The following is a 72,089-nucleotide window of genomic DNA, read 5'->3' as shown; positions in this document are numbered from 1 at the left end:
GGGTTCATTGTATTGCTTTCTTTAAAAAACATACTATATTGTTTATTGAACGACAAAAAAACACTCAAAAAGTTTGGTCCAGGGACCTGGTGCATGAAAAAACCTTCCGGTTATCGAGTCATGCACCAGAACAGTTTAACGTCATGTCCAGAACTGGACATTTACATTAGAGCGCATCTGTTTCCTATTTAAAATAAAAACTTCGGACTTTCGCAGAGTTTAACTTTTTGACGTTGAGAAATCAATTAAGCACACACCACAGAAAAAAAATTCTAGCCTTAAGCCTCGTGGAGCAAATTAATTTTGATAATTTTTCTCTATATCGGTATATTTGATAAGGGGAAAAAAACTATTTCACAAAATTTTTATTTTCTCCTACGTTTTGTGAGATAAATACCTTAAACTTTAAGGAAATGTTCGATGCTATATTTTGAAAATTTTGTCTTAAAAAAATTTAAAATAAAATAAAAATAAAATTTTATGCTAAATAATGAAAAAAATCAGTAATTAATTTTTTATCTTTTTAATATTTTTTTATTTTTATAGCAGTTTTTAATTGTTTTAATTATTATCTCAATAAACGTAGGAGAAAATAATTATTTAGTAAAAAAGTATTTTTTCCGCTTATTAAATATTCCAATATAAAGGAAAATTTTCAAAAGTAATTTCCTCCACAAGCATTAAAGCTAGGAAGCTTTTTTTTTTGTGCTGTCTATTCATGTAATTTCCAAACGTCAAAAGTAAAACTTTGCAAAATTCAAGGTCGGGGCAACAGATGCACCCTGATGTATAGTTTAGTTAAATACGCTTTTATAAATGTTGACTTGTGATTGTTACCCAAAATAAAATATATTAAAAACACTAAAGTAAAAATTTGTGTTAAAATTATCATAAAATATGGTTCAGTGTAAAAAATGCTCTAATTATCTTGAAAGACTATATTTTCATTTATGTACATATTTTACGCAATGAAATATTCAGTTTCACACAAAAATTTTCACATTAATATAAACTGAAGTAAATCAAGTTTGATATTGCTTTATAAACTTTAAGTATTAAATGTTTTAAGATTTAGGTAATTGAAGTTTTATGAGTAGTTTTAATTTGCTGATGACAATAAAAGATTTCTACTTTTACAAATGTGCAAATATCAAGTTTGGAACATAAAACAAAGTAAATTTTTAAACGCAAAAAAAATATATATTATCAATTATAAACAAAAAGTCAAAGTGTTTTTAAAAATATATGGTGATTTATATTCAATTTCTTTATTAACAATGCTTGAACATAAATTTTAATTTAGATTCCATACTTTCATTAAAGAATTGATACTTTTTCAGCTTTTGTAAACTGAAGCAAACTATATACCGTTAGAGTAGATTGCTTGTTCTTGTTCAAAAATGTTGGTTTTGAATGTTGATTTTTTTCTGTTTATTTTCAATCAATCAATTAATCTCTTTTTATGATATCCAAAAATCATTGAATTATTGAAAGAATAACTTGCTAATTAATGATAAGTTTTCGCCTTTGAGATAGAGTATAATAACAATAACTTGAGTGTTTGATAATTTTGTTATGATTGTTATTTAAATAGTTCTTATGCTTTGTATTAGGGTTGCCACATACTCAAGATATTTTTACCTTTCTTTTTTATCTCCGGCTAATTCAGGATAATTTAAAGACCTCTGATAAACTCAGGCCAGATTTTTTCAGACTTTAAATGAGATATAAGGTGTTAAGTTAAAGTACTTTGAATTTTTATTATCAAATTTGTTAAAGAACTTGATTTTTGTGATAATAATAGGTTAAACTATTTTAAAGAAAGCTATGAATCACTTAGGTCAGCTTTTCTAGCTAAATATAATAGTTTAAAAGCCTTGATTAAAAGTAAATAAAAATGGAAAGTAATTTTTTCAAGTGTTGAGATAAGTTGAGGCTAGTAAATATTAAGACTAGTTTTTTTGTTTGTTTAAAAACATAGCAAATCTTACAAAAGTGACAATATTGTTACAAAAGCAGAAATTAATCTTGAGTTCAACATATTATTAACACTTCAAAAAATATTCATTATTAAAATGTATATAAAACAGTTATAACTTGTACTTACTAGAATATTAAATAAATTTGAGCTCATTATATGGTTTTAGTTTACTTTCAACAAAACATAAGCTCCAATTTCAACAATTCCAGTGCAAAATATTGAAAATGCATGTTTTCAAATTTTATCCTGAATTAAAATTAAACATCAGCTTTTTTTCACAAACAGCACCTTAATTTAAGCCAAAATGTCCACTAATACTTTCAATGACTTCAAGTTCAGTGTGGAACAGGTCGAGCTGATGAAGCTGTTGTACGAAAGTGGCCAGACTGCGGAAGACGTTGTTGCCGGCTTCAGGCAGATTCAGGACTTTAGAGCAAAGTATGGCCCTGCCACGTCTCCACAAAGATCCACAAACGAAAACAACCAAGATGGCTTCAGTTCTTCCCAGCCAAACAACAACAGCCAAAATAGTAACCATAGTTTTGTTTCTCCCCAGAGTGGCTTTCTGTCCCAGGACTCCCAGCAGGACGTTTCCTACCAAACCAAGAAACCCACCAGCGTGAATACAAGCAGTACCCCCTTAATGAACTTCTCTCCCCCAAGCCCCATCCAACCCCAAGGGGAAACTCCCCTAGACAAAACGATGAGGGGCAGGTGGAAGAAGCCAATCAGCAACTTTGTGGTCACCGAAGAGGACCGTGAGTTCTTTTCTCCTCGGGTTGTGGCGCTGATGGAGGAAGATATAGTCGCTGTGTGGGTCAAGATCACCTCGCTGATGAAGAAAAAGAAGCTGCAGATCAAGGACATTATGGATTCTGTAAAAGGGGCTCTGCGCTACTCGTACTTGTACAACTGGCTCATGAAGCCGAACACCAAGGACAAGGAGAAAGTGGGATTGTTGTACGAGTGGTACGTGGAAGAAATTGGGAAAGGGGAAGGAGAATGTGCTTCTGGAAATTGAGAATGGTATTGATTAGGTCGATGTTCCTCAGATTGTTATAAAAGATGAATGATTTTTGACAGTTGTGAACAATTAAGGTAATTTTGGTAGTGTTTTTGTCATTTTAGCCTGAACTTTGCTTTATTTTGTTGGCTATTTTCTTGGTTCCTTTGAGTTGTATATAAGGATTAAAGATTTTTTTCATTATTTCATAAATTATTTAAATAACTAAAACTATCAACATAATTTTTGATTCAACTAAATTTAAATTGCATTACATATTTATTATATATTTACAAAAGAATTATATTTTTATTTTAAACTTTATCTATAACCTCTTAACTATTTTGTTTATTAAATTGTGATATTGTAGTATTAAAAGTTCAAGATAAAGCTTTAACTGCTTCTAAATATAAAACAGACTTGTTAAAGTTTATTTATTTTGACAATTTCATATTTGCTTAATATGTATCTGAATTTGATATTTTGTAAACATTCTACTTTCTGATGATGATTGAATATTAATAGTTAAATTTTAAAAACAAATGTATAAGTAATTTTAGTTTAATATTTTTTCATCGAATCTTCTTTTTTTTTTTAGTTACAATCTTACTTCTTTATTCGTTGAATTAGTTTTACTTGAATTGCATATAAAGTCATATCAATAAAGACTTGGCTCTACTATCAAGTTTGAATAATAAAGTTAGTAAAACTTGAAATTATATATATAACTAAAGTATAATTTCAACGATTTTTCTAGTTGTAATTATGAAACAAAGATCAATATGCCACCCATTAGAGATTTACCGCAGAACAAACAAAAGAACTTTGTCCTTCTAAAGTTTACAAACTAAGTCAGTTTCAAAAATTAATATTACAAATAATAAAATGTGAATATTATTGATAAACTTAATCAAACACTTATAACTCTAGTTAAAATTTTCATACTAAAAGTAATTCCTAGTTTAATATTTTAACTTCAACTAGAACAGTTTGTACTGAGTTACTATTTAGTTATCTGTGGTTACAATGTTTTAGCAGTGAATTTGTTTTCCATTATTTCTTATTGATAAATTATACTGTAAGAGTTTTAGAAAAACCAACGGAAACTAAAAAATCTTGTTGCAGACTCTAACTAGTTGAAAGTTTTTAAAAAGTTAGATCTAGTCTAAAAACTAATAAAATTAGTTTAAAAAAAAATACATTTATGTGAAAATTTTTAATTAAAGTGTTTAATTATGTTTAATTGCTTAATCCAAATAAGTTATGTAAAAAAGTAAAAATAAATGTGTGCTTTATTAAAAATTAAAAATAGTTTTTGTAACAGTTAAGGATAAATAATTATTAACGATGAATAAATATTAAACTAAAAAAAAATTTAACACTCTTATCATAATTTGTTAAAGTACAGTTTTATTTTATTTCAAACTCATATTGATGATTAAGTATTTTTACGAACTAACATGTCAACTGATGCTAAAACTTTGATTAATAAGAGTTTTAAATTTCTTATATGTTGCAGAAATAAAGTAACAATAGATAAGTTCTCGTCGTAAGAAATGAGTAAATTTTAGTTTTTTGACTAAATTATAAGTATCTTATTAAATAAGTATTTAGTTTTTTTAACCTTAAATATAATACAATATTTGCAAAAATTCAGTATTTGTCAGTACAAATGCTTGAAAATCTCTAAATTTTATTGTGTAGATTTTAAGTTGTGATAATCTTTCTAAGCTATCATTTGTCTTTTTAAGGCAAAATGTCAGTACTTGTTAGTACAACTGCTTTAAAAATTATGAACTTCTTAAAAAACGTTCAGAATAGCTTCGATTAATATTTTTATCTTAGTAGCTTATATTAAGATTTGAAATTATTATTGTATACGCATAAAGTTTTCGAAGCTAAAATGTCAGTATTTGTGTCAGACTGTTTGGAAAGATTTCAATGAAAGTTATTCATTGTTTGTGAATTCAGAAAGTTCTTCTGTAACATTTCGAGAAATAATACAATTTGTTTAAAAATCAAAAAATACCACATTTATATTTGTTACTGGTTATCAAAAAGTAAATAATTGAAGTAACATTTTGTTATGACTTATTAAAAAACAATATTTTCTGAAAAATGTGAATATCAAATTTTAGTATTGTGACACGTCTTTTGATACAAAACTGTACCTTAGTAATGTATATAATATTACACTGGTGATTACACATGGTTTTAAAACTAATTTTAAAGAAAATAAAATGATTACAACGGAATGATTTTTAAAGAATAGTTTTCATATTGACAATAAAATTTCTTCTCAAGTCTACATTAATTGTATTTTCATATAGGATACGTAAAGTGTTTAGTAAGTAATTTTTATAATTTCTAATTTTACCTAAGGTATCAAGTATTAATATTCTTTAATCCTAAAACTTTTAAAATATTTTTAGTTTAAATAACTGAACCTAGTTTTTAATCAGGTTTAAACAATTATACATGTTATTTGTAATCTTTGTTTTACTTTATATTAACTCATATTTTAATATTTTTTTGTTTAACTTTTTTTATTTATTTACCAAACGTTCAGATATTATGGATGAAGTTTATTTTGTCGAAATTATTTGACGGTTTTAAAAAAAATTTTGAAAAATTAGAATATTTAAAAAAAATTTTTTGGTATGATTATAAGTTATTTTCATAAGATTTACCTCTAATCTAGACTTTATTTTTATCCTGATTATATATATATATATTTTTGTATATATATATATATATATGTTATTTGAAATTTATTGTTGACTTTAATTCAATAACTTAATTAACAATGTTTGAACATAAATTTTAATTTAGATACCATACTTTCGTTAAAAGCTTTGATAATTTTTGGATTTGTAAACTTAAGCATATTATACACCGATAGAGTAGGTTGCTGACTCTTGTTCAAAAATTGTTGGTTTTGAATGCCGATTATTTATGTATAATTTCAATCAACTATTTAATCTCATTTTATCATACCCAAAGATCGTTGAATTATTGATTGAATAAGTTGCTAATAAATAATAAGCCTTTTACTTTTGAGATAGAGTATAAGAAAATAACTTAAGTGTTTCATAACTTGTTATGATGAATTTCTTATTTAAATAGCTCTTATGCTTTGTAACAGGGTGGCCCCACACTCATGATATTTTGAATTTGTTGTTTAACTCAGGCAAGCTTTTTTCTAGACTTTAATTGAGATTTAGGTGGTTAAGCTAAGTATTTTTAAGTTATATAACAAATCTTTTTAAAAAACTTGATTTTTTGATTTTAAAAGGTCAATTTTTTTTGAAGAAAGCTAGGAATTTTTAAAGACAGTTTTTATACCTATATGAAACATATTGTTTTCAAGCTGAATATAATAGTTACAATCCTAAAAAAAAAAACTTTTCAAGTGTTGAAAATAGACTTAGGCTAGTTTATATTAAGATTGGTTTTTAGTTTGTTGAAATAATAGCAAACCTGACAAAAGTGACATAATTGTTACAAAAGCAGAAATTAATCGTTTTATCAACATTTAATTAAATCTTCTAACTAAATTTATGCTTTTTACTTATTAGAATATAAAAAAAATAATTAAACTCATTATATGGTCTTAGTTTACTGACAACGAAACATAAGCACCAACTTTTAAACAATCCCAGAGCAAAATATTAAAATAAATGGTTAACTTTGTAACAATTTTATTTTTAGCTTATTACAAAAAATGAATTAAATTTTACTAAGTAATTTTTGAAAAAATTAGAAGCTAAAATATTTTCATTGATAATTTAAACGTTTATTAAAAACTAGAAATATAATTCAACAAACGTTACACAAATGAATTCCTTTGTCATTTAAACCTTTGTTAATAAATAAGCCATTGATATATCAGTATATAAAATTAGTTATATTTCAAAATAATCCAATTGAATGTTGTCAAAACCTTCTACTGAAAAATAAATTACACATTACTGCGTCTTTACAAACTCAGTTATACAAAAGTATGTATACAGTTTTAATAATTTGCTAGACCTTAGTTAGCCTGCTTATTTTCAAACTTTCACCTGAGCTAAAGTTAACATCAGCTTATTTTCTCAAACAGCACCTTAATTTAAGCCAAAATGTCCTCCAACACTTACAAGGACTACAAGTTCACGGTGGAACAGGTCGAGCTGATGACCAAATTGTATGATAGCGGCCTGACCGCTAATGGAGTTGTTTCCGGTTTTAGGCAGATCAAGGACTTTGAAAGCAAGTTTGGCTCTGCAACGTCTCCACAAGAATCCATAAACGAAAACCGCCTAAGTAGCTTCAGTTCTTCTCAGACGAACAACACCAACCAAAGCAGTAGCCATAGTTTTGTTTCTCTTAAGAGTGGCACCAACTCCCGGCAGAACGTCTCCAACCAAACCAAGACCCCCACCAGCGTGAAAACAAGCAGTACCCCCTCAATGGCCTCCTCTCACCCAACCCAAGAGAAAACTCCCCAAGGTAAAACGAATAAGGGTAGGCGGAAGAAAACAAGCTGCAATGTTGTGGTCAACGATTCAGACGAGGAAATAATTTCTCAGCTCTCTAAAAGAGGCGGTTAAGGAGTAGTTCCTCACATAGTTATGTGGGATAAAAGATTGTTGGCAGTTGTGAGCAACTAAGATTATTTTGGTCATTTTGACTTTTTAGCCAAAGTTTTTTTTTTTTTTTGTTGCACTTTATTCTTGGTTTCTTTGAGTTGTATATAAGGATGAAAGTCTAAGTTTTTTTTATATTTTCATGAATACTTAAAATAATCAGTCTTTTTATTCTCTGATATTTAAAACTAGCAACATGATTGTTAACTCAACCAAAATCAAATTGAATCATCTATTAAAGATTGTTTACTATTTTTTTTTCAAATTAAAACTGTTTAGTTAATTATTAAAATTTCATCTTTAAGTTGTTTACTATTTTGTTTATTGTATTGTGTTATTGTAACAACAAAGATATCCGACTTACTACGAAAGCTCAAAAATAAAAAATAAAGAAAATGAAAGATGTTTTGTTATATATTTTAACTAAAATCAATTCAGTATTTGTTAAAAGTCAGTATTTGTCAGTACAAATGCTTGAAAATTTCTAAATTTTATTAAGGAGATTAATAAATGATTTTTTTCTAAGATATCTTATGTCTTTTTAAGGCAAAATGTCAGTATTTGTCAGTACAATTTTTAAATATCTGTGAACTATCTAAACCACTTTCAGAAAAATTTTGATCGAATCTTTTATCTATGAAGCTAAAATTAAGATGTGAATTAATTATTAGTTACGCATTCAGTTTTCGAAGCTAAAATGTCGGTATTTGTGAGTTTAAATGCTTTTTGAATTTAAAAAGAAACTTGTTTTGAGTAGATTGATAAGTTGTAAAATAATTTAATAAAAAACATTTAGTTTTTTAAGCAAATAGTCATTATCTTTTTACCAATTTCTCGAAGAAATACGAGGGTAAATTGTATTTTGTATAAAGTAGACAAATACAATTTGAAACTTTAAAAATAAACACTTGGTTTTTGTAACCTTACTGTATGTTAAACATGTCTATAGTAGTTATACAACAAATCAAGTTTCAAAAACTAAAATTTTTATCATGTATTTCAAATACAATATACTTGTAAATAATTTAAATCTTCAAATTTATTAAGATTTAGAAAGGTCTTTTATAAGTATGCTACTCAACTACAACTTATCTAACAGGTTATGTCGTTTCATCTCGTCAAAGACAAACTCGGCACCGACCTACAAAAATTAGGGCAGGTTTTCCCAAGCTTGTATTTATAAACTCCCCCTTGCCAGAAAAACTGTCCCATCTTCTTGATATTCCTTTTATCAGATGATCGCATGATTATTTTAATGATTATATAACATTTCTACTATAATGTTATAAAACATAACAACGAACTATACAGGATATTAAAATAAAGGTGATCAAGCCTAAAAAAAAAATTCAGTTAAAATTACAAAACATAAAATCAGATTTACGAATTGTATTAAATCAGATTCAGTATATAAGATTATACGAAGATGTTTTGATATTTTAACTGTTTAGCGTGGAATAAGTTATACTGACATAGCGATATATACTATCTATATATTTATATTCTTTATTACAAAATTTATCTTACTGTAAACCTTAAAAAAATAGTGAAATCAAAAGTACTAAAGTGAAGGTATGCAAAATTCAAACCCTGTGCTTAACTGTCAATTTTGTACTAGAGTTACGCCGTGGTAAAGTGTCATTGTGCAGTTCTGACACCTACCTGCAATAAGTGTTATAAAAGAAATTGGTTAAGCTAGCATTCCAGAAATTAAGTTTTTAGAAATGCTAAAAATGTCTGTAAGCAATAGGTCACAATTCTTTGGTAGACTGAAACTGGTTTCGTCCTGATTAAGACTCAACAGTCAGTCACAACCATAGGCTTGTGATTTGATTATCGTATTGGTATGATAAGTTTTTTCATGATTACTTTAGATAATCAAAATCTTTTTTTATTCTTTAATATTCAAAACTAGAAACATGCTTTTTAATTAAAAAAAAAACAAATTGCATCCTAATTTATTTTACATTTTTAAAAGCATTATTTTTCTATTTATGAAATTTTATCTATAAATATTTTTTTATTCTATTGTGTGGTCGTTATAATAAAACTAAAACTTTTAAATAAAGTTTTAACAGCTTTTAAGTATGAAGCAGACTAGTTAATTAATTTGACATTATCATATTTGCCGAAAATTGTATCTAAAATTTTATGTTTTGTAAATATATTACTTAAACCTTTGTTGATAAATGATAAAAATATTTAAATTAAACTTTCACTTCATAGGTAGTTCTTATTTTAATAATTGTTCTTCAAACTTATTAGTTTCGTTTACTAAAATATTTTTTATTAGTTTACCTAGTTCTATTTGAAACCGCATATAAAGTCATATCAATAAAGATTAAGCTATGCTATCAAATTTTTTATAATAAAATATTTAATAATTTGAAACTATTTATACTATAATTTCAGTATAAGTCCAACAATTTACCTAGTTATAATACTGTAAATAAATATTAATTTAGCCACCGATTAGAAATGTACCGTAGAATAAACCAAAGAACTTCTTTTTTTTAAAGTTTGCAATGTAAAACAAGTTTTTTTTTTGAGTAAATAATAAAACGCAAACATAATTGCTAAAACTTAATCGAACTTTTACAACTCTAGATAATTTTTTATACAAAAAGTAATTTTTATTTTAACTAGAGCAGTTCGTACTGAGTTACTAATTAGTTAACAAATTGTGGTTACAGTGCTTTAATATTGAATTTGTTCTTATTTTTTTTAATGATAAAATATACTGTAGGAAATTGAAAAAAACCCACGGAAACTAAAATATCTTGTTGAAAACTCAAACTAGCTGAAAGTTTTTAAAAGTTAGATTTAGTCTCTAACTAATAACATTACGTTAGATACTTTAATGTAATATTTTTTCATTAAAATGTGTACTTATGTCTAATTGCTTATTTCAAATAACTCATGTAAATATGTAAAAATAAATTTGTGATTTTAAAATTTTTGAATTGAAAAAAGATAAAATTGTTTTCAGTAGATTGCTGTGTTGTGAAACAACTTAAAATAATCATTTACTTTTTAAAGCAAATATTCAGTATCTTTCTACCTTGAAATGTATTAAAATTTATAAATTTCTCAAGGAAATACAAGGGTAACATGTATTTTGTATTAAATAGATTATATTAAATTTTATCCTTACTATCTGTTTAACATGTCTATAGCAGTTGTACAACAAATCAAGTTCCAAAAGCTAAAAATTTTGTAATATTTTGTTAGTTATCGTTTTTAATTGTGAAACGTACGTAAATGTGTAATATTTTAAAAAACTCCCTTATTATCAAGTGTAGTTCTTAAAACTGGCCTAAAGTACGCCTAAAGACTTTATTTTTAAAGAACCTCATGGAGACCCTTGCTCTAGAATTTTCTTATTGATATGATAACATCTGGAAGGAGGGGAGCCATCTCCTAAAGTAAATTCAATCATCTAACTGATACTTATTTCAAATTAGCATAGATCACTTATTAAAAAATCTGTTGCTTAATGCTTATGATAATATACAATTATTTTCGTAGCAGCTTGTTCCTTCTATGTCAGAGGCGGTAGTGGGTAGTTGTGTAATGATAGATGGATTTATTCCAATTTAAATGGGTTTTACCTGGTTCCGAGTTATAATGTTTCAACAGAAACATTATTAATGTCTTACATTGGATATAATTAGCTAAAAACGTCAGTAATGAAGGTGAAAAAAAAACTTTAATTATTTAAAATGAAAAAAAATATTTTAAATTTGATTTGAGTTATCTAACATGAAAGTTATTTTTTGCAATGTTTTAAAGTTACTCAGGTGTTTACATTAAAAAGTTTCTGCTTTTATTTGAAAAACTTTATTGCAGTGTGCCTTTAAGTACATATTATTAAACTATTTAACTTGTTACAAGTCAATACTTTTAAACTGAAAACAAACTTTTGTATACTAATAGTAAATAATCTATTTAATTTTAATCAAGAATTTACAATATAATTTAAACCTTTTGAGTAATATACCTTCATTTACGTTTTAATTATCAACTTTGGCATATATTGATATAGTTTATGCTTTTTATTCTGTAGTTTTTACTTTTTTGTACCTCTTAAACAATTAAAAAACTAAGAAAAATTTTTAAGTTTTATGTGTTTTTTGTAAGTCAACCTAAATCTCTGTGTATTTTTTAGTTAAACAAATGCAGTTTAATGTAAGTAATTTAACTGTTTAAGATTTAAAATTTTGATAATACTATTCTAAAATATGCCAATACAATAATGTTGTAAAGTTAAAATAGCTTATAGCTTTAATAACTAGACAAATTAATCTGAAATTGGAAAATAAGATGTAATTTAAAAATATTCGCTCGGTTGTAAATATACATAAACGTTAGTAACTGTTGCATAACTTTTTTATGTTTTGAAGCATAAACGACTTAAAAAATATTTGAATAAATCTATTTAAAAAAAATTGTGATCGACAGTTTACTTTAAACTAATGAGTTTGTTTTTTATAAAAAAATTTGACGCATATACTTAAAGTTTTTTTTATTTGCTTTTATCGTAATAATATTACATTTTTCAAAATTTTTTAAGGATAAAAATATTTTCTATTCAGAATAAAAGAAAAGTTTAAAAAAAAAAATATTTTTCAGTCGAGTTAGAATTAGCTAAACACTAGCAACTACAGATCTAGTTTAAGACTTGTGTTTATATCAATGAATGATTAAAACCAATGTATTAAACTTAATTTTAAAGAATTATTTTATTGGAAGTGTTTCAAATATTTTTAGATGCATACATAAATTTAAATATTAAAAGACATTTATTGGAAAAACGTTATATTTTCAAACAGTTTACCTGAAGGAATTACAAGGTTTTTTACACGTCAAGCCAAATTAGTTTTCTGAAAATATTGGCAAAATACTTGAAAGTTTCTAAAATTTAATTCAAGATTTGATCTAAAAAGTTTATATGTTTTAATCTTTTTGTTTTTGAACGTTTTTTTACGTATCCTTAAGCTTTTACAAAAAAAGTAATTTTGGAAAAATTTGTTAGTACAGATAATTTCAAATTTCTACAAAAAAACAAAAAATGAATTCATGAATAGATAATAAAGTTGTTAATTTCTTTTAAACCTATAATTGTACGCAAAGAAGTATGGTTTTATCAAGTTTAAACTTTTCAATTGATGCATTAGGAATTATTTACAAAAAGGTGAATATGTTTATCAATGAAAAGGAGTATTATAAAGTTAGTGCTGTAGTTAATATTGTAAAAGAACTTAAGATTTGAGTAAGTTAGCAGTTGAAAAGTAAGTTTTTAACATTTCTGTAGCCGTTTCATGACAATTCAAATTCTTGAGATGTTTTTTAACTGGCCATATCTAACTTTAAAAAAAAAGTACTATTATTGATAGGCTACGCTGAAAAACGACTAAACTAACTGGTTGTATGCCTGACTTAAAACCAACTCAGAAAAAATGTCAGTCTAAAACTACAAAACTGTATGTAAACAATTTGAACATAGTAAATCTATAATAAATAAACACCTTTCAAACTCTGATTTTCGTAAACTTTGCAATTTTAAACCTAAACCAACTCAAAACTCTAATTGTTCCATAAATTGTTTTCCATAAATGAATTAAGTTTTAAAAAGCTTAAGAGTTCCTACTTTGAACATTACAACATAATTTGGCATGAAAAGTTGTGCAAACAGTTTAACTAAATAAAATCTGCTGAAAACTTGCATCCATAGCAAGCTATAATGTTGAGGAATATTTTGCTAGTCAAGCGAAGGACTCTGGTTCGCAACGTATCTTTAACTCAAAACATAATTTGCGCGAAACAATTTAAATTATAAAGTACGTGCCATTTCAAACTCGGTTGAATAGTTGTTTTAGGTTTCGAAAAACTTTTATTTTTAGATTTTTTTTGATAATCTTCAGATATTTGATAGATAATTATTAATTTTAGTATAAAAAAATAAGAATTTGGAAGTTTTTGCTTTTAGAAAAAATTATAAATAATCATTTAAACATTAAGAAAGTAAATTATTTGTTTTATCATTAAAAAACTAAGAATTTTGACTAAAAATTTGTTATTAGTTGTATTCAGATAAATATTTCAACTAACAGTGTTTTTAACATTATTTTAATTTTTTTGTAAATTTTGTATAGTTTTCTTATTATTTTGAATAGAATGATTTTTTTTACTTGAGTTAATTAAATTCTAAGTATCGATAACTTTTATATATAATATAGGTTGAATATATTAAATATAAAGTTAACATTTCATTTAAGAAAAGAGCTATACTTATTAATTTTGTAATAAAAAAGTTATTTTTTTAATAGTGTTTATAAAAATTCATTCTTAATATTTTTAGTAATCTTTAATGTTTTTAGCTTTAAAATGTTAAGTTAAACTATATAAAATAAACCTTAATGATTGAAAACATTTTCAAATAAAAACAACTGCCTGATAATTATAGAAAAACAGCATTTTTATGATTTAAATATTTATTTTAATAAATAGATCTGTAAAATTTTTCTAATTAGTTATTAAACTTTTCAGAAAATCAAAAAAATTTGAAGTAAGGTATGAGTTAGCGAAATTAACTGTAAAAAAAAATTACAAGTTGTGAAACTTTTCAGCGAAAGAAAATACAATGTTATAACACATCATTAATATTTAGATACAAAAAGTATTCTTAGTTTAATAGAGCTATTTGATGAAGTAAAAAATATCTTTAATAAGAAATAAGTATTACGGGACTGAAAGTTTTGTTAATAATCAGCACAATACTAGTAAAAACATTAATATACCACACTAAGTATTACATGACACAACCTAAGAAAGCTATTGGATTATACAGGAAAGTATCTTAAAATGAATTAGTGTTTAAGTTTTGATTGTTTAGCAAATGTACATACGATAACGTTTAAAAATAACAAAAGTTTTTAAAATAAGAAATAAGGTTGTTTAAAACAATACCTTACATCAAGAATCAATTGCAACTTAAGCGAAAATTAAATGTATTATAATTTTAAACTAAAAAAAAATGTGTATATAGAAGTTGCAAAAATACTATCAAAGCATTGTTTTAGCAACTTTAAATTTTAATTTTTATTTTATTTTAGTGAAGTTTTTTCAGAAAAATTTGTAATGAAACATAAAAAAAATGTAAAGCTTTCATAATAAACAAAAAACCCGCAATAAATGCTAACAAAATTATTTTTCTATTTGGAAGTTTTTTTTCTCAAACAGCAAAAAGTAAAACATCTTATTTAAATATTTTTAACATATTTTTTAACAAATACTCAAGTTTGTAGCATAGAAATCTTTAACTGCAGCTTTGACAGAAATTAATTGAAATTAGAATTTATAAACAAAAGTAATATATATTATACAGGAAAATCAAGAAAACACATATATACCGAAATGTTTTTCAAATTTGCAGCTTAGCAACCATCAAGTTTGCAGCTTAGCAACCATCAAGTTTGTCACTTAGCAACGGCGCAGGTGCACGCCACGGGGACTTCCTCGACGACCCGCACCCACTTTCGCGGTTGCCTCGACGACCTTCTCCGCACTTGGACGGGGACGCGGACCTGGTGCGAGTACTTACGGGCGGCGGGAAGAAAAAGGCCAAAATGGTCCATGGTCACGCATGACTGGCAGTCGCAGCAAGCTCGCTGCAAAAGCGCGGGAATTCTGTGGCGATCGTGCTCGAAACTGAAAATAAAAAGTTTTGTGAAATTTGTATTAAATGTAATAAATGTAAACATTTTTAAAACACTATTTTAACATGTAAAAATATTGAATACAAATAAATTAATTTTTTTGTGTGACGATGGTGTTCGAAGCTGAAAAAAAGGTTGCCATAATAAAAAGTTGCGAAACTTATTTAATAAGTATACTGATGTTTAAAAATTATTTAAACATATTTGTTTTAATGTTACTCTGTGACGGTCTGGAATGTTTAATCTGACAAAAGACTAAAGTTTTATACTTATGTAAACAATTGTTTGTAGTTGAAGCAATACAATTTTGGAGATGACTGATATTATAAATAAAGGTTTTATATGTAGACCGTATTCAAGGCTGAAATTAAATCATTTGTTATTATAGTGAAATAAATGTTTACATCGTTTTCATCATTGGGTTCATTGTATTGTTTCTTTAAAAAACATACTATATTGTTTATTGAACGACAAAAAAAACACTCAAAAAGTTTGGTCCAGAGACCTGGTGCATGTAAAAACCTTCCGGTTATCGAGTCATGCACCAGAACAGTTTAACGTGATGTCCAGGACTAGATATGTACATTAGAGCGCATCTGTTTCCCCTTTTAAATAAAAACTTTGGACTTTCGCAGAGTTTAACTTTTTGACGTTGAGAAATCAAATAAGCACACAGCACAGAAAAAAAATTCTAGCCTTAAGCCTCGTGGAGCAAGTTACTTTTGATAATTTTGCTCTATATCGGTATATTTGATTAGAGAAAAAAAAACTATTTCACAAAATATTTATTTTCTGCTACGTTTTGTGAGATAAATACCTTAAACGTTTAGGAAATGTTCGATGCCATATTTTGAAAATTTTGTCTTAAAAAAATTTTAAATAAAAGAAAAATAAAAATTCATGCTAAATAATGAAAAAAATCTGTAATTAATTTTTTATCTTTTTAATAATTCTTTATTTTTATAGCAGTTTTTAAATTGTTTTAATTATTATCTCAAAAAACGTAGGAGAAAATAATTTTTTGGTAAAAAAGTATTTTTCCGCTTATTAAATATTCCGATATAAAGTAAAATTTTTAAAACTAATTTCCTCCACAAGCATTAAAGCTAGGAAGCTTTTTTTCGTGCTGTCTATTCATGTAATTTCCAAACGTCAAAAGTACTTTGCAAAATTCAAGGTCGGGCAACAGACGCAACTTAATGTATAGTTTAGTTAAATACGCTTAAATAAATGTTGACTTGTGATTGTATTCTTAAATAAAATATATTAAAAACACTAAAGTAAAGATTTTAGTTAAAATTATCATAAAATATGGTTCAGTGTAAAAAAAGCTCAAATTAACTTTAAACACTATATTTTCATTTTTGTACATATTTTACGCAATGAAATATTCAGTTTCACACAAAAATTTTCACTTTAATATAATAATATCAATTTTAATATTGCTTTATAAACTATAAGTATTAAATGTTTTAAGATTTAGGTAATTGAAGTTTTATGAGTAGTTTTAATTTGCTGATGACAATAGAAGTTTTCTACTTTTACAAATGTGCAAATATCAAGTTTCGAACATAATACAAAATAAATTTTTAAACGCAAAAAAAAAACTACATTATCAATTATAAACAAAAAGTCAAAGTGTGAAAAACAACTCAAACTAAACTAAATTTTTGATATTTTTTAAGGCAACTATGTATAAATTTAAATAAATGCCATGCTCAATCCTTCTTTTTTTTGTTTAAAAATATCTCTAAACTATTTATGAAAATTCAAATATTAAATAACTTTTAGATTTATTTAGACAACAAATTTTGTATATCTACTTAATTATCAGCAAAATGCTTTTTACTAACTTCAGCTTACAGTTTTACTTAATATAAAATATATATAGTTTTCTAATATAACCCTGTTAAAAATAAATATTAGTTTTAAATTTTTCCTGCGCAACAACATGACCAAGATTATATTATATTAATATTATAATCTGTAAAAAATATATAAAAAGTACAAATTTATACAAAGATATATTTTACTATTTTTTTAGTCGACAATAAAATAAAGCAGATATTCTTTTTTTTTCAAAAAGATTTTTTAATTTTATATTCTTTTAAAAAATTGCACAAATTAAAGTAAGAATAAAATTGAATAAAATCATTTTACATTCAAACTAAAATCTAACCGTGGTGTCTCGATAAACGGATTTTTTTTGTTCACCAGGTCCTTAGACCAAACTTTTTGAATGCTTTTTTAATCTTTCAACAAACAATATATATATCTTCTTACGCAATACTTAAGTATTACTAAAATACTTAACAATATGTTGAAGATATCTTTTTTTAAAGTTTTTACTATTTTTACTTTATTTTGAAATTTCACACGTTCTATATTTTAAAAATAACGTTATGAAAAATTAATTTATGCTTTTCTTTTTAACTGACATTTTATTTAGTATTTTAAATAGTAATATACAATTTTTCAACAAAATCAAATTCAATTTTTTATAACAACTTATATGACGCAAATGAATTCCGGGTATAAAAACATAATATAAGCAGTTTTATAAAATTTATAAGCTAAACATAATACATAACTAAACGTATAGACTATTTAAGATTTAACACGTAAAGTATTATTTAAAATAATATTTAAAATACATTATGATTTGATGGTGGGAATTCAAATAATATGAGTTAAGTATTATATTTCGTTAAAAATGTGTTATGATAACACTTTATGAAAGAAACATGCATAATTCAATTTTTTTAGTTTTTTACTAAAAGCTGTAAAGACTTTAGAAAAAAAAATTCTAGTAAAAAAATGCTCAGAATTTATCTGTTTTTTAAAATGTATCAATTTATGTGTTTCAAAGTTCTCAACAATATAACAACTTTTGAAACATATTTTTGCATTCTTTTATGTATTATATTTCTTATTGTATTTAGTTCACTCACTACATAGTTATGGGCTGCTACTTCTTTTGTTTATTGGCAAGGTGTTATATTCAAGACCTTGGTATTATTTTTTAAACTGTGATGAGTACGGACAACTTGTACCTTTTCGTCTGTGCTTTGAGCATTTAAACTGCAATAAATATTGAAAAAATAAGAAAGTTTTTGGGTTTAAATTGCAAATAAGTAAAATTTACAACTTAAAAATATAAGAAAAGTTAATTGGGTGTCTTATTTACACAATTTTTTATTAGAACCAAACATTTTTATCCAGTTTGCTTATTTACTAGTTTTTCATAGTTTAAGGATATATTATTAATGAATACTTTTTCTTTTATCTTTGCAAAACTATCAACATTCTTAACAACAGCGAGAAATAAAAAAAACATAAATTAAGACAGCTACTAATATTATTAAAATTCAGTTTTGTATCAAAAGACGTATTACAATTCACAAAAATTTAGTTTAATGTTCACTTAACTTAGGAATTTTTTTTTTTTAAAGCTTTTAAAGTTTTTTACAATTCATTCCCAAAATGTAACTTCAAGTTTTTACTTTTTGGTAACCGGCCACTCATATAGCTATTCAATTTTTTTTATCAATTTATGTATCTCGATTATTTTTATCAATACTTGAAATGTTATAGAAGATGTTTCTAAACTCACAATCAATGATTAATTTTCTAAAATATTTTTTTTATTAAAACATAATAAGAGCCAAGTGTTTATATAAGTAGTTTAGATTTTTTTGTTCAACAAGCTATTATAGAATATTGCATAACTAATGTGTAATGGACATATACTACTTTTTTTAACTAGTTGTTATCATTTATAACTTTGTAACATTAAGCAGAGCTACCATAGTTAAGGAATTCCTAGATCTATCTTGTAGAAAGTGTTTGTGGTTTTGTGTTTGTTTCTGCATATTGTGCTTAGTTTAGCGATCTACGTATTTAACTATATAACTTTGAGATGTATTACAAACGATGTAACTTTGATCCCTGTTTTTAATAAAAAAAAAACTTTTCTTTAAAGTTACTCTATAAAAATTATAATATATAACTAATCAGGTATGCTAGTATACATGATTTAGCAGTATTTGTCTGTAATGTTGTTTTTAAGATAATAAATGTGTACAGTCTTATAGAGTGAAACCATTATATTTACCTTAGCCGTGAATAAGCTAATTGTTACTTAGTTGTTAAAGTTAAGTGAACACGTTTTAGCAATATTTTAAATTTTACCTTCTTAAACACGAATAAGCTATATATCTTGTTAGTAATTTTAAAAGAGAAAAATGAACATTCATAAAAATTAAGAAAATATTTTTGAAAAAAAAAAATTAAACTTGTTCAAATTAGTTTAGTAATTACTAAACTCATATAACATTATTGTTTTTCAATACTTTAAACTTGTTATACTTATAAATAAAACAGTAAAACACATGTATTTTTTGATTACTTTGCTAAATTAGATAATAATAAAACATAGAAAACTATTAAGTCCAAAAAATACTATATACTATGTAAACTTGAAATTGTAACAATGTTTTAGATTTCAAAATTGAATAAAGACTTTCTACATTAGATTAGAAGTTGATTGAATATATCAAAATATTGATGGAGAATGAGAACTGAATCAAAAATCTAACAGTTAATACACAGCAAAAAAAAAGTGTGATTTTATAGCTATTAATTAACCCGAATCAACTTTTTACAACTGTTTGATTACTTAAATATTTAGTATAATTTCAGTATTAATAATAAATACATTTATCGCGTTTAATACTTTAAGCTTAATCAACAAAAATCTTAACTTTAAAACAAATATACTTAAAATACATTCAGATACAAAAGTCTTAGATAATTAACAAAAACATTTAGGACTAAAACAAAAACATTTTCTTATCAGTTTGAACTGAAAAATCTAAGATGGAAACAAAAATTCTATTTAATATTTAAATTTCTAAAACAATTCCTTCAACTTTTATGGAAAGAACTAAAGAAGGGCAGCTAAAGTGGATGTAATGTTTTATTATTTTGTTTATTTTAAACTTCAGGAAACTAAAAATTTCTTTTTTTAACCCATAAAGTACTTTAGTTTTTTGACTTACTGATAAACTTTTTTAGGAAAAAAACAATACTGCTACTAATCTTTATAAACTATGGTCGAAAATACTACTTTTACAGTGTAGTTATAAAAAATACCCCCTTTTTTCAATACTACATGTATTAATCTTTCTTTTTGTTCCAATACTTTACGTTTGCTAGAAAATAATGAACACAAACTAATTTAGAATTACTTCAAGTCTATTCCTTCCAGCACAGTATTTTGTTTTATTGGATTGCTTTTTCTTATTCGGAATTACTTATTTTTGAAGTTATACTTCTAAAACTATAAAAGAAACCTGCAATACTTTTGCATAAAAATCTACATCTATTTTCAATAAATCATTTTCAGGTAGATATTATAATTATGAAAAGAGCATTTTTAGTTTAGTACAAAAAGTGAAAACATGTAATATAGTGACGTAACATTCATCTTTAATTTTAAGTAAAAAATAATAACATTGAAATTAGTTTTCTTGAGATAAAGTAACTTTTTAAAGTACTAGTTGAGGTTTTAAAGTAAGCTTTAAATAAAAAAGAAGAACTCAAATTATTTTGGAAAAATTAAGGCACAAAAATTTTAATATACAAAAATTAGTTTAAGTATACTAAAAAAAAAAATTTCAAGTTTTTTCAGTTTAATCACTTATCTGCAAAAGGGTAGTATTGTTTTGTTTATTTAATTTTAGCTTGTAATTTATTTGTCCATTTGCTTTCCAAAAAGTCTAATTCTGTTTGATCTTCTGAGCTATCCAAAAAAATTATTGTGAAAGCTATTCAAATTCTTTAATTATAGTTTGATGATTTTTATTATAATGTAGTTTAAGTGCAGCTCGATCGCTAACCTCGTTCTTATCCATGTTTTTCCAATTAAATATATGCGAGCACCACCTTTGCGAAAAGGATGTTATCGTCTATCCAACATAATACTCATTACACTCCATACTTTCTGCCGCATTGGTCACGAGTTTTTTACAATTTAATTTCTTTTTTAGGTTAATTAATTTTTCAATTTTTTATTTCAAACTATCAGTGATTTTAACCATTCCTTTATTACCATTTCGATCGCACATCATACATTTCCCACATGGGTAAGAAATACCTTTATCAGCATTAAGTTGTTGAGCAATTATTTTATAATTGATAAGTAACGTTGCTAGTGTGTTTGGTCGTTTATATGTGATCATTGTGTTTGGGTTAAGTTGTTTTTCTTTTTTATTTAGTTTTAATAAGTTAGAAAAATTTGTTGTCCATGTGCTAATGTTTTCTTTAATGATACTTTGTTTTTTGTTGTTTTTAGGTGGTCCAAAGCGTTCTTTCCATTGTTTTGTAATTACCAGCATATCGATGACTAAATCTTTGCAAAAACATGAATTTAAACATTTAACCTTTAAAACATTTAGAGCTTCTAAATAAGCGTCATCACGTTCACAAAGCCTTCCCAATCGTATCGACTCGCTAAATTTTTTATTTAAACATTACTTTAAAAATTTAAATTATTACGTAAAAAAGTTACTTTATCTCAAGAAAACTAATACAAGTGCTATAAAATGTCATTATTTTTTACTTAAAATTAAAGATGAATGTTACGTCACTATTTCATATGTTTTCACTTTTTTGTACTAAACTAAAAATGCTCTCTTCATTATTATAATACAGTACACTACCGCTTAAGTACGCAAATTGAACCCGACCAAAAATTGCGTACTTAGCACGATAGTGCGTACTTTTTGATGACATAGTATAATATGAAATTTAGTTTTTTGTTTTCTTTTTTACAACTAGCCACCAAATAATTAAGCCAAATAAACAAGTCTTTTTATTTTTAATAACATTTAATACATAATTCAAATTTGCAAAATTTTTTAATAGATTTTAAAATGATTTATTTTATCTATAAAAAGCTTCTACATAATTAATACATACATTTAATATAGAAAGTCAATGATTAAAAAATAATATTAAGCTACATTTTATTTTGTTAGAGGGAAAGTACCAAACTACATTGTGTTTACCAAACATTTTCAAAACATCAATGTATGTACATTTAAATTAAATTATTACTTAATTATTTTGTATTTGTAGATTTTTTTAACTTTGTCATCTAGATTTATTTATTTTATAGCATTACAGCTCAAATATCATTATTTTTTTAACTTTCCTGCAACCACTACATAAGTTTTTTTAACATTTAATAACAGGACTGTCACAATCTCAGGCCACTTAGACTACTCAGGATTACTCACCCTAGTTTAAAAGTTGTAAAAATCTCAGGCTAACTCAGCAGGTTGGCCATTCTACCTGGAAACATAAAATAATCTGGAAAAACTTGATGATTGAAAATTTAGGCAAAAAAACAGGAATTTTTTTAGAAGTTCTAGTATAACATTCTTTACTTTGTCTTTCTGTTTAAGTGCGTACTTAAGCGGTAGTATACTGTATCTACTTCAAAATGACTTATCGAAACTAGTTGTAGATTTTTAAACAAAAGTATTGCAGATATCTTTTATAATTTTAGAAGTATAACTAAAAAATAATGGAAAAATAATTTTAAGTTTAATTATTTAAACAATATTTTTAATGATTTTTTTCTTTATAATTTTTACAATGCAAACATTAGTATATTCTTTCAACTTGATGTTTATGTTAGAAAGTTGTTATTACTTATATACTTTTCAAAAAGGCAGAATATTATCGCATGATTTTTCAAGTTATAAAAATGAGTAAATCCATATTCTTTTTAAGCGTTGTTTTTAATTTTTACGCAATATTTGTGCTCTGTTATAAAACTAAATAGGTAGAGGGATTATTTTTTGTTTAACTAGAAATATAAAACATTTAACCTTCACCAACGAAAAGTTAATACAATTATGAAAACTATAGCAAAACAACAATGACTTTGTATTATTGAGTGTGGGAATAATGTAATAAAATATTACATAAATACACTTAAGACTTTTATTAACTGAGACAAGATATTTTGAATAGTACTTGTTTTATCTTCAACCTTTAAGTGTTATATCTAAATGATTTTTAAATTGTATATTGTTTAATATGTTTTAATCAAAACTAATTAAGTAAAAAAAAAAAAAATTCTAATGCACAAAAAAAAAAGCTCAAAAGAAATATAAATACCTTTTTTAACAGATTTTTTTAAATACTTTTTTTATTTAACACTTGTGTTTATATTTCAAATACTCTTAGTTATAACAAAGCAAATAGTAAAAACTGCTTAGAAATGTTTTTTTTTTATCGAAAAAGTCAAATTTAAGTCTAATACTAATTAAAGTACCAAATATAAATGAAAAATTAACGCATTGATATCGCAACTTTTATAAAAAAAAATTTAGACACGTTATATGCTTGGTTAAGAGTATGAAGTTTTGTGGAATAAAATCATCAAAGATAAAGCCTTGTTTTGCTCTCAAGATTTTTAATTTATTTAAAGCTTTTCTATGATTAAAAAAAAAATATTAAATGAAAGTGATAATTAAATGTTATTTATTATAAAGATTATCAACGTTTTAGTACACCATCATCAACTATTTTTAAACATAGGTTTAATTTATTAACAAATATAAAATAGCAACTGGAAACAAAGTTATTCAAAGTATACAAACGAATATTTACTAATTGATTACATAAACTACTATTTAAAAGTTTTATAAATTGTTATAATACAAAAGGTGTTTGTAAAATATCTATTGAGTTTAGACAATTTGGGAAGATTTTATTTTTCTCTAACTAAAATTATCAATTCTTCCTTTTGTAATATCACACGATATAGCATAATTAAACATTCAATAGCAACGTTTTATATTATTACAACTCAGGATTCAATAATATCAAGGTTGTTTTACGTCATAATTAAAACGAGCACAAACTAATTGACGCGCGCAGTGTTTAAATCACATCAAAATATGTAAATGGTTGTTTCTAAACGCTAAATTTAAACTATTAATCGGTTTTTAAATTAAATAATTTTGAAAATCAACGAAAAAAAACAAAGTAATTGAAATTAAAATGCGTATGCATACACTTAATTCGCCCTTGGTACGAACAACATAACGATGAAATAGCTTTGACTGATTTCATTTCAAAAAAAGAAACAAAAATTTAAATTTTAAAAGTTTAAAGTTAAATTATAAACATTATTTTCTACCAAATAAGCGCAATATAAATAAATATGAAGCTTGGTCTTACTGTAATTTGTAAATTATTGCTGTAATGTGTTTAAAAGTGTAAAATTTGTGAAAACAAACATTTATAGTGTTTTTAACTAACACTGATTAGCAAAAAAAATTACGATTAAACAACCTAATGTGATCAAAATTTAAAGTTTAGTCTTATATTGTACTTTTTAATATCAACTTTCACATTATCATTCATTGAATGTTTGTAACATTTGATACGCAAGTTGCGAGCAAATAAAAAATAAATATTTGTGTGAAGTAATACGTGGTTTAAATTTTACAAAGTAGTTAAAATGACTTATTTAATTACATACCACCTACGAATTAAGATATAACAACTTTTGTTTAATATAATACCAATGACTTTGCATAATAAATGTTTTAACTAACTTGATAAATCTTATATTACATTACTACAACTTTATTCAATATATAAGATAGTAGTTTTTATATAGTTCTAAGTATTACTGTATTTTGACACCATTAAATTTTTGTTCTCAATTTCACAAAACATTAATTCTAGCTAATACTTGATTTTAAAAACACATAATATTAAAAGGAAAAGGTAAAATAAGAGAGCTAAGAAAAAACGGAGCAAATCGCAGTATTTAAGCAGCGAAAAATTGTGATAAGATGGTGCATACTTATTAGGTTAATCAATTACTTTTAGCAAAATGTTTTAAAAAAGTTTGTTACATTTTAATTTGAATTTATGGAAAATTTGTAATTTTATAGAATATTTACAGCAAATAATAAAAAATGCATGAAAATTGTTTTTATTATTATTGTAAGATATAGAAATCAAAGTTCAATTTTTTTTTTTTGAATTCAAATTTTTCTATCAATTATTTATTTTTGAATACTTGTTTGCTAATAAAAGTACTAGTTTTTAGACTTTAAAATATATTCATATCCATATATATTATCAATTTTGTTTAAATACTTTCTGATATTAAAACTTTCCGTTAAAGTTCGAAGTTGTTTACTACTTTAAAACTAGTGGCTAATTTACTATAACTCAACTTCTTTTTAATTGACAGCCATGACATTTTAACTGTACCTCAGCTTTAATAAATTGATTAAAACTTAAACAACTATTAAATTTTATAACACCCACTTAAGCACAAAACCGATTAGCAACTTTTTTATTTTAATACCTCTTCAATTCGTCTCAATTCAAATTAGAATATATGCAACTAACAGATAAAATACATATAAAATAATTTTAAACGCTTTACACATAAGATAGTTTGATTAAATGCAGGAGAGATAAGTATAATTTTACTTTTTTTAGTTAACAAATTTTCGTGCAAAAACATTACTGAAATATACAAAAGTGTTTAGTTGTGTTAATAGATTATATATTGTAGTATTGTATATCTTGTGAAACTTTTGTTTTTAAAAAGTGTTTTAATTTTACAATAAATCAAGTGAAATAAAGTAAATAACAAATTAAATTTTTGATTATGCTACGCAAAAAAAAAAGTTATTTTGTATTACAAAAACATTTTCAAACTGCACTAATAATGCGAAGTTGTATAAAACATTATTTGTTTTTTCGCAGACAAAATGAATTATTTTGTAATAAGTTTTTGTTTGTTTCTGTTTGTATCAAAGAAGTTTTCTTTTGGAACAGAAACTAAAAGCAAGTAAGTTAATATACTATTTTAAAAGCTTTTAAAAATTTTAAAAATACTAAGAGTCTCTTTTTAAAGGAAACTGTATATGATATAATTTTCCAAAAATAGCACTTAATTTCAATTCATACCATTTTAACATGTAACATAATAATATTTTTGAAGTTGTTTTTAGTCCAACATACAAATAAAATGAAATACTTTCTAGGTCTAGATAGTTTTATTAAAAAACTTTAGATAATATTTAGTTTGTTGTTGTTTTTATATCTTTATAATATTTACTTGTATAAACAAACTTTAGCTTTTTTTCATAAGAGCAATTTTAAAATATAAAGTTAAAAAACCTATTATTTTACCATAAATATTTAATGTAAATTGGCATTAACGACAAATACTTTAAAGAGTTAGAAAACACTTTTAATGGTTGTTAAAAAACTTAACAAATAATAATTTTAGTAATCTACAAACTTACTTGATTGAGGAAAAGCAATACCCAGGAACAATAAAACTTATTAAAAAACCAGTTAGTTCTAAGCTATTAGTTTGTGTTAAGCTATTATTGTGTATTAGTGAAACAAACATTTTTTAAGTAAACACTGAAATATTTTCAAAAATTCATACTGTAAAACTAATATTTTTTGAAAGATGTTTTGATAACTATACTAAAACATTTCTTTTAATAATTTGATAAGTTTTAAAAGTAACTTTAGCGAAAAAAGAAAATAAACAACTAAGTAATTTATAGTTATAGCCAATAAAACAGAATTATTTGATAAACTTTATCAACACTTGGTAATAACAAATGAATCAATTATAAATAAAATCCTAAAAAAATTCTTATTTTTCCAATATTTATTGCAGTTTAAATGCTCAAAGCACAGACGAAAAGGTACAAGTTGTCCGTACTCATCACAATTTAAAAAGCAGTACCAAGGTCTTGAGTATAACACCTTGCCTATAAACAAAAGAAGTAGCAGCCCATGGACTATGTAGTAAGCGAAACAAAACACAATAAGAAATATATGAACAAAATTTAGACTAGCTCATTAAAACAATTTTATATACGAGTTTAGTTTAGGTTTTAAAAATCTTAAAACGTTTCTTTTTGTATAAACAAAGAAAAAAATGACAAATGCTTTAAATTTTTTTTTCTGGCTCAGCAAATATGCAAATCACACTGACTTTAGGTTTACTTTCCTCTTTACAGTTTTTAAAGAGAAAATTTAAAAATTATGCAAACATCTTTTATAGAGTATTATAGTAACACATTTTAGCGATATTTGATACTTGACTTAAATTATTCAAATTCCTACCCTCAAAGTATAACGTACTTCAAATACTATATATCATGTAAATAATAGTCTACATAAAATGTTTATTTGCAGTTGTGTATTATGTTCTGTTTAAAAGTGCTAGCACTTAATTTAAATAAAAGCTGAGTAGTCTAAATTACTAAATCATGAAATACTTTAAACTTATTATTTTGAAATTATTTTATAATGTCATTTTAAACGCTAAACTAAATTTCAAAATAAAATTAAGCATTAAATAACTTTTTATAACAGCTATTTTTAGAATGTAGAATGAGTTAAATTTTTATTAATAAATACGAAAATTTAAAAAGTTTAATTTACATCTTGTTAAGTATGTCATTAAAACTTATTTATTGCAAAATTTGATTGTTTTTTAGTTAAATGTAAAATAGTTTTGTTCAGTTCAAGTCCTAGTCACATTTGTGCAAATTTTTTAAACAATATAATAATCGAAAAAATAATTGAGAGAAATAAGAATATCTGCTAGCTTTAAGTGTCAAATTTAAAAGATAGCAAAAGGAATTTTCGTACAAACTTTATTATCTTTTCTTATTATTACACTTTTTAAGTTGTTATTTAATCTGCTTTTTACATGATAAAATACTTAAAATTTGTTATAATTTTTTTTATTAAACTAAGTGTAAAACAAAAAATTTTTTTAATTATTGTTTAAATATTTTTTCAAGTTTAAATAAACAGTTTATGTTGTTTTTCCATAATATAGTTGTTTATTTATTCAAATATATTTATTTATTTTTCAGTTTCGAGTACGATCGCCACAGAATTCCCGCGCTTTTGCAGCGAGCTTGCTGCGACTGCCAGTCATGCGTGACCATGGACAATTTTGGCCTTTTTCTTCCCGCCGCCCGCAAGTACTCGCACCAGGTCCGCGTTGCCGTCCAGGTGCGGAGAAGGTCGTCGAGGCAACCGCGAAAGTGGGTGCGGGTCGTTGAGGAAGTCCCCGTGGCGTGCACCTGCGCCGTTGCTAAGTGGCAAATTTGATGTTTTAGAAAAAAAAGCTAAAATTTGTTATATAGTTTTCGTTTATTGGGAAAGTATAGCTATTTCTTAAATGTTATAACACATTGCTATAAAAGAGTTACTTTTTGTCAAAGGTTTTTTATATAATCTTTTTATTGTTTTAGAGCATGCAACATATTAGACAAAGTCATTCTTATCATTTTAAGACAGATACATTACATTTGCGTTACAAACTTCAAAGTTGATAAAAGCAATTTGATATTTCTGTTTGAAATTGGTATACTATCAAAATTCACCCAATTTTTTTTTACATTTTCTTAATTTATTAATTTATTTTATATATTTTGTGAATTTTTTTTATTTATATTTTATTTATTTTCATTATCACTGTTCCCCTAACCCTTACCCTCGTTCGGTAAGCGGTTCTCGAGTTTGACTGGGTGGATTTCGATCGCGGGTGAATTTTGAACGTGTCCCATGATTGTATATTTTGTGTATAAATTTTAACAGCAACTTTCTTTTGACTAAGCTATATTATTTGATTTAAGGTTTTGTTTATCATTATTTTTTATTTCCAAAACTATAATATCTTTTACAGGTATTCTATATTTCTGTAAAAAATTTTACTTAAAAGCATGTATACATATAGTTTAACTAATTTTTTTTTTTAAACTTTTTTTTATAAGATATCCATAAGTGCTGTTGTTAACAAAAAATATTTAAATCGAAAATTTTTATTGTTCCCATTTTATTATTTTTTATAGAATAAGTTAATTAGGTTGTCAAACAACCTTCAGTGTTTTATATCAATATGTTTATTTATACTTTGTTTATTATTAACAAAAGCTCATATTCTTTTAATAATTTTATTATTAAAGTTCTTTTTCTTACTTCATCAAACCGTTTTATTTAAACTAAGAATACTTTTTTTAATCAAAATACCAACACATTTTGATGTATTTTAACATTGCTTTTTCTTTTATTGCAAGTTAGTTTTGCTAATTTTTGTTTTACCTAATTGATATTTGTTTTTTGGAACTTATTTCATATTTAATTTGTAAAAGTTTACGGAACTAGTTGTTAAAATAAGTGATTTTAATCCAAAAACTGTTGTATATACATTACTATAGGATGATATATTTTGTTTTTATTATACAATTTTCGCAAAATGTTAGGGCTTTCTTATATACTTTACTTTTAACTAAACATATTACTGCTAGAAACATTATTGATTACTAAAAATATTAAACATGACTTGTAATAAACACTAACACAATATTAACTTTTTCATAAAAGTGCTGTTTAAATTAATAATTGTACTTCTTTTCTTAATTGTTTTATATAAAATTAAAAAATTTAAACTTTATTACGCTTAAATAAAGTAGAATAAAACGATGAAATTGTTAAGGTGAAGTGTTATAGAGTTTTGAAATACTATATTTTAAATTAAATTACATTCCTGTTGAGTAAAAACAATGTTCTAAAATAATAAAATCAAAAAGTTAAAATGAAAACTTCACAGAAATAGTAAAAGTGTTAAATAAAGTATAAGTTAGGTAACTGATAAAATAAAACAAATAATAAATTTATTAATCGAAAATTCTTTAATTTAAACTTATTAACAATTTACTTTTTAAGTATTCTGAAGATTATTTGTATGTTTTATAAAAATAAAAAGATAATTTTTAACAAACTTATCAATAAAATTTGAAATTTCTGGCTAGTATACTTTAAAATCAGTCTAATTTGTATATTTGCCGAGTCAGCAAGTTTTTTTAAATTTTTTTATTTTATTTTAGTTATAATTTTTTTTTTCTTAACTTTTTTTTAATATGTTTCGGTAGAAGGGTTACAGATAAGGTTAAAAGTAAAAAAAAAGCTCTAAAAAAATTTAGTGATCAGCAAATATAAAAATAAGACTGACTTTTAAGTATACATCTCATATAACACTTTTAATTTTGATAGCATGTCGCTAATATATAAACGAAGTGCTTAAATTCTTATATAAAGCCATATCAACAGTGGGTAGAATTTAAGTGAGGCGTGATTTTAGCGGCTGTAAAACTTTTATCTAAATTTAGACACTAAAGTATCTAAATCAGGGGTTCCCAACCAGGGGTGCTCGCACCCCTTGGGGGTGCGAGGCAGCATTCCAGGGGGTGCGAGATGGCTTTTATTTTTTGTATGACAAATTAGGAGATTTCCACTCTCTAATAAAGTTTTAAAAATTAAAAAGTATATTTTGTTATAAAAAAAGTTGGCGCTAATTTTCTGAATAAATTTATTTTATTAATACGTCATAGAGCAAGAGCGAATTTATAGAAGTAAATTATTTTAACTAATTTCGTTTAATAGCTGTTAATTTAGAATTAACATTTCAGTAAAGCTTTCTTAGAGTTTTACACCTGTGAATTTTAATCATCTATTCTTTAAATATTTTATTTTCTTAACTGGCCATTAATTGTTTAAAACAGTTAATGAGCTAGCATCTATTTTAATTGAAATACTTAGATAACAATTAGTATCTTCAGCAGGTTTTTTATTAGCTGTTAAGAACAGGTTCTTTTAAGTGTATTACACTTATAATGTAATCTTTTATAAAGCTTAGTTGTGCAGAAAGTGGTGCTCAAAGATTTAACATCAATAAATTGTAACGTTCACAGCAACTACTGTATGTTATACCATTTTAGAAAACTTGTCTTTAGCTTTACTGAAACCAATTTTTATAGATCAGCAAAAGTGTTCAATTCATCAACTTTATTTCTATTCATACCTTTTTTTGAAATTAAACCGTTTACTTTTTTCAATCTACTTTTTTCTATTTATGTTGTAAGCATACAAACTTTTTTTGTATTTGCTTTTATACCTATCTTTTGACAATTTAAGACTTAAATCTTTTAACTTTTAAAAATCTTAACTCAAACCTTTTTTTATTTTGAAACCTCCTAGCTGCAAATAGTTTTGGAAATAAAACATTACATAAGCTTAAATTAGAACAGCTGATTTTTATATTTTAAGAAGTACATATATTCATAACAAAATGTATAAAAAGTTTAGTTTTGAGTTTAAGCCTAATATTTTTTACTTTTCTAGACGAAGTCATAGGCTGAAGTATTGTTTTAGTATAAATTTTATGACAAAAAATGTCATAGTAATTGACTATTTTATTTTTTTACAATACAGTTTATTTAATAAGTACTCAATCATGTCAAAGATAAGGAAGTAGAATGAAAGTTATGTTCAGTTTGGTTTTACTTGCACTGAAACAGTTGAAGGCCTGCAAAAACCGCAATGCATGTTATGTAACATTGTATTTTCGAACTCAAATTTGAAGCCATTTAAGTTGAAAAAACATCTTAACAAACGACATGGTGAAGCAGATATTTCAGGTCATGATTTTGAGTCATTGAAATCTAAAAGGATCCGCTATGAATCACGAGGAACACTTCCAAAGTTCGGTTTTGTATCTGCTGGCAAACCTCTTTTATTAGCTTCTTACCATGTGGCGTATAACGTAGCTAAATCCAAAAAGCCTCATACAATTGCTGAAGAGCTGATAAAGCCATGTGAGTTACAAATAACAGAAGATATTCTTGGAAAAGAAGCTTCAAAAAAGCTTGAGTTAGTGCCGCTATCTAATAATATTATTCAAAGTCAAATTAAAGGTTTAAGTTCGGATGTTTTGGATCAAGTCATTGCTGAAATCAAAGCTAGTTCTTTAAAAATCTATCTCCAGTTAGACGAATCAAGCGATGTTGAAAATTGCAGTCAATTGATTGTACTAGTGAGATATGTGCATGATGGTTCGATAAAAGAAGATTTCTTATTTTGTGAAGAACTGAAGAGAGCTACAAAAGCAAAAGACATCATTCAATGTGTCAAGATTTTTTTTTGCGAAACATGACTTAGACATGCAAGTTATTGGTTCTGTATGTACTGACGGTGCCCCTGCTATGTTGGGAAATAAATCTGGTTTTTTGCTTTGTTAAAACAGGATATTCCGCACTTGCAGGGTACTCACTGTTTTCTTCATCGACATGCCTTGGCATCAAAAACATTGCCCTCGAAATATAAAAATGTCCTTGATATTTGTGTGAGGACAATCAACTGGATTAGAGGTCGTGCTCTTAATCACCGTCTTTTTAAGTCCTTGTGTCAAGATTATGGTAGTGAACATTCAGTTTTACTTTTCCATACGGAGGTCCGCTGGCTATCACGTGGAAGAGCTTTAACGCGCTTTTTTGAATTGAGGAAAGAAGTAAAAGCTTTTCTTAAGGAACGTGACTATGACCATGTCAAAGAAATGGAGTCAAAAGAGTTTATTCAAATACTAGCTTACTTAAGTGACATGTTCAGCCGCTTGAATAACATGAGTGTTTCCATGCAAGGAAGAAATGTAAATATTTTAAAATGTCGTGAAATAATAAATGCTTTTAAAAAAAAGTTGAATCTATGGTGTCGACGAGTTGAAAGAGGCAATTTATCAAACTTTCCATTACTCGAAGAAGTGACTGATGAAGATGAGTTTTTCGTTCCAAGTGTGCGTGAAGAAATTATGAACCATTTGGAAATATTATCCAAGTCTTTTGACGGAAATTTTAAAATAGGAGAACTGGAAATTTCTGAAGAATGGATAATAAATCCATATTCTTTTAATTTGAATCACATGTCTGATGATTAATCGTTAAAAGATGAACTTATTGAATTATACATGAACCGTTTTATCAAAATGCAGTTTGAAAGCAAAACTTTTGAGCAATATTAGTGTTGTTCAATGAATTTGTTTCCAAAACTTGGTGAAAAAGCACTAAGTACTCTCATTCCATTCGCGACGACTTACTTGTGTGAGTCTGGATTTAGTACTCTTTTGTCTATAAAAACTAAATCAAGAAACCGCTTGAATGCACAGGCAGACATGCGAATTGCCATCAGCAACAAAATGCCACGTTTTCAGAAAGTTTTGTACAATAAACAGGAACAAAAAAGTCATTAACTTTAGAGTAGATTTAAAATTAAGTTCTTAATCTTTTCAAAAAAAAATTGCATGAATAGTATTTTAATAATTTGTTAAATACAGGATAACGAGGTATCATTTAGGATTTTTTATTAAATATATAAGATTAGTTCAGTTTTTTGTTAATGTTAATTTAAAAAAATGTTTTTTAAAAAGATGGATTAGTTTTTTTTTCGTTTAATTAAAAAGTAATTAACTTTTTTAGTTTGTTTATAAATGAGCAGGTAAAATTACAAGTGATGAGCTCCAAACTCACTTGCTTGACCTTCATAAAACGTTTATCGTTGCGAAGGGAAGAGTGAGTTCTGATGTTTTCTACCTTATAAAAAATAGATAAAACTTGTTCGAATATAGTTTGTTATGTTTTTAAATTTCCAAGTGTTTTATTTTTGTTAATATAGTACACTATCATAAAAATTAAAAACAAATTATTAATTCATGAAATCAATGAAATTATAACAAAATTATTAATAAATAATTAAGCATACAGTGTTAGGGGTGCGAGATCAAATTAAGAGATTTTGGGGGTGCGGAGCATCAAAAAGGTTGGGAACCACTAATCTAAATAAACAAGTAAAAACGATGTTTTATAACAGTTTTTCTAGCTTAAAGTTAAACATTTTTAATCAAAGACAATTTGGTTTTTTTATGTAGAACAGGCAATTATCTGTTGTACACAGAGTGTCCCTTGAATGGTATATGTTTTCTGACATATTCTAAAGTGAAAATACCTAAGCAATAAGCTTAAATATGTAACACTTAACTTTTACTTTATTTTTCTTAGATCATTAGACCACAAGCTTTTGGTAGATTGAGATCTGGGTTCGTTCTTATCGAAACTCATCAGTCAGTCGCAACTGAAAACCCCTGTAGCGCGAGCAAGATCTGCAAAATATGCAACCTTGAACGAATGGCAATTTTAGCAGAAGATAGTAAATAATTACTAAATAAAAGACGTGATATTTCAAACAAATGTGCACACAACCGACGGTTTTTTTTCAAATAACACCTTAACGCTTTCTCACCTTCCATACTTTTCATCCAACTTTCACATACACACACAAATTCACTTAACATATATTAATATAATTATATATCCTAAGTAATATATAGTTTTATTCATTTATCATTTATATATCTATTTCACACAAGTCACTTTTTATTCTCCGACATTTTATATATTCACTTTATCCTTCTACAATAATTCTTCACACCTTTATGTGTTAAGTTCGAAGTTTAATTGGAAGCCTGTATTCAAATCACAGATAAACCGTGCATTTTTACCTACTACGCCCAAAAGAGCTAGTAGGTTTTTTACTGCAGGTTTATGCTTAGCATATGACTACCTTGTTATTTTACATTTCAACTTTCATATATAACACAGTTTATTTAACATATATAATAATATTTAAAATATCTGTATGGGATATTTAATTTAAACAACCGACTGCTACTTTATCAATCATTTTTTTTCATAATTATTAAATACAATATATATGTAATTTAATTTTATGTATGTCGTTGCAACTTAATTATCGGTCAGTACTTTGTAAGCTCAATAACAAGTTTGTTTTTTTTTTTTTTAATTTTAATTTTGTTCAGTTTTGATTTTTACATTTGAACTAAATCTACTTCATAATTATATATAACTTTGATTTAATCTTTACAAGCATTTAATATATAATATACATGTTACATCGAATTTCTGTGACTTTTATTGTTTTCGCGGTTGTTAAGTTTTATTAAATTTTATTGATTCACTAACTAATGGTTGATGTTTTATTTTGTTCAAAATAGATTACAAATATAAAGACTAAATTAATAAACTTTGCAATACAAATTAAACACTTGAAATAACCTCATTTATATTGTGACGTAATTATTGTATTTCGTTTATTCATTAACAACAGTAAATTTGAATCAGTTATTCTTTCCATTTAAAGTGAGTCCTTTGTTTATATTATGATTTGTTGCTTTGTTGTGTTTTTTAGTTTAGTTTACTTGTTTTAGACTTAATAATTACAAACATTATATAGTTTTATAACAGTAGGATTTAATATCAAGTATTTTACCAAAAAATATTATCTGTAGAAATTATTTTATTTTAATGAAAAACATGTATACACCCACTTTATTCTATGCTTCTATTCTTTCATTACAGTAATTATTTTTTTACAGAACCCAGTTGAAGTGTGTTGATTCGTTAACACATAGAAACATATGTTGGTACAATATAGCAAGATTACTGTACAATTTGTAAACTTTAATATTTATAATCCGAATAAATTTAGACAACCCTAAAACGATAATTTTTGTTCAATGAGTATGTTTTTGTACTTTAATTACGTCTAATTGTGTATAACAATTGAAAAATATTTTAAAAAATGATTTAAATGAGTAGAATCAAGAAAATTTAGTTTTTAAAGCTAACTACTAACATAACACATCATCAAAACCATAACAACAATAACCACAAAAAAAAATTAACCTTTTATTTACGTTAGTACATGTAACTACCTCGATTCGAAAATTGCATTAAAATGTTTTAATTTTGCAACTTCGAAGTAACGCAGCACAATACGTTTATATAGATATGAGCGAAAACACCATAAGACTATTGCGAAAAAGTACATTAAAAACTTTTTAAACGTTTTCATACTTATACGAGCCAATTTTAAATGTTTTAAAATATCGCGCTAAAAACTATTCTTAATTTTCCACCGGAAACCGGCACAGCACGTCGGCAAAGTCGTCGTAAAATTTATCGCAGTTTACCAACATTGCGACACCCAGCGGATTGACTGTGGCGCACTTTCGAACTAGGTAATTCCCCGATACTTTTGTTGTGTCTTCGACGTCGGTGATCTTTCCTTTAAACTCCTCCGACTTCATCAAGAATCCCTTCTTCGAGGAGCTGGAGTAGTAAGTGGTCTGAGCGCCTCCCTGGTAAAAATTTATATTTAAATTAAATAAACGTGTAAGTGATGAGAAATTAATTTTTTTTTAAGAGTTTGGTGTAAAAAGTTAAAGTTCTTTAAAGGTTTCATTAGATCAGAAAAGCAAAACTCTGGAAGATTGTGTAAAGGTTTTACTAAAGCCGATTTGAGTACTAATATTTGGATAAACAGTAAAATAATAAAGAAAAAAAAAACATCAAAGGGGAAAAAAGTAAAAGTATTAGGCCTTCTTCTATTTATAATTTTCTGTTAATTTTTTTACAATGATAGTTAAACTCATATTACTGTTATTTTGAAAACTTAATTAACCTGAGGCTCGTTTTTTAGGCAGTTGGGATCTTAAAGTTTATTAACAAGGAATCAAATACTTACAAAAGTACGCATATTAAACCTTAATCTATTAAATTTTGTCAATAACAGTAAAACTAACATAACTGTAGTTTTATAATTTTCATCGTAAACAGGAATATTTTCGTAATGAGTCCTTCGCTGATGGAGTTTTAATAACTCCACTCTGAAAAATTAAACTAACTAATTTAACTTTTGAAACGGTGATGAAGTAAGAACTTTTCAGTGTGACACTATAAAATGATTTTTTATGCGTTTCAAACATTTTTTCATAGTTTTGTGATAACAAGTTGTAAGCACAACATGGTTTATTTCAGTTTATGAAAAAAATACGTCCTTTTAAAAGCAAATCAATAGCTTGGAGGTTTTATAAAAATAACGTTTATTTTGAAAACAAAATAAGTTCTTTATTGATCTTCCAGACTGTAACATATGTAACTATCGTTACCACAATTTTAATAAGTAGTTCTAATTGCTTCAGAAAACAAGAACATTTGTCGTTAAAACCAAAACTGACTTGGTTTCTTCTTGTTTTTCGTATTCGAAAAAGGGAAGTTCCCCTCCTTGAGACTCGCAAAATTCTTCAGCTTTGTAGTAGGATGGCTTTACAGCTGCTTCTTTGAAATTGTACCTGCGACCCTCGTACTCCCAAAAATATTCTGCAATATTTACATTTGAAAGATAAAAACTTTGCAATATTTATATTTGACAAAAGCAATCTGTTGATATCAAATTAAGTTAAGAATATTCTTCGTCATTATCTTTACTTCTAACAAAACGAATAGTTTCATACATATTTGTTAATATTAAGTTATGTTATTACATTTAAATGTTTCAATTGGACAAGTGTTAAACTTAAAAGTATGGAGCTTGTTCGCAAATAAAAAAATCATACAAAAGTTGTAAACTTGAATTAGTTTGAATGATGTTTGTGTTTAGTTAAAACTTTTTATAAAATGCAACTAAAAACAGTTTTATTTTTTAATATTTCATATTAGCTTCTCGTGTCAAGCTTTAGTAGTTTATAAACTTAAAAAAAAAGTCTTTGTAGTTATTAAAATTCAGCTGAATGCAAAAAAGTAGTTTATAAGTTATTTGTTTTGGTTTTTGTAATACATACAAAGTACACTAACAAATACTCATAAATCTTTAGCAGTCCATTGTCATAATAAAACTTAACAAAAAACTTTTTCTTTTTCATATACAGCTTCATATATTTACTTATAATAAACTTATCATAAAAGAAAAATCCAAGTTTTATATTTTTTGTTTTACAAGACTTAGTGTAAGACAATATAAATAAAGTTAGACAAAAATTTAGATTACAAAGTTGTATAGTTGTTTTCGAATACAAACTTTTTACCAAACGTTTTCTCGTCAACTGAACAAACATCCTTATTACTTATTACTTTTTAGCATTTCTTCATACTCAAGCTAGTTTTTAAAATTTTCTATATCAAGTTTTTACAGTTATAAAACATTAACTTAGTTAAAATTTATAACACAATGGTTGTATTAACGAAAGTATACACATTTATTTATAAAAAGTTGCTAAAACTCCGAACTACCAGTGCAGTAGTCCCACTTAAAAGTCTCAGCGCCGTTCTCAACACCGGGGAATTTATTTCCGTACGAGCACCAGGGCCAACTTCTCAAAAGGCCAGTGTGGGCGGTGGTGCAATATTCTAAAACGTCATCCGGCTGGGGGTTGCTAAGGAACCAGTAACCTGTTGCCTTGTCAACCACCGTGGGTAGGACACATGTGTGGCCCCCTTTTGTTTTGACTAACTGGTTGGTTATGTTACATGGGAACAAAAAAAAATGTATATTACAATAAATAAGCTTTTGGTGTCACCTAAAAAGTAAAATAACTTTAAAGCATATAGATGATATACATTAGGTAAATTAAAAAAACTAAAAAAAACTATTTGTACATATTTTACAAAAAAGTAATTAGCGGGCGATTTTTCAGTTTCAGCATGTGGAAAAAGTAAATTTAAAAAGTTAATATTTATTAATGGTAATAAAATGACAATTTTGTTTGATGCGATGTTCATTTTAGATATGAATTAGTAATTTTTATAAAAAAAAGCTAACTTTTATTTGTTTGTGCGAAGTTAGTACATTAAGTTAAGAAAGGTTTAACCTTAAGAAAATGAATAAGATTATAAGAAAAAAAAACAAAGAAAACTATTTAAATGGTTGTAAAATAAAAAAACTGTCAAATACCTGCATCAACAAAGGAAAACAACACGATCTGTAAAAAATATCATTTATTATAAACTTCATATTTTTAGTTTAACTTTTATCAAAATAATACATCAAAATAAAATTCTTTTAGTAATTTTGAAAAAATTTAAATAATTTTAAAAACACTTTTAAGACACTTTTTTAATGTTAACACGTACGTTTTGTTAATATTTGTCTTTTATTGTAACAAAGTTCCTATCACAAATCAAACAACAAAATTTTGGCTAATTAAAACTTTCTGTTAAAATATTATTGTTGTTAAGGTGTTAAAAAACAAATTAAACTTACAATTTTTATAGATTGCAATATGAAATTTTTCATGGTATTAGACTATTTGATTTAAATATGACTCAAATTTGGTATATAAATGAATAACGGACTATTTAGTAAGTCAAAGGTTCTATTTTTTATTTTGTTATAGTCAATGACCAAATAAAAAACTTATTAACTAAACTTGTTTTACAAACTACTGGCTTAAAAACGTTTAATGTAGTTTTAGATGCTTCGTTAAGCTGTTTTTATTTACTAACATTTACAAGGCAAGTAGAAATTTACTGGAAAAAGTTTGATGTGTGCGAAGTTATTTTCAAAACAAGTTAAGTTCATAAGTTTTCAGTTTAATTTGTTTTTTTTTTAGTCAAAATTTGTATATCTTAGTTTGTTATAGTCAATTACCAAGTTAAAAACTTATTCGTAAAAAAAATATTTAATTAATAAGTTCGCTAACAGCAAAATTTTTTCTGTAAGTTTTTACCTTCTTTATAAATGTCTATAAATAAAAAAAAAACACTTGACAAAACTTCTACAATTACATTAAACTTTTAACAGCAACTAGTTTAGGTACTTTTAATAGCAACTTAAAAAGCTTGTTTAGTTTTTTAAAAAGTATGTCTGATTTGTTATATATTTTTGTTAATAATTTATTATTAAAATGCAGTAACCGTATCTAAATATTATTTATATAAGTATTTACTAATAATGAAAGTATTAGTATATACGTAAAAACCTTGTTATATTTTCATTTAATGTTATAATTTTGTTTACTACAACTGTATATTTAAAGGAAAAAAGTGTATTCTTTAGTTGTTTCCAGTTTTTATAAAAACAATTAAACAAAATACACTTGTTTAATAGATTTTTTTGTATTTATTATTTGTGTAGCACATAAAAAACTTCTTTGTTTATCTTTGAATATTTTTGTACATAAATTTTCTTTGAATCGATTTTTGTTTGTTTAACTTAATTGTTTTATATCAAAAACAAAGCACTAAGTTTAAACTAAAATCATTTTAATTTATTTTAAGGAAAAGTAACAACTAAAAACACTTTATGTCTTTAAAAGCTCTATGACTGCTTACATTTTTATTAAGTTTTTCACGTAATAGATGGTAAGTTTTATATAAGAAGTTTATAATTTTTTAGAAGTAAATAAAAAAAAAAGTTAACCTTTTTTTCTGCGTTACCAGTCTAAAAAAGTTTTGTTTTTCAAATATATGCTTCAAGGGGTTTATTGGGTAAGAGCCCGAATTGGTCAGCTAAGCAGAAATATTACCCGGAACGTGTTTTTAAAACTCGAAAACTTGTGCAAAATTAATAAAACAGAGTGTATGTTTAAATATTTTTGTACATAAATTTTCTTTGAATCGATTTTTGTTTGTTTAACTTAATTGTTTTATATCAAAAACAAAGCACTAAGTTTAAACTAAAATCATTTTAATTTATTTAAGGAAAAGTAACAACTAAAAACACTTTATGTCTTTAAAAGCTCTATGACTGCTTACATTTTTATTAAGTTTTTCACGTAATAGATGGTTAGTTTTATATAAAAAGTTTATAATTTTTACTAGGAGTAAATCAAAAAAAGTTAACCTTTTTTTTCCGCGTTACCAGTCTGAAAAAGTTTTGTTTTTCAAATATATGCTTCAAGGGGTTTATAGGGTGCGAGCCCGAATTGGTCGGCTAAGCAGAAATATTTGCTGGAACGAGTTTTTAAAACTCGAAAACTTGTGTAAAATTAATAAAACAGAGTGTATCTTTAAAATGTTTTTCAACTTAGCTGTAAATTTGTTTTTAAGTTAAAAATATTTGTATAATTTTATAGTTTAAGAAGATCTTTATCCCTTATAAGTATTAACAAAATTAATTGGTAATGTTTTACCAGGTTCGGCTACAAAAGTGTCTAGCAATTACTTAAATTTCTTAAAGTACACTACACACAAATATTAACAGTACAAAAATTACAAATAAGTAAAACAATCTACCATTTTACTAAGAAAAAGAAAATAATAAAGAAAATATATCCACGATTTAAATATATATAGAGCTATCTTTTGGTTTAAAAAAAATTGAATTTTTTTTTAAACTTTTTAACTTTAATTTTTAAATCTTACACATTTGGGACCTGACCTAACTGTTTAATTTAGTTCAAAATTCTGTTTGTAACCATGTCACTAGATTTTTGAGTTTTGTTTGTAACAACTACTATCATAACAAAAACTGCTCACTAATTCAAACAACTCTCAGTTCAGTTGTTTTTATTAAGTTAAGAATTTTGTAAGTTTGACTTAATAAAGTTGTATTTTACAGTGTAGCCACATAATCTCTTCATGTCATTGAGCTTGGCTGGGAGCTTCTACAAGTATCTTAATCTAGCTATTATGAATACTGAAATGGTGGAAATTCTATAAACATAACTTCTTATCTTACTACAGCATAAAGTTAATTTTATAGGCAAATTTATTAATTTTTCACAAAACATAAAACTTTAATTTGAATTATGTTCCTTATCTTAAAAGCTATCTAAAATTTTTATTTTTATTTTAGAGAACGCACCTTTGTCTTTAATTAAAAAATAAATATTTGGTTTGGGGTTGTAATTATTTCATGGGGTCCCTCCAAAAATAAAGTTTTTTTTTTGTTTTTTTTCATCATATGGTATTAAAACCAAAAATAATTTTTTATTTATTTATTTTATTTTATTTTTCCCTTAGATTGCATGTTATTTAAACTCTTAAATGTTTATTTTATAATTAATTTTAATATTTTTTACGATTTGGCCCCAAATCAAAATGATGTATACTACACTATCATTTGCCTTGGCCATTTCCTAGATAAAAAATTGATAAAAGAAAAAAAATAAGTAATAAGAATGTGATTTACAGCAAATTTAATAAAATTATTTTATTTTAATTAAATTTGATGTAATTCAGCAGGGTTGCCACACACTCAGGGAACTCAGGGAACTCAGGGAATCTCAGGGAATTTTCAAACTGTAGAAAATCTCAGGGAATCTCAGGGAAACTCAGGGAATTTTGGCACTTTTCTTTTAACTCAGGGAAGTTTTGATTTTTTCTCTAAATTTCAGGGAAGTTTTTGAAAATCTCAGGAAATTTTTTTTCTAGATCTAGAATGAGGTTTAGTTAATCCAGTTTCAATATTTTGTTCAAAAGTAGTAATTTTTATTATTTAAATGGTTATTTAGAATTTTTTTAGCCTTGCGGCTAGTTCTTCAATAATCTTAGTATTAACATTGTAGTTTTTTTTAAGTTTTAAATTTATATTTACTTAAGTAAAATCAAACAGTTTAGAGAAATGAAAGTTGTTGTTAGCTATTCATTGAAAAGTTCTAATAAATTTTTTATTTTTAGTTACTTATGTAGTTTAAAAAACACTATGTTGTACTATTAGTTCTTATTTTTTAGATAATAAAGTTATTTGTTATTTGTTTACAACTACTTGTTTTCAGTAAAAAAAAATAAAATGAATACAGATTAGTGTTGTATTACTTTTGTTAAAAAGTGTTGAACGGGGCTTTAGCTTAAATAAGGAAGTAATATCAACTAATATGGGAGAGATGACAATAAGGTCCTTAAGAATGATCAAAGATCATCTATATGCAAACAGTCTAGAACCAAGAACAGTTGAACTAAGTTCTGAATTGTTAAAATTTGTAAAGTCTTCTAGGGCCCAATATTTGGCATATCTTGAGCAACTGCGCTTTGCTAAAAATGTTCCAAATAAAGGTGACGCTTTGAGCAAGTTAGGAGAACAAAAAAGTAAACTTACAAAGCAACTCAAATGTTTGAATGAAGACTATGACAAATATACTGCAGATGCCAACAAACAGTCTGATTTAGAAGCAATGAAAGAATTATTAGCAAGAGCTAAGGACAACGCAAATAAACTTGAAAATAAAATTAAAACTATTGATTTAGAAATTGCATACTTAAAAAAACAGTATTAAGATTTTTATTAGGTAATGTGAAATTGTTTTAAAATCAAAATTATGTTTTCAGTTATTTAAAATAAATTGTGTATGAACATCTAAAAGACATAAAAAAAATTTTAATTTAAGATTATTTTGTATCAGTTGTTAGGTATTAAGTTGTACTTTGATATGAGATATTTCTTTAGCTATTTCTTTAAACTTTCTTTTTGCAGGTTTTTTTACAATAATGTTAAGCTTTTAAGTTTTATTTACTGCATTCAGAACAGTTGCTAGGAAAGACATACAAGTCATAATGAAGTTATTATGTATGCATTTAAGTGAGTTCTTAATGTGAAATTATTATTATAGTATAATTAAATTTTGTCAATTAAAATGTCAAACAAATTAAGCTTTATTCTTTTATGTAGAAAGTTAACTAACAAGTTTACACAAAGTTGTGCAAAAATTTAGATTTTAATTTTTAATTTGTTTAAACCTTTTAAAATTGAGTTTTTGAAAACAGTTTTTTTCATAAATTTAATGCAGAAGCATACACATACAACCTTCCTTTTATTATTAAAGAAGAAAAATGAGAATGAGGTATTAATACTTGTGTAAGAAGAGAAATTTTTTTTTTTAAGATTTGAAAAATACTCAGGGAAACTCAGGGAAATTTAAGGTTACTCAGGAAAATTTTTGGTCACTCAGGGAAGATTTTTTGGCTCAAAGAGTGGCAACCCTGAATTCACATTCTTATTAACTTTTTTTTTCCTTTTATCAATTTTTTATCTAGGAAATGGCCAAGGCAAATGATAGTGTAGTATACATCATTTTGATTTGGGGCCAAATCGTAAAAAATATTAACATTAATTATAAAATAAACATTTAAGAGTTTAAATAACATGCAATCTAAGGGAAAAAGAAAATAAAATAATACAATAATGTAATACAATAAATTACATACAATTTTTCTTTTTTGTACATGTTTAATTATTTTTTAAAATCACAATTAAAGTAAAATTACGGTATCTTTTCAATATTTCTATACTATTTTTATCATCTTTTTGCCTAAAATTTACTTAATTACAGGGTTGCCACTTTACCTGGAAACCTGGAAAAACCTTGAAAAACCTGGAATTTGAGAAATTTTTAAAAAAACCTGGAATTTTGATCAAAAAACCTGGAATTTTTAATAATTTTAAAATTTTCAGTACTAAAATTTCAATTTGACACAAAAAATCTATCATATAAATAAGATTTTTTTGTCATCATCAAAAATTTTTTATTAAAAAACATATTTAAAGTAACTTTACAGCATCTTTTAAATGTTTTTGTACTATTTAACACAGTTTCTTTTATAGAAATTAACTTAAGACTAAAAATAGACCCAAAAATGTTTACTTTTAAAAACCTGGAAGAAATTTGGAAAACCTGTAAAAAATTTTGAAAAAAAGATTGGCAACCCTGTAATTACTAAAAGTAGTCAAGAAAATTCCTACTTTCAAAAACCTCTGAGAGCTTTCTAAAAACTCAGTGGCCACCCTGTAGTTCAAGTGGGGTAAATCACTTTTTTCAATACTTGATTGTTTTAGTAGGAGATTAGCTAAGCTATAAGTAGCTTTTTACAGATTTCTATATCTTTCTATAGTTTTTGAGATAAGTACATCAAATTCTGAGGAAATGTTCCTGCTATAACAAAGTTGAAAAACTAAAATATTATGACAAAAAACAACAAAAAAAAAACATATATTTTGTATATTTTGGTTAATAAGTTTTTGTGGCAAAATACACTCAGGATATTTTGAAACTTTTCAAAGTCTCAGAATATTTTGACCTTTTTATATACTTATTCTGACCAAAGACAGTTTTAAGTTTTTTTTAATATTTGGAATGATTTTACCAAATTTCTAATTAAATTAATTCAATTTAGTTTTAATAGTTTATCTTTTATAATCGTTACAATTAAGAAAAACAATTTTGTTTTATATTAGTCTGTAAAAACTCAGATTGACTCAAGTGGACAGTTTAAGGTCACCCAGGATAGTTTTTGGTAACTCAAAACAGATTTTTGATTAGAAAAGAGTGGCAACCCTGTTTATGTATGTTGTAGATTTACAAATATTTATAAATCTTTTCTTTTTGCTATACAAATTACAAATTTGTTTTGAAAAATCTAAAGGTTAGTTTTCAACTTACACTTAACTGACATATGTTTATCTTTTTAAAATCAATAAAAGTATGTTGATTGATTCATTCATAGTAAATTTGCATCTTTTTTTGACACATTAATCCTTTTTATTTTACTATTTTCTGTATTGTTCTAAACCAGAATTTCCCACATTTAAGGCTCCCTTCAAAGAAGTAAAAAAGCAATGGCCTCCTCCAACAAGATTTTTCTCAAATAACTTCCCTTATATACACCCTAACCTTGATTTTGTTTTTTTGCTCTTCACCTTTAGCTCCAGAATATACAGTATAGCTTTCAAGTTATTACCTCATGACTTCCCGTTTTCCGGCTCATGGCCCACTCTTTGGCCACCTAAATTTATGTTATGGCTCCCAAGGGGATCACTTGGCCCACTTTGGGAAACCAAGTTCTAAACTATGCTAAAATCAGACTTGCCAAAAAGTTTGGAATCCTGTAAAACCTAGAGTTTGACTATTCAGGCATAAAAAATCTGGAAATTTTGAAAAAAAAAGCCTTTTTTAAGAAAAATAACTATAAACCTGGTAAAACCTTCAATTTTTAACTGTTTTTACAACTGAAGTTATAAAATTTTGATTAGACTCAGAAGTCTATTGTAAAGATAAATATTTTTTGTATCATTTAAACTTTAATTCATTAGAAAACACGTCTGATAAAGCTTTAAAGTATTTTATCAATGTTGTTATACAATTTATAAAATTTTTGAACCTTAAGCTCTATACTTAAGAAAGACCAAAAACTTGTATTTTAAAAATGTTTGAAAAATTTTCTAAAAACCTTAAGCAATTCTGTAAAATTTTCATATTTCCTTTTTCAATGTTCTATCATAAAGTTGAGCACCTTTTGTAGTTTGTGGACCAGTAAGCAGGTTTTTTTTAACATAAACTGGCCCAATTTATTTTGTAAAATAATCTTTAAAAAGTTTGTCTCCACCACAATTACAACAAAAGTGTTGATAAATTAATATACAGTTTACTATTTTAAAATTATATTATCTTGTAAATTTTATTGAAATATTTTTTCAATGTTTCTTAAGACAAGTTTTAGTATTAAAAACATATTTGCAGGCAATTTCATTGAGTTCTAAATTTGTTTATATTTCATTTGTATATAACTATAATAAGTTTTAGGTTAGAGAGCATTTATTATGTTAATTATTGGCAAGTAGTCTTGTGGGCTAGATTCACATATTTTCTCAAACAGCAACCTTTTGCTTCGACTTTATTTTAACTTAAAACAACAAAAATGTTTTTTTTTTATGACAAATTTGTTCATATATACCATTGAATTAATTTTCTTATCAAACTATAATTTAAATACCACTTTATTTTAAAAACTAAGAAGTGTATAAAATATTTATTCAAATTATTTGTCAGCTTTTTGTTTTTAATAGGTCTGACATAAGAAACATTTTTTGATAAATCTGGCCTGCCATTGAAAAAGCTTCTGACTAATATTCCAATTAATAAACGATAAAATATTTGAAGTATAATCTAGCATTAATAACTTTATATGTTATAAATTAGCTTTATTTGGTACCACCAAATTATATTTTGTGGATCTGATATATAACTGCTTCGAAAATGATTTAATTTAAGTATGTCACTATGTAGTAAATTATATAAGTTTTAGACTAATGTTACAATGTAAAGGGCAAGGGGACACACACTGGACTCAAAATGTGCTGAACAGAAAATACAGAATGTAATTTTGTATCAAGTCAAGATTTGTAAACAACTTTAATAATATAATTTTAATGAGACTCAAGATTATATCAATTAAAATTTAGAACCAAATAAAAAGATCCTTCTAGATTAGGGGTGGGCAACGTAAATAGTTGACAGCCGGATCCAAAAAAAAATCCTCAGCAGTAGCATTTTGAGTTAGTGATCTACTGGAATTAGCTGGATCCTTTTTTAGATCCGGATCCTAATTTGAAAATATTATCCTGATGCGGCTAAATACTAATTTTAAACAAAGATCCGGATCCAAATGGAAACTAATTTGAAAAAGAATTAGATCCGGCTGGATGCTAATTGATCGGGTATTTCAGAATTTTGAATCAATATATTAATTACCAAGGTTCTCAAGTATGAAATTTTGTGTTAATTTTTATTAGGTATTCATAACTCTATATTTATTATAACTCTGGACCGAATTAATACTAGCTAGTCTTATAAAAACAATAGCTTACTTACTAAAAAATACTCGAGCCTAATATTTTAAGCTAAAACACTTAAAAATTGTTAATTATCCGAAATTATCTAATTTTGGCAATCCTTGGCTGGAGTTTTCATTAATAATGTTATTCAGAAGTTAACTAACATTACAAAATTAAACTACTACCTTTTAATTTGCACAAACTAATAAAGATTCATTACATAATCTACTAAAAGGAATAAAATTTATATGTTTGATTTAAATTTTCATATCTACATATATAAAAAACAGTTAAACCTAGATAAAAAAATACTTTGGCTTAAAATTCTAGTACTTTTACTATCAAAATATCAAACAGTAACAATCAACTTATGAAACTTAATTAAGGTCTGTACTCTAAAAATAATATTATCAAAAAATTCATTTAAAATACTTTTGTATAAGTACTAACATAAAATAATGAAATACTAAAATAAAAAAGAGATTAATTTTTGATTAAACATGATAACCATTTAATTTAATAGACTTTTAGATTAAGATCAGTTTCACTAATGAAAATAGTACTAAATGAAAAACTAACATGTAAAACTGCCATATTATATTTTAAATGTAAGGTTGAAGAGTTAAGCAAGAATAATTACACTAAAAAGTCAATGAGACATTTGTGGATCATCAAAGTTTTTAACAATTTGTTTAAAATCTGGAAGTATATTAGAAGTAGATATCCTCAGTAATGACTGCAGATTGGTATCAGTAAGATTTGAACGCAGCTAAGTTTTGTTTATATACATGGTTTAGAATGTTTGTTGGCAAATATATGTAGACCCAAACAGAACAAGTAACTTCATTGCCATCTTTTTTAAATTAACAAAATTTGGCTTGTTAAGTAGGGCATATAATCTTTTAAACTTTTAAGGTTTGAATTTTTTTTAGTGTACTGTCACATTGAAGTTTAGCAGTTCTAACTGTATATTACTAGGTGATTTTTGGTGTTGAACGTCAACTATGATGACACAATATCAAATTCTTCTATTAGTTGTTGAAAGTCTGCAAAACGACAATCAAACTCATTATCAAGTGAAACTATTGTCATCAATTGGTCATCACTTAACTAAACCATATAACTAATCAAAAAGTCATAAATAAAAAAAAATCAATAGCAGTAAAGAGTGGAAAGTGTAGTCTCTACTTAAAATAATTTATTAAAATTTAATGTTGAGCAGTTTGGCTTAAAATTTTTGTTTACTTTTCTAAACAAGTATAAAAACAACTCACTACACATCTGGGAAAGACAACAATTTTTAAAACGTCCATTTTTTATGAAAGTTTTTATGGTTGGTAAGATCATCAAAGTTAGTTCAGCAAACAATTGTTTTTGGATTACTTCAACTGACTCAAAACAGGAAAAGATACTTTAACAAAAGAGTGTTTTTATCACCACAAAAATAAAAAGCCAATTTTACAAATGTTTTCAGGGTCAAAGTCTTACATTTTTGTTTTAATAAAATAATCTAAAAATGTTTTAAACAAATTTTGTAATATTTACATTGGTTGGCCGGATTTTGAAAATTTTGTAAATTTTGAAAATGCTTAGCGGGGCCTGATCATCTACTTGCGGACCGGATCAATTTTGTTTTTGGCCAGATTCCATTTAAATTAAAAAAAGGTTTGGGGGCCGGTCATTTTAACTTCTTAAGCTTGTTGCCCACCTCTATTCTAGATCATGCAAGTTAAACTCATATTTAGGTATTTTGTAATAGCTTGCAGACTTATTCTTTATTTTAAATATAAAGTTTTGATAATAAAAAAATACAATCTACTAAGATTTTTAAATGAAAGTCAAAAAATAAGTTCTACAGGGTGTATTTTAGGTTACATTTATTGAAACTGTCTAAAAATATTTTAAACATTTATGTTACTCTTTTGCTGGCAACTTTTAGTTAAATAAATTTAATATAAGTTTTTTAATAAATATACATGTTTCTCCTGCTTGGGCTTAAGTACCGTAATCTTGGAAGGTTAACTAGGTTAAGTACAAAAATATATTTAGATATTTTCTAATTACATAACTTCTTATTAGGTTCTTAATTTTGCAAAAAAAAACAGATTACCATAATTTTAAAGCAAAAATTTTAGATTTATAACCATAAAAAATGAAATTAAATGTTTTGATATTAGGTAAATTTTAATTAGTCTGGTTCTGGTGTCCCTAATAACTAGACTATTTTGCGTATCAGAAGGCAGTTTCAAAGTTTACTTTACACAGTAACATATATATTTATATATAATGTCAAGAACATTGATAAATATAAACTAACTAACCAAAATAAATAATTGAAAACTCAATTTTACAGTCATAATATGAAGTTGTTTGTTTTATTATTATTCAACATTTTGTATATAGCCAAATGTGACTGGACTCTTTCTACTTCTGATGACGAGGACCAAAGTCTTGGTGGACTTTCCACAAATCGTCACGTTAGAAGTCTTTCTGAAAATGAAGATCAAAGGGAAGGCAGTGGAATGGGTGAAGTAGGAGTTACTGGAAATTCAGGTCCCCAGAGTCGTTTAGAATCAGTTGTAGAGTATCTTAGAAGAGATAACATAGAAAACAAAAAGAAAATACATGTTATGAGTGAAAAGCAAGAAAAATTAGAAGAAAAATTCAATAAATTAAAAGGCAACCATAAAAGTTTGGCTGACAACTACTATAAACTAAAACGAACTCTTAAAGCAGAAAATAAAACATCCAACAAGAAAATCAAAGAGAAATTAAGTACATTGAGTAAATACAAAAAAAAGTTAGAGGATAGATTCAAAAACATCAATATAAACTATAACAAATTGAAAAATCTTATGAAAATTTTTATGGGAGGTTGCTTTAGTTGTTTAGTATTTACAATTTAAATAAAGTTTTTAAGTTTACAACAAAGATTAAATTTGTCTACATATACAAACAGGAAACTACAAGAAGTATGCTATAAATAAACTTAATAAGTGTACTAATCAACTTTGTTTTAAACTAAAAGTGTGATAAAATAAACATTCATAGACACTAGTTATGAGTTTATAAAATTATGAGTGTAATTCAAGTTTTTATCACAAAATATTTTCTATAATGTTTTAAAATGTATTATTTTAACTAAAATGTACCTTTGTACTGCAGTTTGCCAACCCCTGAAGTATACAAAATTGATTAAAGTAAATGGGGAGGTAAATCACTTTTTTCACATTTTGATCTTATTTTGATTTAAACTAAGCTACAAGCTGCATTTTACAGATTTCTAAATTTCAAAATAATTTTTGAGATATAGGTGGTCAAAGTTATTGAGTGTTATAAGTTTTTTATTGGAGGCGCAAACTAAGAAAAGCAAAATAGACTATTTCACTAAAAATCTATCTCCTCCTACATTTTTTGAGAGAAATATCTTTAAATTTTCGAGAAGTATTCCTTGCAATATTTATAGTATTCTGTCGCAACAAAGTTTCTAATATTTTAGTTTTTTATTGCTATTTTTATAGATTTTTTTTATGCAACAGATTTTATAAATATTAGATTTTTCTGAAAACATGAAGTACTTATCTTAAAAAACTTGAAGGAGACATATTTTAAGTGAAATTGTCTTTGATTTTGTTTTTGTTTTAGTTTGTGCTTCCTATAAGAACTTATTGCACTCTACATCTTTAACTGGTTATATCTCATTATTTACTTTGAAATGAAAAATCAGTAAAATGCATCCTGTAGCTTAGTTAAAACTAAAAAATTAAGATCAAAATATGAAAAAGTGATTTATCCCTCCTATGGTCATAACTTAATGCTTAGTTAGTGGGTTTTGTTTACCAACACTTGTTATATATGCACTCTACATATCTGTTATATTGTTAAAATTTTGAACATAAAAAAACATAAATGTTTATATGTCAGTTTATACTTGAAACATTATAAAACTCTACGTATACTGCATTTGACATAGAAAAAAGTGGTGACCCATACAATTGTTACTTTAATATTGTTAATGCTTGTAAACATAATTTTAGCACGTGATTGCAATGATGTCAAGAAAATCAACTCTAGAGCTCAAGATGGTGTTTTTACAATAAATCCTTTTAAGAATGCTGAAAAAACTGTAGAAGCTTTTTGTGAATTCGACTCTGATAATACTGGATGGACTGTCAGTTTTTTTTGTTAACTTAATGATATAGATGCATTAAAACTTAAAAGTTTATTTTTGGTTTTTTAATTTTTTTTTAACTTTCAAATTCAACCAAAAGAAAACTTAGTAATTTTTTTTTCTTCACCAAAAATGTTATAAAACTTTGAAATTAAATATTTTTTGAACATAGCAGCATTAAAACATATTTTTATGCATATCAATATCAGTAGTAATCCTCTTTATAACATTGTTCAGGTCCTACAAAGAAGGACAGACTCATCAACAAGCTTCAAAAGAAGTTGGTTAGATTACCTCAAGGGGTTTGGTGATAAAAACGGAAATTACTGGATTGGTTCGTTTGAATATCAGTATACCTTGTTTTTATGTTATTACAACAAAACTGCTTTTAGTTTTTAATAATAAGATAAAGAATCAAGTATTTTGTTGATCAATTTAAGACTTTAATTTTTTTTAAATTTTAAATACTATAAAAAATAAGTAAATATTGTTCAATATGATAAAAATCTAATAATTTTAAGGGTTAAGGAACATGTATTCAATTCTGAAAAATAAAGATTATGTTTTAAGAATTGAAATGGAGAAGTTTAATGGAGAAACAGCATATGCAGTATACGAGTTAGTGTCTTTATTAATTTTAAAAACAACTTAGAACTTATAAAAACAGAAAGAAATATACTAAAATACTGAAGTTATTTAATATAGTTTCAGATTAAAATATTTTTAATTCCTCAAAATTATACATTGTTAACTTTCCTTTTGTACAACATCAACAATAGCTTACACATTTTGTTTAATTAAAATTTACATTAAAGACCAGCTTTTTTCATTCAAATGATTATGACTTTTGCTAGTTTATACTTTTAAGTGAGGAACATAAAGTTTTGATTTTACCACTTTGATCATTAGACCAAATTCTATAACAAACTGAGACCCGGGTTTGTTGTTACTGAAGTCAGTCAGTTGCAACCTTGCATTTATCAATCTACAAGCGGTTTATCATGTTTCACCGTTTGCTGGTATGATTATTAACTTCAGCCATTTTTAGTTGTTGTGCAACATTCGATAAATTGGTACGCTTGTTTTAAATACTATCAAAAAAGAACATCAGCAAAAGTCTAACAGAGCTAAGCTTGGATTTATGTATGCCGTGATGCAAACTCAGGTCAACAGGTTTGATCACACCAAAACCCTGGTCTCAGTTTACTGAAGGCTTATGGTCTGATGATCTAAGTGGTGTGATTAAAACTATGTGTTAACTTGAACTTGTCTCACGGCATACTAAATTCCAACCTTAGCTCTGTTAGACTTCAGCTGATGTTTTCTTTGATTAAGAATTAAAAATAGTTTGTGTATTATTTAGTATTAAATATATGTTTAATTATTTTTAGTCAGTTTTACCTGAGCCATGAATCTAGAAAGTTTATATTACATGTTGGCCAGTACACAGGAACTGCAGGTTAATTTTTAGTTTTATATATTATACTTGTTAGTTTATTTTTTGACAACTAAAAGTTATTTTATTCTCTAATTACATGTATGATTTGTAAAGCATAGTCCTTTGAAATTTCTACATAATTTATTGGTGTTTTTAATTTTTTATAAAGAACTATAATGGTGTGTTCTTATTAACAACAATAGTTACAACAAAGGTGTTGGGTGTAGTATTGGACTTGATGCTCAACTTAAAAAATAGAAAACCTAATGTTTTAATATAAAACTGTAAATACTTTAAATTTTTCAAATAAACTTTTGTTTAAAACCTTTTTTGTAACTGTAGTAATACTATCATACAAATTTAGTTTAAAAGTATACAGTTAATGGTTTTAATAAATACTTGTAAACTCTACGCATCACTAATCAAAAATAATTTCGCCACAGGTTACTAACTAAAGATAATTAATATTTTTTCTAACATAGGTAATTCCCTGGCCTATCATAACGGAATGAAATTCTCAACTGAAGACCAAGATAACGACGCAGCTCCAAATGGTAAGTACTAATTAATTTGTTATTTAACAACTCATTCTATTCATTGGTCCTTGTCGTCAGAAATTATAAGGCTAATAAGCGTCAGGCTAAAAAAGTTTTTTTGTCGATGCTGGCAAAATATTAAAATAAAAAAAAACAATTATTGTTTATTTCCAATAAATATATTTCAATGTAAGAATCTCAAACTTGAATTGATTCCTTTCTTAAATCTGTTTTCTCTACATATTTAAAGTTGTCAACATTTCTCGGTACAAATGTTAAAATTTATCAGTTTGTATTGTTCTTCTAACTAATTGTGAGTTTCTTTCAAAATAAGGATTTGGTTTTTGTAAATTGAAGTCATACTATTTATAAGTGTTTATATGAATGACGAGATGGTGTTTCTAAGAGATGAATTTAATATTTTTATCATCTTATTTTGCAGACTCGATTAGGGTTGAGTTTCAGTATAAAAAAAATTGTTTGACAGTGATGTACCTATCAATTGAAATTATTGATCTATCGGATCCATAAAATTAAAATGCCGCCGGAATCGGACCTTATTTTAAAATTAACATCCGGCCGTTTGTGGTTCTGAATCTCATTTTGAAATTACGATCTGGCCGGATCCAGAGATTATTTTGAAATGACGATCCCTTTTGATTCTATGAAACTCTCAAAGTTCTCGTTATGTCTAGTATAAAATTCAATCCAATTACTTAAATATTTCTATTATCTTTTTTCAAGTGCCCTACTTTAAGCATTAAGCTTTATCTATAACCTTAGGATCCTACCGGATCTGGACCCAAAAAGGTATTATCCTATCGAATCCGGATCTGGACAGTTGGATCCAGTAGACCATTAATTGAAACATTTCTATTCACTTGTGAGAGGGAATTGAGTATATTAGTGTTGCTGAAGTTAGAGTTATTTGAAATCATAATGATGTTTTCAAGGACCCGTGTCTAATTTAAAACTAAAATGATTCAAAATGTACCAACAAGTTCTATCATTTTAGACTAATGATTTCTAAAGACAATTTGTATCTCATTTTAATGTAAAAAAAAAATATTTATGTTTAATACTCCTTTTTTGATTCGAATATGTTTTTAAAGTCGAGACCTTAATTTAAAATTAGGAATATCCGGATTATATTAAAACAATTCTAATAAAAAAATTACTTTAAACGACCATTTAAAACTAGAACTAGATACAATATTGTATTAAAATTTATTAATTATTTTGATATAAAGAAGAAATATATTTTTTAGGAAATTGCTCTATTAAGTTTGGAGGCAGTGGAGGATGGTGGTTTAATAACTGCCATCATGCTAATTTGAATGGGGAATACCAGAATCCGAGTAAAACTAATGCATGGGGACTGAGATGGACTGACTTCAATGGTATGTACTCACTCAAGAAGGTAGTAATGAAGGTTAAAAGAAAACTTTAATTATTAGAGCGTGAAAAAGAAAAAAATTGTTATTTAAAAGTAAAAAAGAAAACTTTGATTTTTTGAAAGTGAAAAATAAAAGCTGATTTTAAAAAAATGAAAAGTAAAACTTTAATTTTTTTGAGTTTGATTTTAATCTCCTAACATAAAAGTTTTTTTGAGTTTTTATAAAAATTCTTTTGTATATATTTAATAAGTTGAGGTTTTACTTGCTGAGTTTTATTGCGTTGTGCCATAAAGTATTTAATAATTTACTTGTTAATAATCGGTAATTGTCAAGTGAAAATATACTTCTGTATGTTATTAATAGATGCTATATTAATTTTCAATTTTAAGTGTTTCAAACAATTACCTTTAATTTTTTCAATCTTCATTTAAAATGTTTATATGAATAAGTTTGGTTTTTGCGTTTCATTATGTAGCTTTTACTTTTGTGTAGCATTTTGAAAGTAATAAAATTTAACTTGTTGTATTAGTTATAATTGTACTTAAGTCTTAACAAAGAAGAAGTTGAACGAATTCGATTAATTAAAAAAATTCAAATGTCTATGACTAACAAATTTTGATAATATTTTTCTAATACTACAATTTTTCTTATAGATACAACATTTTTTTAAAATTGAAATATTTTCAAATTTTGATAAGTAGACGATATAATTTGAAATTTATAAAAAATCAATGTTTTAATCGTTTAGAAAAAATATAGTTATTAGAATTTATTGTATTTAGAAGTTCATGTTTAAGAACTGTTTCAAAGCTTCAACAATTTTTAAGAATTTAAAGTATTTTTTTTTCTTAAAAGATTGAAAGCAATAGTTTAGTTTACATACTTTAAAATATTGGTTTTGTTGTACAAAATATATTTATGCATACACTCATGATAAAATAACGTGTTTTGTTTTCACCATATAACATTTAATAGTTCAAAATTGTTAAAAACTTTAATGATCAAAATAATTTCAGCCCAAAAAAAAAATTAAGTTAACATTATTTTGTCGAATTAGAATTATTATGTTAAACATAACATCTATTAGATCTGGTTTAAGAATTGTTTTTGAACGAATCATTAAAAGCGACATATTTTACTGACTTTTGCAATGTTTCAAGTATTTGAGATAAGATCCTTTTTTATTGTATGAAAATTCAATAATAAAATGCTTATTGGAGAGGTGCTGAATAAATTTATATTTTTATATAACTTTTGTTTACCAGAAGAACATACATAGTTCCTACGCGTAAGATCTGTTTTTATAATATTGGCAAAATGTCAGTTCTCCAATAAATAAAAATTCACAAAGAAAATTAGAATGTTCTGTTAACTATTTAAAATTTAAAGTCAATCGTTTGTTAATAGAAATCCTAGCGAAGCAAGTTCACTAGGATGTTTTATAATAAATTTTTACAGAACTTTTTTTTTATTAAACTAACATATGCTTCTGTATGTTAAAAAGTTAACACACAGAAACATATGTTAGTTAAATAATAAATAGTTCTGTAAAACTTATTTTGATTTTTTTTTATAATGTGTGGTATTTATGATATATAAGCTTTGGTTTATGTACCCTTTAACTTTTACAAAAAAGCAAGGATGTCTTTTTACCTGGAATTTTAGAAGTTTTGAAAAAAACCTGGAATTTTATAATTTTCACATGTTCAAAAGTAAAATTTCGATTTACTCAAAAATCTATCATATAAATGAAAAATTTTTGTCATCATCAAAAAACATATTTAAAGTAGCTTTACAGTATCTTTTCAATGTTTTTATACTATTTAACACAGTTTTTTACCTTAAATTTAACTTTAAACACAAACAAGAATAAAAAATGTGTACTTTTTAAAAGCTAGAAAAATGCTGAAAAAAACGAGTGGCAATCCTGATTGAGGCAACTTAAGAAAAATTTAAAAGTATGTCAGTACATTTGCACTAAAGTTTATCCAGCACAGGTAAGAATAATTTTTTAAAGATAATCAAACTTTTTTTCTTTTTAAATCACTTAAGTGCGCAAAATGTTTGCCAATTTGTTACAACTTCCCATACAGGAATATTTGCAAAGAGCTGAGTATATTTTTCAGTAAAAAAAGTGTTGAGTGTAACAGTAGTTTAAGTTGTCTAAAAACTTAATATTTGAGTTAGCTAAATGTTCAAAAGTAAATACTTTATGTGTCTGTAACCGTTACATGACAACTCTTAAGATTTTTTCTTAAGGGTCAAATTTTATTTTTAAATTGAAGATATTAAATAAAATGTCCTATTATTATAGGCTACACTGAAAAAACGACCAAACTTACTGGTTGTGTTCCTGACTTAGAACCAACTAAGAAAAAATTTCAGTCTAAAATTACAAAATTTTGTGTAAAAAATTTGAACATAGTAAATCTATAATCATTAAAAAAAAGTTTAACTCTGATTTTCGTAAACTTTGCAATTTTGAACCTAAATTAACTCAAAACGTTTATCGTTGAAAGAGGTAGAGATCGAGACTGATGTTTTTTTACCATAAAAAAAAAAACTCGAATTCTTAAATTAGACTATATAAAATTAACTCTAACATTTGTAAAACTTTTCAAATCAAAACAATTACCTGATAATTATGTACAAAAAATATTTTAATGATTTAAATGTACTTATTTTAATAATTAGATCTGTAAAATTTTTCAAATTAGTTATTAAACTTTTCAGATAATCAAAAAAAATTGAAGAAAGGTGAGAGTTAGCGAAATTAACTGTAAAATACAAGTTGTGAAACTTTTCAGCAAAAGAAAAAACAACGTTATAACACAACATTAATATTTTGGTACAAAAAGTATTCCTAGTTTAATAAAACTGTTTGATGAAGTAAGAAAAATAACTTTAATAAATTTTTTTTTACAGGATTTGAAGTTTTGTTAATAATGAGCACAATACTAGTAGAAATACTAACATAACACACTAAGGATTACATGACACAACCTAAGAAAGCTATTGGATTATAAAGAAAAGTTTTTTAAAATGAATTAGTGTTTAAGTTTTATTATTTAACAAAAGTACATATGATAACGTTTAAAATTATAAAAGTTTTTAAATTACAAATAAGGTTGTTTGAAACAATATCTTACATCAATAACCAACTGCAACTCAAGCAATAATTAAATGCAGTATAATATCAAACAAAAACGACATGTTTTTATAGAAGTTGCACAAATATTATTAACGCACTGTTTTAACAACTTTAAATTTTTAGTTTTTAGTGTATTCTAGTGAAGGTTTTGGAGAAAAATTTGTAATGAAACATAAAAACATGCAAAGTTTTTTTAATAAACAAAAAACCACCAACAAATGTTAACAAAAGTAATTTTTTATTTATAAGTTTTTTTCACAAACAGTAAAAAGTAAAACATCTTATGTAAATATTTAAAAAAAATTTATAACAAATAATTAAGTTAGTAGCATAGCAATCTTTAACTGCAGCTTCGACAGAAACCGAACAACTTTTTAAATTTGCTGCTTAGCAACCATCAAATTTGCCACTTAGCAACGGCGCAGGTGCACGCCACGGGGACTTCCTCGACGACCCGCACCCACTTTCGCGGTTGCCTCGACGACCTTCTCCGCACTTGGACGGGGATGCGGACCTGGTGCGAGTACTTGCGGGCGGCGGGAAGAAAAAAGCCAAAATTGTCCATGGTCACGCATGACTGGCAGTCGCAGCAAGCTCGTTGCAAAAGCGCGGGAATTCTGTGGCGATCGTACTCGAAACTAAAAGTGAAAGTTTTGTTAACATCATATTAAATGTAATAAATGTTAACTTTTTAAAACACTATTTTAGCATGTAAAAATATTTGAATACCAAAAAGTTAATGTTTTTTTTGTGACGGTTGTGTTTGAAACTGAAAAAAAAACGGTTACCATAAAAAAAAGTTGCGAAACGTATTTAATTAGTATACTGATATATAAAAATTGTTTAAACATATTTGTTTTGATGTTACTCTGTGACGGTCTGAAATGTTTTATTTGACTAAAAACTAAAGTTTGATACTATTGTAAACAATTGTTTGTAGTTGAAGTAACCTAAAAGCAATACAACTTTGGAGGTGATTGATATTTTAAATAAAGGTTTTATATGTAGAACGTATTCAAGACTGGAATTAAATTGTTTGTTACTATAGTGAAAAAAATATTTATATCTATTTCATCATTGGTTTCATTGTATTGCTTTCTTTAAAAAACATACTAGCATGTATACTAGAGTGCATCTGTTGCCCCTTAAAAATAAAAACTTGAGACTTTCGCAGAGTTTAACTTTTTGACGTTGAGAAATCAAATAAGCACAGAAAAAAAAATTCTAGCCTTAAGCCTCGTGGAGCAAATTAATTTTGACAATTTTTCTCTATATCGGTATATTTGATAAGGGGAAAAAAGCTATTTCACAAAATATTTATTTTCTCCTACGTTTTGTGATATAAATACCTTGAACGTTTAGGAAATGTTCGATGCCATATTTTGAAAATTTTGTCTTAACAAAATTTAAAATAAAAGAAAAATAAAAACTTATGCTAAATAATGAAAAAAATCAGTAATTAATTTTTTACTTTTTAATAGTTTTTTATTTTCATAGCAGTTTTTAATTGTTTTAATTATTATCTCAAAAAACGTAGGAGAAAACAATTTTTTAGTGAAAAAGTATTTTTTTCGCTTATATAATATTCCTATATAAAGGAAAATTTTTAAAAGTAATTTCCTCAACAAGCATTAAAGCTAGGAAGCTTTTTTTTTGTGCTGTCTATTCATGTAATTTCCAAACGTCAAAAGTAAAACTTGGAAAAATTCAAGGTCGGGGCAACAGATGCACCCTAATGTATAGTTTAGTTAAAAACGCTTAAATAAATGTTTACTTGTGATTGTTTTCCTAAATAAAATATATTAAAAACACTAAAGTAAAGATTTTAGTTAAAATTATCATAAAATATGGTTCAGTGTAAAAAAAGCTCAAATCAACTTTAAAGACTATATTTTCATTTATGTACATATTTTACGCAATGAAATATTCAGTTTCACACAAAAGTTTTCACTTTAATATAATAATATCAATTTTAATATTGAATAATAAACTTTAAGTATTAAATGTTTTAAGATTTAGGTAATTGAAGTTTTATGAGTAGTTTTAATTTGCTTGTGACAATAGAAGTTTTCTACTTTTACAAATGTGCAAATATCAAGTTTCGAACATAATACAAAGTAAATTTTTAAACGCAAAAATAAAATTCTATTATCAATTATAAACAAAAAGTCAAAGTGTGAAAAACAACTCAAACTAAACTAATTTTTTGATATTTTTTAGGCAACTATGTATAAATTTAAATAAATGCCATGATTAATCTTTATTTTTTTTTGTTAAAAAATATCTTTTTACTATTTATAAAAATTCAAAAATTAAATAACTTTTCGGTTAAATTTTAACAACAAATTTTATATATCTACTTAATTAACAGCAAAATGCTGTTTACTATTTCAATTAGCTGTTTTAATATAACAAATATATTTTTCTAATATAACTCTCTTAAAAATAAAAATTAGTTTTAAATTGTTCCTGCGCAACAAAATGACCAAGATTATATTATATTAATATTATAATCTGTAAAAAATATATAAAAAGTACAAATTTATACAAAGATATATTTTACTATTCTTTTAGTCGACAACAAAATAAAGCAGATATCCTTTTTTTTTCAAAATAAGTTTTTCTAAATTTTAAATTTTTTTTTTAAATTGCACGAATTAAAGTAAGAATAAAACTGAATAAATTCATTTTACATTCAAACTAAAATTTAACCGTGTCGTGCGACTTGATAACCGAAAAGTTTTTTTTTTGTTCACCAGGTCCTTAAAGCAGACTTTTTGAACGCTTTTTTAATCTTTCAACAAACAATATATATATATATATATATATATCTTCTTACGCAATACTTAAGTATTACTAAAATATTTAACAGTATGTTGTAGATAATTTTTTTTAAGGTTTTACTATTTTTACTTTATTTTGAAATTTCACACGTTCTATATTTTAAAAATAACGTTATGAAAAATTAATTTATGCTTTTTTTAAACTGACATTTTATTTAGTATTTTAAATAGTAATATACAATTTTTCAACAAAATAAAATTCAATTTTTTAATAATAACTTATATGACGCAAATGAATTCCAGGTATAAAAACCTAATATAAGCAGTTTTATAAAATTCATAAACTAAACATAATACATAACTAAAGGTATAGACTATTTAAGATTTAATACATAAAGTATTATTTAAATGGTGTATAATATTTAAACTACGTTATGTTTTAATAGTGGGAATTTGAATAATTTAAGTCAAGTATCATATATCGTTTGTGTTAAACTACTACTAGGAATTTAAAAATGTGTTATTATAACACTTTGTGAAAGACATTTGCATAATTCATTATTTTAGTTTTCTACCAAAAGCTGTAAAGACATTCTAAAATAAAACAAATGCCTAGTAAAAACAAACTGCTCATAACTGATCTACTTTTTTTAAATGTAATCAATTTGTGTGTTTCAAAGTTCTCAACATTATAACAACTTCTGATATACATATTATCAATTATTTACGTAATATATTTCTTATTGTATTTTGTTTCACTTACTACATAGTCCACGGGCTGCTACTTCTTTTGTTTATAGGCAAAGTGTTATACTCAAGACCTTGGTACTGCTTTTTAAATTGTGATGAGTACGGACAACTTGTACCTTTTCGTCTGTGCTTTGAGCATTTAAACTGCAATAAATATTGAAAAAATGTACAATCTTGTTGGATTTAAATTGCAAATAATTAAAATTTACAACTAAATAAAAACAAGAAAAGTTAATTAGGTGTTTTGTTTACACAATTTTTTATCAGAACCAAACATTTTTATCCAGTTTGCTTATTTACTATTTTTTTTAATATTTTTAAGGATATATTATTAATGAATACTTTAGTTTATCTTTGCACAACTATTAACATTCTTAACAAATGCGAGAAATATAAAAACATAAATCAAGCTTGTTAGTTTCAGTTGTTACAGATATAATGTATTAAAAACAAATGTTAGGTAAAGATTGCTTATTTAATATCATTGTATTATTTGTTTGAAGAATAGACTATTTATTGGCTTACTTTATTATTTTTACACTATTTGGTTTAAACTTTAGGTTTTTCACCTTAAGTTGTTTAGTGAGAAATTTAAATTTAATTTAAATATCTTAAATGTAAAATAAAAAACGAAAGAATATCTATGAAAAATTAAAATTGATTTTGCAATAAAACGTTTTTAAGAATTTTTTTTCTTATAATAAAGATTTTTGTTTTACTAAAATCCAACATCAACTTAACAAAAACTAATAGCTTAGAACTAACTGGTTTTTTAATAAGTTTTATTGTTCCTGGGTATTGCTTTTCCTCAATCAAGTAAGTTCGTAGATTACTAAAATTACTATTTTTTAAGTTTTAACAGTTTAAAAGTTTAAGTTAACAGTTTATTTTTTTAAACTTCTTATTGTATTTGTCGGTTAAACCAATTTATTTCAAACATTTATCGTAAAATTATCTTCTTTAATTTTAATTTTTTTTAATGAAATAAAGCTTATGTTAACAAAAAATGTTAGTTATTGATTTTTCAATTTTTTAAGATTGTTTCCTTTTCCAAGTTTAAAAAATTTATAATTGTTAAACAAAATTATATAAACCTATAGAAAATTGAATTTTATTTGTAAATAAGACTTTAAACATTTTATAAACAAGGTTATTTCAATGCAATTATATATTTAACAATACATAAATTAACTAAGTGTAAAATTTGTTGAATTATATTATATGCAGTTTCCTTTAAAAAAACAGTTTTTATCATTTTTAGAATTTTGCAAACTTTTATCAAACAGTTAATTAACTTACTTGCTTTTACTTTTGTTTCCAAACGAAAATTTCTTTGATACAAACAAAAACAAACAAAAACTTATTATAAAATAGTTTATTGCAAACAAACAAAATAAAATAGAAGTACTTTTCGGACACGCTCTTCAGTATTTTTTCGTGTCAAAACAAGCTGAAATAATGATTAACTGATAAAGCTAAGTATTTAAGCAAACAAATTAAATTTAACACAATAGTAAAAATTAACAAATTAAGGCAATCGTTTAATCAGAAATAATATAAATGTAACACAACTTTACTAATCAACTAATTTAAGTTCAACGAATTAAACAAAATGGTCGAATAAACAAATTTCTTTTGTTTACAGAGTTCTGGCTTTAAGCTTAAAATGTATATAGCTTCTAGAGTTTTTAGGTGAAATTCATTACGAGCAACTGATATAATTTTGAAGTTGTCCACTTTATAGTTTTCGACACACTTAGGATTAGTAATCAGGTGTTGGCCAATCGCTGAACTACTATTTAGTTTTTCCAAATCATCAAATTTCTTTTCCTCGTTACATGACTTAATCTTGTTTAAAAGGTTTTTTGGGATGTGTTGGTTGATTCTTGTAATCAAATTGTTACTCGTTCTACCCACGTATGTTTTTTTACATAAACATACAAATTTATAGATTACATTGCTGGTGTTTAGGGTGGGTAATCTATCTTTGTTTTTAATCTGAAACAGTTTATTGGTTGAGTATACTATTCGTAAATTAACAGATCTATAGCCATTTTCTACTATTTTCTTCAAATTATTATGCAAAACTGTATTCTGATTGTATGGCAACTTAAGGTATACCGGACACTTTTTTGGACCAAATTTTATTGACTCAAACTTTGTCTTTGTTTTTTGTATTGTTTTCTTTATTATGTCTAGAGGGTACCCTAAAGTCGCAAAGATTCTTTCCACATTTGATAATTCTGTTTCTAAATATTTTTCAGAACAAATTTTCATTGCTCTATATGTAAGGCAACTGATTAGATTTAGTTTTTGTCTCATTGGACTGTATGAATTATAAGGGACATAGTCCCCACTGAAGGTACTTTTTCTAAAAATGTTCGTATAGAACATTTGATTCTCCCTGTTGACCATAACATCTAAGAATGCTAAATTGTTTTCAGTTGCTGTTTCCATAGTAAATTCGAGGTTTGTATGCATGCTATTCAGTTTTAATAGAAATTCATCTCTGTCTTTATCGTCTGTAAAGATGGCAAACGTGTCATCTACATAACGTTTGTAATAAATGGGAGAGATATCTTTTATGAGTTGTTGTTCATGGAAACCAACAAAAATGTTTGAGAGAATAGGACCAAGTGGCGACCCCATTGATATACCGTCAATTTGCTTATACATATGATTATTAAAGCTAAATTCTACTCCACAACATGCTAATGTTAATAATTCTTTGAAGACTTCTGGTTTTAGGTATTTTGGAGCTAATCTGTATTTAAATAGTTCATTCACAACTAAATTAATGCACTCCTTAATCGGTAAGCTGGTAAAAAGAGACTTGATATCGAAGGAACACATACTAATGTTTTCCTGACTGATTTTTAATTGTCTAATATCATCAGCGAAACTGAATGAGTCTTTAATACAATAGATCGAGTATACTGATTCTAATGGTTTCAACATTTCCACACACCATTTAGCAATCTTATGTTGCGGTGAATTAATCATTGAAAGGACTGGTCTCAGAGGTACTTTTGCTTTGTGTGTTTTTGGCAACCCATACAGTCTGGGTCTGCATGACCCGGATGGGCGTATAGCGTCATAAACGCTTGCAGTGATTTTATTATTATTTTTCAAAGATAGTAATCTTCGTTGAAATGCACTTTCTATTTTTCGGGTATTATCACAATTATTCGCTGGACCCAATTTTTTAAATTTATTGGTGTCCAGTAGGATATCATTCATTTTTGCCAGGTATTTATCTTTTTGGAGTAACACTACTCCACTTCCTTTGTCGGGCTTGGAAATAAACAAATTTGGATTATTGACTAACTGTTTTGCAGTTGTACTGAATTCGTTGTAAAAGTTATCCAATTGAGTTGAAGTTTTGTTCTTATCTTTGTAGTTTAGCGCTATTGCTACCAATTTTGCATTTAACGTCTTTTTTGTTAACTCATTCAATGGTTTGTGATGATTCAGTTGGCCGGCCAGAACTTCAAATTCACTGCAAATATCTTCAAATTTCAGTTTTTTGCTAGGTATGCAGAATACCTTCTGCATACCTACTGCATACCTTTCTGCATACCATTCTGCATACCTAGCAAAAAACTGAAATTTGAAGATATTTGCAGTGAATTTGAAGTTCTGGCCGGCCAACTGAATCATCACAAACCATTGAATGAGTTAACAAAAAAGACGTTAAATGCAAAATTGGTAGCAACAGCGCTAAACTACAAAGATAAGAACAAAACTTCAACTCAATTGGATAACTTTTACAACGAATTCAGTACAACTGCAAAACAGTTAGTCAATAATCCAAATTTGTTTATTTCCAAGCCCGACAAAGGAAGTGGAGTAGTGTTACTCCAAAAAGATAAATACCTGGCAAAAATGAATGATATCCTACTGGACACCAATAAATTTAAAAAATTGGGTCCAGCGAATAATTGTGATAATACCCGAAAAATAGAAAGTGCATTTCAACGAAGATTACTATCTTTGAAAAATAATAATAAAATCACTGCAAGCGTTTATGACGCTATACGCCCATCCGGGTCATGCAGACCCAGACTGTATGGGTTGCCAAAAACACACAAAGCAAAAGTACCTCTGAGACCAGTCCTTTCAATGATTAATTCACCGCAACATAAGATTGCTAAATGGTGTGTGGAAATGTTGAAACCATTAGAATCAGTATACTCGATCTATTGTATTAAAGACTCATTCAGTTTCGCTGATGATATTAGACAGTTAAAAATCAGTCAGGAAAACATTAGTATGTGTTCCTTCGATATCAAGTCTCTTTTTACCAGCTTACCGATTAAGGAGTGCATTAATTTAGTTGTGAATGAACTATTTAAATACAGATTAGCTCCAAAATACCTAAAACCAGAAGTCTTCAAAGAATTATTAACATTAGCATGTTGTGGAGTAGAATTTAGCTTTAATAATCATATGTATAAGCAAATTGACGGTATATCAATGGGGTCGCCACTTGGTCCTATTCTCTCAAACATTTTTGTTGGTTTCCATGAACAACAACTCATAAAAGATATCTCTCCCATTTATTACAAACGTTATGTAGATGACACGTTTGCCATCTTTACAGACGATAAAGACAGAGATGAATTTCTATTAAAACTGAATAGCATGCATACAAACCTCGAATTTACTATGGAAACAGCAACTGAAAACAATTTAGCATTCTTAGATGTTATGGTCAACAGGGAGAATCAAATGTTCTATACGAACATTTTTAGAAAAAGTACCTTCAGTGGGGACTATGTCCCTTATAATTCATACAGTCCAATGAGACAAAAACTAAATCTAATCAGTTGCCTTACATATAGAGCAATGAAAATTTGTTCTGAAAAATATTTAGAAACAGAATTATCAAATGTGGAAAGAATCTTTGCGACTTTAGGGTACCCTCTAGACATAATAAAGAAAACAATACAAAAAACAAAGACAAAGTTTGAGTCAATAAAATTTGGTCCAAAAAAGTGTCCGGTATACCTTAAGTTGCCATACAATCAGAATACAGTTTTGCATAATAATTTGAAGAAAATAGTAGAAAATGGCTATAGATCTGTTAATTTACGAATAGTATACTCCACCAATAAACTGTTTCAGATTAAAAACAAAGATAAATTACCCACCCTAAACACCAGCAATGTAATCTATAAATTTGTATGTTTATGTAAAAAAAACATACGTGGGTAGAACGAGTAACAATTTGATTACAAGAATCAACCAACACATCCCAAAAAACCTTTTAAACAAGATTAAGTCATGTAACGAGGAAAAGAAATTTGATGATTTGGAAAAACTAAATAGTAGTTCAGCGATTGGCCAACACCTGATTACTAATCCTAAGTGTGTCGAAAACTATAAAGTGGACAACTTCAAAATTATATCAGTTGCTCGTAATGAATTTCACCTAAAAACTCTAGAAGCTATATACATTTTAAGCTTAAAGCCAGAACTCTGTAAACAAAAGAAATTTGTTTATTCGACCATTTTGTTTAATTCGTTGAACTTAAATTAGTTGATTAGTAAAGTTGTGTTACATTTATATTATTTCTGATTAAACGATTGCCTTAATTTGTTAATTTTTACTATTGTGTTAAATTTAATTTGTTTGCTTAAATACTTAGTTTTATCAGTTAATCATTATTTCAGCTTGTTTTGACACGAAAAAATGCTGAAGAGCGTGTCCGAAAAGTACTTCTATTTTATTTTGTTTGTTTGCAATAAACTTTAATGTAAAAAATTGTGATTTTTATAATGGAAAAACCATTATTTCAACATATAAAATAGTTCATTATGTCTGCAATAAATGCAAATAATTATATATATATATATAAGATTCCATTGATAATGCAGTTTTAAAAGTTATTTTGTAATATTATACTGTACTTTAATTTTGCGTAACATAAACAAATATTTAATTTGTAACTTACTTTATTGAATTTTATTTATTGTACAACAATATTATTCTTTAAATACAAAAGTTTGATAAGGTAATTGTATAGAAGTAGAACAAAATACATTAAATTAATAAAACAAAACACTTTTGCATATTTCTCATTGTTACTTACGAATATTAATGGAAAATTTGAATATCAGAAAATAGCTAAACATAAGTAAGAAATCTCAAATGAATAAAGATATTATAATGTTAAGTCTAAAACCTAACACTTTTTTAAAACAAACAAGTATTTCAAAATAAAAAAAATATAAAAAGTTGCTTACTAATAAAAAAAAAAAGTTAAAAATTTGAACTTTATTTTCTTTACCATAACAATAAAAATTAAACAATAATTTTACAATATTATAAATGAACAATTTTTTAAAGTATACCGTGAATGTTCTATGAGTTTAGATAATTTTTTTTTAATCCTTTAGTTTTTAATAAAAATGTAATGATTTATTTTGTTTTTATCTTATTTTAACTCAATATTTAAAGTAGCAAAAATACACTGTATTTCAACTTTTTTAACGCCTTTTATATACTTTCTTTTTTCTCTTTACTCTCTTAATTTACATATACTTTTAATATTTAGTATTACTTTCAATAAAATACTTCTTAGATAATAATGTTATGTGAAAATGATAAAAAAAATGTTAACGTAACAAAATACAGTAAAATTTAAAACTATGACGAACAAAAAAACTATCTTATCTCCGTAGACCATTATTATTATATTTAAGACCAATACTTTATTAAGTTACTAGAAATTTAATAATGCGAATTCATTGTTATTATATTAAACGAAATGTCTGTATACTTTAATTCGTAGGTGGCATGTAATGAAATAAGTTATTTTAATTATTTCTCAAGACTTATACCACCTATTACTTTACACAACTGTATTTTTATACTTGCTATCAAACTGTGTTTCAAATGAAATAAAAATTCAAACAATGATAGTGTGAAAATTGATATTGAAACGTACAATAAAAAACTATATCTGAAATTGTGAGCATAATAAGTCGTTTAGTGGTAATTTGTTTGGATATTAAGTAAGTACTTGATAGCATTAATATCAACCTATTAAGCTGTATGCAAATTACAGTAATTACTAATATTAAGCTTCATATTTATTTGTATTGCGCTTATTTGGTAGAATATTACGTTTATAATTTAACTTTAAATTTTTTAAATTTAAATTTTTGTATCAGTTTTTTAAATTTTAAAATGAAATCAGTCAAAGCTATTTCATCGTTATGTTGTTCTATCAAGGGTTAATTAGGTGTAGTTATACGCACTATAGTTTCAATCTTTTTGTTTTTTTCATTAAACAGCGTGAATTTAAAAAACAATTTAATTTGATATTAACTTTAAATTTAATAACAAATATTCAGCAGTTGAGTACATTATAACTTAAATTTATTTAAAAAGTGCGCACATCTTTTAGTTTGCGAGGAATTTACTATGACGTAACATTTATAATTTTTAGTTGTAACAATATAAAACGTGATTATTAAAAGTGTAATATCAAAGAAGTAGAATTTATAAGCTTTATTCTTTAAAAACGTTAGTAAGTTGTCTAAATTCAAAAAATACTACACAAAGCCATTTTGTTTATAGAAAACTTATAAAACTTTTTAGTGGTAGTTTATTTAATCAATAAACAAATGTTTGTTTGTAAAGTTTAAATATTTGTTTTTAGTTTATATTTTTGTATTATTTTTAAAACTCAACATAAAATTATTTCAAAGTAGCTATATGTGGTCAATTAAAATTTTATAAACAAATATAACAAATAACATCTAACTGTAGTTTACATTTAATAAAATGTATCTTCGTTTGTTAGTCTTATTTTAACCAGTACTTATTATGGCAGTCATTGAACAAGTTTGAGATATTTCGCGCCATCAAAAATAATTAATGAACTTCACCACACGACTAACAATAGTGTCATCAAAGACATTCAACTACCAGTTTATCGCGACTATGTCTGCATGATGAGGCCTAATAAGGATAAAACCAGTCGTAGATTAACTTGAATGTTGTTGATGTGTTGAATATAAAACTTATGACATTTAAATTTAGATCGCTTAGATTTAAAATGTAAAAATAAACACAATAGCTCAAAATTTATATAAAAAAAATATTTAGGAATTCTTTAATTATGGTAGCTATGCTTATTGTTACAAAATGTTTAAATATTCAAAAATGTTAACACTTGGTTACTAAGAATAATATATGTCCATTACATACTAGTTTTTCTATATTTTATTAACAGATTGTTGAACAAAGATATGTCAAATGTTTATCTAAAGACCTGATTTTAATTATCATTCAATGCGAAAAATAATTTAATTTAAAGAAAGTTATTAATTGTTGGTGAATTCAGAAATTTCTTCTGTAACATTTCGAGTAATAAAACAGTTTGTTTAAAAATCAAACAGTATCACATTTATACTTGTGACTGGTTATCAAAAAGTAAATAAATGAAGTAATATTTTGTAATTACTTATTGAAAACCAACATTTTCTGAACAAAATGCATATCAAATTTCAGCTTTCTGACACGTCTTTTGATACAAAACTATTTCATATTAAATTACATATATTATTACACTTGTAATTGCAAATGCTCCGAAAACTAGTTGTAAAATGAAATGTTTATAACTGAATGTTAAAAAAATTAGTTTTAACATTGACAATACAATTTCTTTAAAGTCTACATTAACTATGATTTCATATACGATACGTAATGTGTTTAGTAAGGTATTTTTATGATTAAGTCTTCTACTAAAGGTATCAACTAGTAATATTCTTTAGATTTAATACTTTTTTAATACTTGAAATTTTTAAACAAAAAAATTAATTCTTTAATCGGGTGTACATTGATACGTGTTATTTGTACTTTGTGATATTTGATTATTTTTTTTTAACTTATTTTTTTTATTAAACGTTTAGATGCTTTGGGTTTAGCGTTTTTTTGTTGAAATTTTTTGATGATTTAAAAATTACTTTTGAAAAATTAAAATATTCTATACAAGTTTTTAATATCATTATAAATTATTTTCATAGGATTTACCTCTATCTTGACTAAATTTCTATCTTGATTATATATATTTGTTTGTTTGCACTTTGCACACTTCAAAATTATAGCTTTCTATTTTGTTTTGTTTTTCATAATCTTTTATTATTCAGCTTTTAACATAAAGATTGAATTTTTAAATGACTTACAAATAATTTTGATTTTAAAGACTTAGAATTACATGATGTTGTTATATATTTTTAGTATTTTTATGTTTTAAAAGTATATTGGTGATTTATATTCAATATCTTAATTAACAATGTTTGAACATAAATTTTAATTTAGATACCATACTTTCATTAAAGATTTTGATATTTTTTAGCTTTTGTAAACTTAAGCGTATTAACACCGATAGAGTAGGTTGCTTGTTATTGTTCAAAAAATATTGGTTTTGAATGCTGATTTTTATCTTTATATTTTCAATCAATCAATTAATCTCTTTTTGTGATATCCAAAAATCATTGAATTACTGAAAGAATAACTTGATAATTAATGATAAGCTTTTTGCTTTTGAGGTAGAGTATAATAAAAATAACTTAAGTGTTTGATAATTTTGTTATGATTGTTATGATGCAATTGTTATTTAAATAGTTCTTATGCTTTGTAACAGGTTTGCCACACACTCAAGATATTTTCAATCTTTTATTTAACTCTGGCTAATTCAGGATAATTTTAAGACTTCTGATAAACTAAGGCCAGCTTTTACTAGACACTAAATGAAATATAAGGGGTTAAGTTAAAGTATTTTGAATTTTTATAACCAAATTTGTTCAAGAACTTGATTTTTGTGATAATAATAGACTAAACTATTTTAAAGAAAGCTATGAATTACTTCGGTCAGCTTTTCTAGCTAAATATAATAGTTTAAAAGCCTTGATTAAAAGTAAATATAAAAGGAAAGTAATTTTTTCAAGTGTTGAGATAAATTGAGGCTAGTATATATCAAGACTAGTTTTTTTGTTTGTTAAAAAATAGCAAATTTTACCTAATTGACAAAATTTTTACAAAAGCAGAAATTAATCGTGTTATCAAAATTTAATTAACACTTCAAAAAATATTCATAGTTAAAATGTATATAAAACAGTTATAACTTGTACTTACTAGTTTATTAAATAAATTTAAGCTCATTATTTGGTCTTAATATACTTAAAACAAAACATAA

At 25.5% G+C, this 72,089-nt stretch overlaps 2 protein-coding genes across 2 annotated transcripts; both read left to right on the top strand.

The window, feature by feature from the left end:
- Positions 1 to 31,804: 31,804 nt before the first annotated feature.
- LOC145833086 (protein FAM200C-like) lies at positions 31,805 to 32,413 on the top strand. The gene has a single exon (XM_082940284.1). The coding sequence runs from the start codon at positions 31,805 to 31,807 to the stop codon at positions 32,411 to 32,413; it is 609 nt and encodes a 202-aa protein (XP_082796410.1).
- Positions 32,414 to 50,012: 17,599 nt separating this feature from the next.
- On the top strand, positions 50,013 to 55,247 carry LOC145833084 (fibrinogen-like protein 1). The gene is made up of 5 exons (XM_082940283.1): positions 50,013 to 50,343; positions 51,690 to 51,823; positions 52,061 to 52,157; positions 53,744 to 53,815; positions 55,066 to 55,247. The coding sequence occupies exons 1-5, from the start codon at positions 50,013 to 50,015 to the stop codon at positions 55,245 to 55,247; spliced, it is 816 nt and encodes a 271-aa protein (XP_082796409.1).
- Positions 55,248 to 72,089: the final 16,842 nt, after the last annotated feature.

Source organism: Thalia democratica, chromosome 4 (genome assembly GCF_965202585.1).
Source record: "Thalia democratica chromosome 4, ktThaDemo2.hap1.1, whole genome shotgun sequence".
Taxonomy (NCBI): Eukaryota; Metazoa; Chordata; class Thaliacea; order Salpida; family Salpidae; genus Thalia; species Thalia democratica.
Note: the sequence above shows the minus strand (reverse complement) of the source record. Positions and strands in the feature narration are given on the sequence as shown.

Bases quoted from the DNA above. Each gene is read 5' to 3' on its own strand.
- LOC145833086 (XM_082940284.1), top strand. From the start codon at position 31,805: ATGTTATGTAACATTGTATTTTCGAACTCAAATTTGAAGCCATTTAAG.
- LOC145833084 (XM_082940283.1), top strand. From the start codon at position 50,013: ATGAAGTTGTTTGTTTTATTATTATTCAACATTTTGTATATAGCCAAA. The intron at 51,824-52,060 runs GTCAGTTTTTTT...AACATTGTTCAG, and splicing joins CTGATAATACTGGATGGACT to GTCCTACAAAGAAGGACAGA. The intron at 52,158-53,743 runs GTTCGTTTGAAT...TTTCTAACATAG, and splicing joins AAACGGAAATTACTGGATTG to GTAATTCCCTGGCCTATCAT.